General features: G+C 49.9%; 1 long non-coding RNA gene across 1 annotated transcript; it reads left to right on the forward strand.

Moving 5' to 3' along the window:
- Window positions 1-24,562: 24,562 nt before the first annotated feature.
- On the forward strand, window positions 24,563-43,952 carry LOC141244087 (uncharacterized). Its single transcript, XR_012308066.1, has 3 exons — window positions 24,563-24,640; window positions 29,343-29,510; window positions 43,854-43,952. It is a non-coding gene; the product is annotated as an uncharacterized lncRNA (long non-coding RNA).
- Window positions 43,953-72,089: the final 28,137 nt, after the last annotated feature.

Raw genomic sequence — 72,089 nt, forward strand, 5'->3', positions numbered from 1 at the left:
CATTTTTCTTTTTTGTCACTGATCGAATCTGTGTGTGAGCAAAAAATAAAGAAAGAAAATGGCAGCATGTCCTCGTTTCATCCGTCAGACAAGATTCACCCATTCAAGTCTATGGGTACAGAAAAAAATCTGCTTTATACAGATACATTGCAATCCTGTAGCCCTGGAAACTGTAAATGGTTAAAAAGCCAGATTAGATCTGGACTGCACATGGACGACAAGTGAGAAAAGAATTCTCCCACTTTTCTGGATGAAACTCTGAATGATATTTTATCTGCTTGTGTGAACAGGCCCTTAGAGGTCTCGACAAGACGGAGGAGCTGATCCAGAGTGTCCAGGTAAAGCTAGCAGTCCAGGTAATGGCGGATACGGGGGCAACCATCCACATCGTGCTCCATGCCCTTCTAATCTGACGTCCGTGACAGTGATGCTCAGTGTAAAGCCTGAGCTCAGGAGATGTGGGCTCGGACCCTGTTCAGACACACTGGAACTGATCAATCTCCATTCAACATTATGAACGTAAAACTGGAGCACTGGCCCCACTCAAATATATTGTATTATGGTCAAATCATTCCCTTTAGGAGCTGAGTGCTGTGTAATAGAGGGGGATAAGGCCCCCCGTATACAGCAATCTATTCTCTGATAGGCGAGAGGGAAGAGACGTCATCTCCTCCTTTCTGATAATGTCCCCTGTATCCTGCTGACAGTGATTGTGCCATCCCAGCAGGTGGCACTAGAGCCGCTCCCCGCTCTTAGGCTATGTGCCCATGTAAAACCGTCTGCCATGCAAAGCAATGTGAATTGGGATGTGCTGTGCACATGATGCGCTAATTAGCGCGCCGAATCCGCATTGCGTTGCAAAACGCAGCATGACCATTTCTACCGCGATTACGCGTCCATTGAAAAGCAGCAAACCCGCAGGTATATGTGGATTTACTGCATTTCAATTAAATTCAATGGCCGAGAATTTGCAGCGTAATCGGGGTGCGTGTGGTACCCAGGATGAAGAAGAGACTACAACTCCTCTTCATCCCGGCTACCAAGCGGTGAAAAAAAGAAATAAATAAGTTAAAAATAAAAAACCCTGTATACTCCCCTCTCCGGTCTGCTCCCGGCGGCGTTCTCTCTCCTCCGCGTCCAGCGGTGTACTGGCAGGACCTGCGGTGACGTCATCTAGTCAGCTGATGGTCACGCGACCGCTGACGTCAGAGGTCAGGTGATGATCGCGTGACCATCAGCTGACTAAATGATGTCACCGCAGGTCCTGCAAGTACACCGCGGGACGCTGAAGAGAGAGAACGCCGCCGTGAGGAGACCGGAGAGGTGAGTATACAGGGTTTTTTTATTTTTAACTTTTTAATTCTTTTTTTTTTTTACTATAGATGCAGCATTTAAAGCATCTAAGTTGGTCACACAATATAAATCCATACCGGTTGCCAGTTGCATGGATTTATATTGTGTGACCAACTTGTCAAGCACTTTTCCAAGTGATGCTCAAAATCACTTGGAAAAGTGCTTAAAAAAATGCTGAAAAAACACTTCTCTCTGGCAGAAAAAATGCATGTAAATCTGCAGGTAAATCTGCTACGTGTGCACATAGCCTTAGCGTGTATGAGCTGTACTTATCATTCAGGACTGTGCAAAGACCTGCCTGTGACCAAAAGAACAACAAGGCTGTGTGCACACGCTGCAGATTTGGTGCGTTTTTCAATGGAACAGGCTGCCACGAGAGGTGGTGAATTCTCCTTCAATGGAAGTCTTCAAACAGAGGCTGGACAGACATTTGTCTGAGATGCTTTAGTGAATCCTGCATTGAGCAGGGGTTGGACACTAGGACCCTGGAGGTTCCTCCAATTCTAATGTTCTAGGATTCTATGTATAAACACCAGCTGCAATCTTCCATGGAGAAGTAACTGTGGTTTCAGGAGAACTTGCAGCAGAAGGTCTGTGCCTTCCGCTAGCTCCTCCCCCTTCCGCTAGCTCCTCCCCCTTCCTTCTTTAAAGAGTATTAATAGCACTAACTGTCATCTATCTCACTAATAGGAAAGTTTGTCTTCACTGAATACAGATTTTACAGATGTTACCGCGAATTGAGACTGAAAGATCAATCCAGCAGGAAAAAGAAGACTTCTCTGATAAGATTATAAAATTACTTATTATCATGTGTAATATTAATTTACAAAACAAAAATTAAAACAACGGTTATTCTTTAACTAATAAAGCACTTAGGACACGGATTCATTAAGACTGGCCATATTCAAGCTGCTCTTGATGAGGGAGCGTGCTGGAGTCAGACGGTCCAGATTCATTAAGTGGCGCATGAATTATGCACTTCTGACAAGTGGTGTGTGCACCTTGCCACAAATCTTACTCCAGTCACGGACTGGAGTAAGATTTCTGGTGTAAGGGAAGCCACAGTTCGCTATGAATTAGACAAGCTGTGGTGCCACACTTCCATCCTGCCCCAACTCTGCCCATTTTGGTGAAGCTGGGCAAAACTGACGTGAAAACACCAAACGTCACAGCATTTTTGATCAACTCAACAATGTGCGAGGTGTATGAAGCGGAGCCGCGCGAGGACAAGGTGTGCGGAGCGGAGCCGCGCGTGTACGAGGTGTGTGGAGTGGAGCTGCGCGTGTAGGAGGTGTACGGAGCAGAGCCGCGCGTGTACTAGGTGTGCGGAGCGGAGCCGCGCGTGTACGAGGTGTGTGGAGTGGAGCCGCGCGTGTACGAGGTGTGTGGAGTGGAGCCGCGCGTGTACGAGGTGTGTGGAGTGGAGCCGCGCGTGTACGAGGTGTGTGGAGTGGAGCCGCGCGTGTACGAGGTGTGCGGAGCAGAGCCCCGCGTGTACGAGGTGTGCAGAGCAGAGCCGCGAATGTACGAGGTGTACGGAGCGGAGCCGCACGTGTCCGAGGTGTGCGGAGCGGAGTGGAGCCGCACGTGTACAATGTGTACGGAGCGAGGCCGCGCAAGTACGAGGTGTACGGAGCGAAACTGCGCAAGTACAAGGTGTACGGAGCGGAGCCGCGTGTGTACGACGTGTACGGAGCAGAGCCGCGCGTGTACGAGGTGTGCGGAGAGGGGCCGCGCCTGTACGAGTTTTACGGAATGGAGACGCGCGTGTACGAGTTGTACGGAGTGGAGCCGAGCGTGTATGATGTGTGCGGAGCGGATCCGCGCGTGTACGAGGTGTATGGAGCAGAGCTGCGCATTTACGAGTGTGCGGAGCGGATCCGCGCGTGTTCAAAGTGTACAGAGAAAAGCCGCGCGTGTACGAGCTGTACGGAGCGGGCCGCACGTGTACGAGGTGTACGGAGCAGAGCAGCGCGTGTACGAGTGTGCGGAGCGGAGCCGCGCGTGTACGAGTGTGCAGAGCGGAGCCGCGCGTGTACGAGGTGTGTGAAGCGGAGACACGCGTGTACAAGGTGTGCGGAGTGGAGCTGCGCGTGTACGAGGTGTGTGGAGCGGAGCCGCGCGTTTACGAGGTGTATGGAGTGGAGACAGGCGTGTACAAGGTGTGCAGAGCAGAGCCGCGCGTGTACGAGGTGTGCGGAGAGGAGCCGCGCGTGTACAAGGTGTGCGGAGCGGAGCCAATCGTGTACAAAGTGTACGGAGCGGAGCCGCGCGTGTATGAGCTGTACAGAGCGGAGCCGTGCATGTACGAGGTGTGCAGAGCGGAGCTGCACGTGTAGAAAGTGTATGGAGCGGAACCATGCGTGTACAAGGTGTACGGAGCAGAGCCAATCGTGTATGAGTTGTATAGAGCGGAGCCGCATGTGTTCAAGGTGTACAGAGAAAAGCCGCGCGTGTACGAGCTGTACGGAACGGGCCGCACGTGTACGGGGTGTACGGAGCAGAGCAGCGCGTGTACGAGTGTGTGGAGCGGATCCACGCATGTACAGGGTGTACGGAGCGGAGCTTAGCGTGTACGAGGTGTGCAGAGCGGAGCCGTGCGTGTACGGGGTATGTGGAGCAGAGCCGCACAAGTACGAGGTGTGGAGAGGAGACACGCGTGTACGAGGTGTGTGGAGTACAGCCGCGCGTGTACGAAGTGTGCGGAGCGGAGTCGCACGTGTACGAGGTGTGCAGAGCAGAGCCGCACATGTACGAGTGTGTGGAGCGGAGCCAATCGTGTACGAGGTGTGCGGAGCGGATCCGCGCGTGTACAAAGTGTATGGAGCGGAGCCGCGTGTGTATGAGTTGTATAGAGCAGAGCTGCGCGTGTACAAAGTGTATGGAGCGGAGCCGCGCGTGTACGGAGCGGATCCGAGAGTGTACAAAGTTTACGGAGCGGAGCCGCGCGTGTGTGAGCTGTACGGAGCGGAGCCGCGCGTGTGTGAGCTGTACGGAGCGGAGCCGCGCGTGTGTGAGCTGTACGGAGCGGAGCCGCGCGTGTACGAGCTGTACGGAGCGGAGCCGCGCGTGTACGAGCTGTACGGAGCGGAGCCGCGCGTGTACGAGCTGTACGGAGCGGAGCCGCGCGTGTACGAGCTGTACGGAGCGGAGCCGCGCGTGTACGAGCTGTACGGAGCGGAGCCGCGCGTGTACGAGCTGTACGGAGCGGAGCCGCGCGTGTACGAGCTGTACGGAGCGGAGCCGCGCGTGTACGAGCTGTACGGAGCGGAGCCGCGCGTGTACGAGCTGTACGGAGCGGAGCCGCGCGTGTACGAGCTGTACGGAGCGGAGCCGCATGTGTACGAGCTGTACGGAGCGGAGCCGTGCATGTACGAGTGTGCGGAGCTTAGCCGCTCGTGTACAAGGTGTACGGAGCGGAGCCGTGCGTGTACGATGTGCAGAACGGAGCTGCGCGTGTACAAAGTGTATGGAGCGGAACCGTGCGTGTACGAGATGTGCGGAGCAGAGCTGCGCATGTACGAGTGTGCGGAGTCACGCGTGTACGAGGTGTGCAAAGCGGAGTTGCGCGTGTAAAAGGTGTGCGGAACGGAGCCGTGCATGTACAAGGTGTGCGGAGCGGAGCCGCGCATGTACGAGGTGTGTGGAGCGGAGCCGTGTGTGTATGAGGTGTACACAGCATGGCAGCGCGTGTACGAGTGTGTGGAGCGGATCCGCGCATGTACGAGTGTGCGCAGCAGAGCCGCGTGTGTACGAAATGTGCAGAGCGGAGCCGCGCATGTACGAGGTGTGTGGAGCGGAGACACGCGTGTACGAGGTGTGTGGAGCTGAGCCGCACGTGTACGAGTTGTGGAGCACAGCCGTGCGTGTACGAGGTGTGCAGAGCGGAGACACGCATGTATGAGGTGTGCGGAGCAGATCCGCACGTGTACAAGGTGTACGGAGCGGAGCCGCGCATGTACGAGCTGTACGGAGCGGAGCCACGCGTGTACGAGCTGTACGGAGCGGAACCTTGCATGTACGAGGTGTGCGGAGCGGAGCCGCGCGTGTACAAGTTGTGGAGCACAGCCGTGCGTGTACGAGGTGTGCAGAGCGGAGACACGCGTGTATGAGGTGTGCGGAGCAGATCCGCACGTGTACAAGGTGTGCGGAGCGGAGCCACGCGTGTACGAGGTGTACGGAGCAGAGCCACACGTGTACGCGGTGTACGGAGGGGTATTGCGCGTCTATGAGGTGTACGGAGCAGAGCCGCGCTTCTACGAGTTGTACGGAGTTGAGCCGCACATGTACAAGGCGTTCGGAGCAGCGTCGCGTGTGTACGATATGTGCGGAGCAGAGCCACCCATGTACGAGGTGAGCAGAGCAGCATGTGTACGAGTGTGCAGAGCTGGAGCGGAGCCGCGTGTGTACGAGATGTACGGAGCGAAGCAACGCGTGTACGAGGTGTACGGAGCGGAGCCACATGTGTACTAGGTGTATGGAGCAGAGCCGCGCATGTACAAGGTGTGCGGAGCGGAGCCGCATGTGTACGAGGTGTACAGAGCAGAGCAGTGAGTGTACGAGTGTGCAGAGCAGATCCGTGCTTGTACTAGGTATACGGGGCGGAGCCGCACGTGTACTAGCTGTACGGAGCATAGCTGTGCATGTACGAGGTGTACGGAGCAGAGCCGCACGTGTACGAGTGTGCAGAGCGGAGCCACGCGTGTACGAGGTGTACAGAGCAGAGCAGCGTGTGTACGAGTTTGCGGAGCGGATCCGCACGTGTACAAGGTGTACAGAGCGGAGCCGCGCACGTACAAGCTGTACGGAGCGGAGCCACGCGTGTACGAGCCGTACGTGTACGAGGTGTACGGATCAGAGCAGCGCGTGTACGAGTGTGCGGAGTGGAGCCGCACGTGTATGAGGTGTACGGAGTGGAGCCGCGAGTTTACGAGGTGTACGGAGCGGAGCCACGCATTTACGAGGTGTACGGAGCGGAGCCACGCATTTACGAGGTTTACAGAGCGGAGCCGCGTGTGTACGAGGTGTGCGGATCCGCACGTGTACGACATTTAAGGAGTGGAGCCGTGCGTGTACGAGCTGTAGGGAGAGGAGCCGTGCGTGTACGAGGTGTGCAGAGCGGAGCTCAGCGTGTATGAGGTTGTGGAGCAGAAACACACGTGGACGAGGTGTGCGGAGCGAAGCCGCGCGTGGACGAGGTGTGCGGAGCGGAGCCGAGCCATGCGTGTGCGAGGTGTACGGAGCGGAGCCACGTGTGTATGAGGTGTACGGAGCGGAGCAGCAAGTGTACGAGCTGTACGGAGCGGAACCGTGCGTGCACGAGGTGTGCGGAGCGGAGCCGCACGTGTACGAGGTGTGTGGAGCAGAGCCGCACGTGTACGAGGTGTGTGGAGCGGAGTCGAGCGTGTACGATGTGTGTGGAGCTGAGCCACGCGTGTATGAGGTGTGCCGAGCGGAGCCGCGCGTGTACGAGGTGTACGAAGCAGAGTCGGGCGTGTACGATATGTGCAGAGCGGAGCCACGCGTGTATGAAGTGTACGGAGAAGAGCCGCGCTAGTACCAGTGTGCGGAGCGGATCCGCGCGTGTACAAGGTGTACGGAGCAAAGCCACGCGTTTACGAGGTGTGCGGAGCGGAGCCGCGCGTGTTCGAGGTGTTCAAAGCGGAGCCACGCGTGTAGGAGGTGTATGGAGCAGAGTCTCCAGTGTACGAGTGTGCGGAGCGGAGCCGCGTGTGTACGAGGTGTACAAAGCGGAGCCACGCGTGTAGGAGGTGTATGGAGCAGAGTCTCCAGTGTACGAGTGTGCGGAGCGGAGCCGCGTGTGTACGAGATGTAAGGAGCAGAGCCGCGCATGTACGAGTGTGCGGAGCGGAGCCGCGAGTGTACGAGGTGTACAGAGCAGAGTCATGCGTTTATGAGGGGTACGGAGCAGAGCTGCGCATGTACGAGGTGTACGGAGCAGAGCCGCGCATGTACGAGTGTGCGGAGCGGAGCCACGCGTGTACGAGTGTGCGGAGCGGAGCTGCGAGTGTACGAGGTGTACGGAGCAGAGACGCGCGTGTACGAGGTGTACGGAGCAGAACCGCGCGTATACGAGTGTGTGGAGCCGCGGGTGTACAAAGTGTACAGAGCAGAGCCGCGCGTGTACGAGTGTGCAGAGCGGAGCCGCGTGTGTACGAGATGTAAGGTGCAGAGCTGCGCGTGTATGAGTATGCGGAGCGGAGCCGCGAGTGTACGAGGTGTTCGGAGCAGTCACGCATGTGTGAGGTGTACGGTGCAGAGCCGCGCGTGTACGAGGTGTACGGAGCAGAGCCGCGTGTGTACGAGTGTGCGAAGCGGAGCCGCCCATGTACGAGTGTGCGGATCGGAGCCGCGCGTGTACGAGGTGTACAGAGCAGAGCCGCACGTGTACGAGGTGTACAGAGCAGAGCAGCGAGTGTACGATGTGTAAGGAGCGGAGCCACACGTGTACGAGGTGTATGGAGCGGAGCCGCACGTGTATGAGGTGTGCAGAGCAGAGCCGCACGTGTACGTGGTGTACAGAGCAGAGCAGCGAGTGTACGACGTGTAAGGAGCGGAGCCACGCGTGTACGAGGTGTATGGAGCGGAGCCGCACGTGTATGAGGTGTGCAGAGCAGAGTCGCGCATTTACAAGGTGTGCAGAGCAGAGCAGCGCGTGTACGAGGTGTACGGAGCGGAACCGCACGTGTACGATGTGTATGGAGCGGAGTGGAGCCGCACGTGTACAAGGTGTACGGAGAGACGCCGCCAAGTACGAGGTGTACGGAGCAAAGCTGCGCAAGTACGAGGTGTACGGAGCGTAGACGCGCGTGTACAAGGTGTGCGGAGCAGAGCAGCGCGTGTACGAGTGTTCAGAGTGGAGCGGAGCCGCGCATGTACGAGGTGTACGGAGTGGAGCCACGCTTATATGAGGAGTACGGACCGGAGCCACGCGTTTACGAAGTGTACGGAGCAGAGCCGCGCGTTGTCGAGGTGTACAGAGCGGAGCCGCGCGTGTACGAGTTTGCGGAGCAGAGGCACGCGTGTACAAAGCAGAGCTGCACGTGTACGAGGTGTACGAAGCAGAGCCACGCGTGTACGAGTGTGTGGAGCGGAGCCGCCCGTGTACGAGGTGTACGGAGCGGAGCCGCACATGTACGAATTGTACGGAGCTGAGCCGCGCGTGTACAAGGCGTACGGAGCGGCGTCGCACGTGTACGATGTGTGCGGAGCAGAGCCGCCCATGTACGAGATGTGCAGAGCGGAGCCGCGCTTATTCGTGGTGTACAGAGCAGAGCAGCACGTGTACGAGTGTGCCGAGCTGGAGAGGAGCCGCACGTGTACAAGGTATACGGAGCGAGACCGCACAAGTACGAGGTGTGCGGAGCCGCCCGTGTTCGAGGTGTACAGAGCAGAGCGTGTACAAGTGTGCAGAGCTGGAGCGGAGCGTGGCGTGTACGAAATGTACAGAGTGAAGCCACATGTGTACGAGGTGTACGGAGCAGAGCCGCGGGTGTACGAGTGTGCGGAGCGGATCCGCTTGTGTACAAGGAGTACGAAGCGGATTCGCATGTGTACAAGGTGTACGGAGCGAAGCCACGTGTGTACGAGGTGTACGGAGTGGTGCCACATGTGTACGAGGTGTACGGAGCAGAGCCGCGAATGTACGAGTGTGCGGAGCGGATCATCATGTGTACAAGGTGTACGGAGTGGCGTCGCGCGTGTACGATGTGTGCGGAGCAGAGCAGCGCTTGTACGATGTGTGCGGAGCTGGAGCGGAGCCGAGCGTGTACAAGATGTATGGAGCGAAGCCACGCGTGTATGAGTTGTACAGAGCGGAGCCACAAGTGTACGAGGTGTTCGGAGCGGAGCCGCGCGTGTACGAGGTGTACAGAGCAGAGCAGCGCGTGTACGAGTGTGCGGAGCGGATCCGCACGTGTACAAGGTGTACGGAGAGGAGCCGCGCGTGGACGAGCTGTACGGAGAGGAGACGCGCGTGGACGAGCTGTACGGAGAGGAGCCGCACGTGGACGAGCTGTACGGAGCGGAGCCGAGCGTGTACGAGGTGTACGGAGCGGAGTCGCGCGTGTACGAGTGTGCAAAGCGGAGCCGCGTGTGTACGAGGTGTACAGAGTAGTTTGCACGAGTTGTACGGAGCGGAGTCGCGCTTGAATGATGTGTGCGGAGCGGAGTCGCGCGTGTACGAGGTGTATGGAGCAGAGCCGCGCAATTACGAGTCTGCGGAGCGAAGCTGCGCGTGTACGAGGTGTGCGGAGCCACGCGTGTACGAGGTGTACAGAGCAGAGCAGTGCATGTACGAGGTGTACGGAGCGGAGCCGCATGTGTACTAGGTGTACAGAGTGGAGCCGCACATGTACGAGTTGTATGGAGCTGAGTCGCGCGTGTACGATGTGTGCGGAGCAGAGCCGCGCGTGTACGAGTGTTCAGAGTGGAGCGGAGCTGCGCATGTACGAGGTGTATGGAGCGGAGCCACGCTTATATGAGGAGTACCGACCGGAGCCACGCGTTTACGAAGTGTACGGAGCAGAGCCGCGCGTGTTCGAGGTGTACAGAGCGGAGCCGCGCGTGTATGAGTGTGCGGAGCGGAGCCGCGTGTGTACGAGATGTAAGAGCAGAGCCGCGCGTGTACGAGTATACGGAACAGAGTCACGCGTGTACAAAGCAGAGCTGCACGTGTACGAGGTGTACGAAGCAGAGCCGCGCGTGTATGAGTGTGTGGAGCGGAGCCGCCCGTGTACGAGGTGTACGGAGCGGAGCCGCACATGTACGAATTGTACGGAGCTGAGCCGCGCGTGTACAAGGCGTACGGAGCAGCGTCGCAAGTGTACGATGTGTGCGGAGCAGAGCCGCCCGTGTACGAGATGTGCAGAGCGGAGCCGCGCATGTTCGAGGTGTACAGAGCAGAGCAGCACGTGTACGAGTGTGCCGAGCTGGAGAGGAGCCGCACGTGTACAAGGTGTACGGAGCGAGACCGCACAAGTACGAGGTGTGCGGAGCCGCCCGTGTTCGAGGTGTACAGAGCAGAGCGTGTACAAGTGTGCAGAGCTGGAGCGGAGCGTGGCGTGTACGAAATGTACAGAGTGAAGCCACATGTGTACGAGGTGTACGGAGCAGAGCCGCGGGTGTACGAGTGTGCGGAGCGGATCCGCTTGTGTACAAGGAGTACAAAGCGGATTCGCATGTGTACAAGGTGTACGGAGCGAAGCCACGTGTGTACGAGGTGTACGGAGTGGTGCCACATGTGTACGAGGTGTACGGAGCAGAGCCGCGAATGTACGAGTGTGCGGAGCGGATCATCATGTGTACAAGGTGTACGGAGTGGCGTCGCAAGTGTACGATGTGTGCGGAGCAGAGCAGCGCTTGTACGATGTGTGCGGAGCTGGAGCGGAGCCGAGCGTGTACAAGATGTATGGAGCGAAGCCACGCGTGTATGAGTTGTACAGAGCGGAGCCACAAGTGTACGAGGTGTACGGAGCAGAGCCGAGCGTGTACGAGGTGTTCGGAGCGGAGCCGCGCGTTTACGAGGTGTACAGAGCAGAGCAGCGCGTGTACGAGTGTGCGGAGCGGATCCGCACGTGTACAAGGTGTACGGAGCGGAGCCGCGCGTGGACGAGCTGTACGGAGAGGAGCCGCGCGTGTACGAGCTGTACGGAGCGGAGCCGAGCGTGTACGAGGTGTATGGAGCGGAGTCGCGCGTGTACGAGTGTGCGAAGCGGAGCCGCGTGTGTACGAGGTGTACAGAGTAGTTTACACGAGTTGTACGGAGCGGAGTTGCGCTTGAATGATGTGTGCGGAGCGGAGTCGCGCGTGTACGAGGTGTATGGAGCAGAGCCGCGCAATTACGAGTCTGCGGAGCGAAGCTGCGCGTGTACGAGGTGTGCGGAGCCACGCGTGTATGAGGTGTACAGAGCAGAGCAGTGCATGTACGAGGTGTACGGAGCGGAGCCGCATGTGTACCAGGTGTACAGAGTGGAGCCGCACATGTACGAGTTGTATGGAGCAGAGCCGCGCGTGTACGATGTGTGCGGAGCAGAGCCGCGCGTGTACGATGTGTGCAGAGCAGAGCCACGCGTGTACGATGTGTGCAGAGCAGAGCCACGCGTTTACAAGATGTGCAGAGCGGAGCCGCGGGTGTACGAAGTGTACTGAGCAGAGCAGCGCGTGTACGAGTGTGCGGAGCTGGAGCGGAGCCGCGCGTGTGCGAGATGTACGGAGCGGAGCCACGCGTGTACAAGGTGTGCGGAGGAGAGCCGCATGTGTACGAGGTGTACAGAGCAGAGCAGCGCGTGTACGAGTGTGCAGAGCGGAGTTGCACGTGTACGAGGTGTAAGGAGGGGAACCGCGCGTGTACAAGGTGTGCGGAGCCACGCACGTACGAAGTGTATGGAGCAGTGCCACGCGAGTACGAGTGTGCAGAGCCGCGTGTGTACGAGGTGTGAGGAGCGGAGCCGCGCGTGTACGACGTGTAAGGAGCGAAGCCGAACGTGTACGACGTGTATGGAACGGAGCCATGCGTGTACGAGGTGTGCGGAGCGGATCCACGCGTGTACAAGGTGTACGGAGCGGAGCCGCGCGTGTATGAGGTGTGCGGAGCGGAGCCACGCGTGGACGAGGTGTACGGAGCAGAGCCGCGTGTGTACGATGTGTGCGGAGCGGAGCCACGCGTGTACGAGGTGTACGGAGCAGAGTGGATCCACGCGTGTACAAGGTGTACGGAGCGGAGCCGCACGTGTACGAGGTGTGCAGAGCAGAGCCGCGCGTATACGAGGTGTGCAGAGCGTAGCTGTGCGTTACGAGGCTTGTGGAGCGGAAACACGCATGTACGAGTTGTACAGAGCGGAGCTGCGCGTGTACGAGGTGTGCGGAGCGGAGCCGTGCGTGTACAAAGTGTACGGAGCGGAGCCGCGCGTGTACGAGCAGTACCAGAGCGGAGACGCGCGTGTACGAGCTGTATGGAGTGGAGCCTCGCGTGTACAAGCTGTATGGAGCGGAGCCTCGCGTGTACAAGCTGTACGGAGCAGAGCCGTGCATGTACGAGGTATGCAGAGCGGAGCTGCGCATGTACAAAGTGTATGGAGCGGAACCATACGTGTACGAGGTGTGCGGAGCAGAGCTGCGCGTGTACGAGCTGTGCGGAGCAGAGCCGCACGTGTACGAGTGTGCGGAGTGGAGCCGCTCATGTACGGAGCATAGCCGCGCGTGTACGAGGTGTATGGAGCAGAGACACGCGTGTATGAGGTGTGCGGAGCGGAGCGGATCCATGCGTGTACAAGGTGTGCGGAGCGGAGCCGTGCGTGTACAAAGTGTACGGAGCGGAGCCGCACGTGTACGAGCAGTACCAGAGCGGAGCCGCGCGTGTACGAGCAGTACCAGAGCGGAGCCGCGCGTGTACGAGCTGTATGGAGTGGAGCCGCGCGTGTACAAGCTGTACGGAGCAGAGCCGTGCATGTACGAGGTATGCAGAGCGGAGCTGCACGTGTACAAAGTGTATGGAGCGGAACCATACGTGTACGAGGTGTGCGGAGCAGAGCTGCGCGTGTACGAGCTGTGCGGAGCAGAGCCGCACGTGTACGAGTGTGCGGAGTGGAGCCGCTCATGTACGGAGCATAGCCGCGCGTGTACGAGGTGTATGGAGCAGAGACACGCGTGTATGAGGTGTGCGGAGCGGATCCATGCGTGTACAAGGTGTACGGAGCGGAGCCGCGCGTGTACGAGCTGTACGGAACGGAGCCGCGCGTGTACGAGTTGTACGGAACGGAGCCTGTGTGTACGAGCTGTACGGAGCGGAGCTGTGCGTGTACGAGGTGTGCAGAGCGGAGCTGCGCGTGTACAAAGTATATGGAGCGGAGCCGTGCGCGTACGAGCTGTACGGAGTGGAGGAGTGCGTGTACGAGGTGTGCAGAGCGGAGCTGCGCGTGTACAAAGTGTATGGAGCGGAGCGGAGCAGTGCGTGTACGAGGTGTGCAGAGCGGAGCCGCGTGTGTACGAGGTGTGTGGAGCAGAGCCGCACGTGTACGAGGTGTCTCTGCATACAGCTGAATTTTACCACCACAAAAGGACTAGGTGGACTCTGGCTAGCAACAGAAAAAAAATTATATTTTTTTTACTGTGCATACAAATCAATTTCACCCCCAAAAACTGATAAGGTGGGCTACTATACCTTGCGCTATCACACTGGCAAATTATAAAAATATATTTTTGTGTTCTGCACTCAGCTCTGTATAACAGCTGAATTTCAATCCCACAAAATGAAAAGGTGTGCTAGTCTTTATTAAAGCCATAAAAATTAAATAAAAAGTTGAATAAAATGTAACACTAAAGCCAAGTTCACACAACATGAAGACTGCATTTTTTTATGCAGGTGTCCGCACCATACAACAAAATAACAATCTTATTATTGTGTGTTTGCTGAGTTTCTTTTGAGTTTTCCCCCTTAAAATGTGTTTTGGTGAAGCTGTGAATCTACATTTTTAATACTACAGAAAAACTTAGATTTTTGAGCTTAAAAATGTTTTTTTTTTTACAGGCTCCACAGAGGCTTATATATATATATATATATATAATAAAATGCATGAAATCCGCACAGTTCAGCAGCGTCTTTAGACTCACTGCAGGCGTAGATTTCATTAAATCACATCCACTGCACTTGCACATTTAGGCCGTGTTCAGATGTAGCATAAGTGCTGTGTTTTTTCAGCTGCTTTTTTGGAACAGTCATTTTGCAGCATTTAAATGGCCAAGAAAAGTGAATGTGATTTCATGAAAGCGGCTCTGTGGTCTAAAGACGCTGCTGATCTGTACGGTTATGGTTTATTTTACGTCTAGAGGCTTCTATGTGGAAAAAGAGAGAAAACGCAGGTAAAAAGACTGCAGGTACCTTAAGTGCAGAATCAAAGCTATTCTGTATTATAACAAAAAATGAACAATGCGGCTTCACATCTGCACCAAAAAACATCAAATAAGGGGGAAAAGGCATAAAAAAATGCAGCAAGTATGCAATAATCAGAGAAGATTGTTATTGTGTAGTTTGGTGCGGACATCTGCAGAAAACCAAAAAAAATACAGTATTTATTCAACATGTGAACACGGCCTTGCAGACACAAAAAAGCCAATGTCAAATAGTGAAGCTACATAAAGATGAGAAAGTGGAATGGACAGAAAATAAATCCATAGATCCCAAGTGAAAGAAGCACGACGCACAGATGACATCATGCCAGCCTCCTCAAAAGTCACGCCGGATGAGGTAAGGTTAGTAGTGACGCATGAGCGTGTTCTCTTAACCCTCTCACAGAGCACGCTCAGGTGCTGCCTGAGTATTTTCGGCATCTATGCTCGAGCCGCCGCGGCTGCATGTGTCGCGGCTGTTAGACAGCTGTGACACATGCAGGGATTGCATGTTTGTTAGGCAATCCCTGCATGTGTCACAGCTGTCTAACAGCCCCAGCGGCCCGAGCATAGATACCGAGCACGCCGAAAATACTCGGGCAGCAACCGAGCGTGCACGGTGAAAGGGTAAACTGAGCACGCTCGTGCAACACTATAGGTAAGAGATTCGTGGCCTCCTGTCCAGCGTCCCAAGAATTGATCCTCTCAGCTCTAGTTCCAACTGTCCCGGATACGGTGAACAGCCCCATATAAATAAACTAGCTACTGTGAGCGAAATACGCTCTCTTCTACGCCTTCCGAACTCCAAATTAATAAGATTTGTTTTACGAGCGCTCGGGAAATCAATACAGCACAGCCTTGTATGGTGTACTAGAAAAGACTTCTGCTTTATTAGCACATGTGGCACTTTAAATAGGGTCAGAGACAAAGGAATAGTTCCCTCTGACCTATGAACCAATAGTAACCTTAAGGGAGTGAATAGTAATGTGAAACCTCACTGCCCATCAGTGTTACCTGATGACCATTACATAAGAGTGAAAACAAAATGGATACCACAGACAAACAAGATGGATTCTTTTCTCTCACACTACTGAATCCGTTCTACACCCGGGTGGCGAGCATCTTTATTGGTATATGGTCTCCCATGCTGGTATGTGCTGCCCCCCTCCTGGTATTTGTGCTGCCCCCATCATCCTATACTGGGATGCATGGCACCTCTCACCCCCCAATCCTGGTATGCGTGGCCCCCCTCATCCCCCAATGCTGGTATGTGTGGCCCCCTCATCCCCCAATCCTGGTATGCATGGTACCCCTCATCCCCCAATCCTGGTATGCGTGGCCCCCCTCATTGCCCAATGTTGGTATGCGTGGCACCCCTCATCCCCAATCCTGGTATGCATGGCACCCCTCATCCCCCAATCCTGGTATGCATGGCACCCCTCATCCCCCAATCCTGGTATGTATGGCATCCCTCATCCTATAATCCTGGTATGCATAGGGCCCCTCATCCCCCAATCCTGGTATGGATGGGGCCCCTCACCCCCCAATCCTGGTATGTATGGGCCCCTTACCCCCCAATCCTGGTATGTATGGCATCCCTCATCCCCCAATCTTGGTATGCATGGCGTCCCTCATCCCCCAATCCTGGTATGCATGGCGTCCCTCATCCCCCAATCCTGGTATGCATGGCGTCCCTCATCCCCCAATCCTGGTATGCATGGCGTCCCTCACCCCCCCAATCCTGGTATGCATGGCATCCCTCACCCCCCAATCCTGGTATGTGTGGCCCCCTCATCTCTTTCACGCTGCACACACATACAAAAAAATAAACACTTATACTCACCTTTCTTCCCTGTGCTCCAGCGCTGCTGTGTCCTGCTCTGCCGGGGGAGGAGTGCGGCGCCGGAGTACGTGCGTGCCCATACCGCGCTGTCCGGCGCCACTTTGCTGAAGAGACACTGCAAATGTGTCTTCAGTAAAATGGCGCTGGATAGCGCTATGCGCATGCGCCGATCCGACGCCTCACTCCTGCCCCGGTCTCCGGCGAAGAGAGAGGCGCCGCGACAACGCTCCTCCCGGTCAGGTAAGTATATAAGTATGCATTTAGTGTCTAGGCATACCGCGATCTCCGGCGCCATACACTGCTCTTACCTGTAACGGCTCCATGCGTTCTTCTGTCTAGAGCCAGACTGCGCGTCGCACATGCGCAGTCTATCGAGGCTTCAGACAGAGGGACGCTTAGCTGATTATATTATAGATATAATTATAACACTGTTTATCAATGTACTATATTTTGTTGCTGTGGTGCTCTTTCAGTCATATTTTGATTTATTTTTTTATCTGCAGCATGTGGTCTGAAGAGCGGCAGGCACAATCTAGTACCGTCCTCCCGTGTGGTCTGAGGCACGGCAGGCACTATCTAGTACCGTCCTCCCGTGTGGTCTGAGGCACGGCAGGCACTATCTAGTACCGTCCTCCCGTGCGGTCTGAAGAGCGGCAGGCACTATCTAGTACCGTCCTACCGTGTGGTCTGAAGAGCGGCAGGCACAATCTAGTACCGTCCTCCCGTGTGGTCTGAGGCACGGCAGGCACAATCTAGTACCGTCCTCCCGTGTGGTCTGAGGCACGGCAGGCACAATCTAGTACCATCCTCCCGTGTGGTCTGAGGCACGGCAGGCACAATCTAGTACCGTCCTCTCTTGTGGTCTGAGGCACGGCAGGCACTATCTAGTACCGTCCTCCCGTGTGGTCTGAGGCACGGCAGGCACTATCTAGTACCGTCCTCCCGTGCGGTCTGAAGAGCGGCAGGCACTATCTAGTACCGTCCTCCCATGTGCTCTGAGGCACGGCAGGCACAATCTAGTACCGTCCTCTCGTGTGGTCTGAGGCACGGCAGGCACTATCTAGTACAGTGCTCCCGTGTGGTCTGAAGCACGGCAGGCACTATCTAGTACAGTCCTCCCGTGTGGTCTGAGGCACGGCAGGCACTATCTAGTACCGTCCTCTCGTGTGGTCTGAGGCACGGCAGGCACTATCTAGTACAGTCCTCCCGTGTGGTCTGAAGCACGGCAGGCACAATCTAGTACCGTCCTCTCGTGTGGTCTGAGGCACGGCAGGCACTATCTAATACAGTCCTCCCGTGTGGTCTGAGGCACGGCAGGCACAATCTAGTACCGTCCTCTCGTGTGGTCTGAGGCACTATCTAGTACCGTCCTCCCGTGCGGTCTGAGGCACGGCAGGCACAATCTAGTACCGTCCGACTTCTTTACAGCACTCTAGGGCATACAGGTGGTGGTCGTACTTTATATGGGGAAAAACAGGTGACAGGTTCCCTTAAGGCTGTGTGCCCACGATGCATTTTTTAAGCAAAAACGCTGCAGAAACGCTTAAAAAACGCATGGTAGAAGGCCTGCCATGTTCCCCAATGATAATCCGCATGTGCTGTGCACATGCTGCGGAAATTTCCTCTGCGGATCATCATTGCGGAAAAAAACACAGCACTACCAATTATTTTGCGGAAGTGCTGCATTTTCGCCGCCATTGACTTGCATTAGATCGCATGGATTACGCATCACTGTATATGTAGATGCGCATTCCATGCGTTCTAGTGTGCGGATGGTACCCAGGTATAGAGGAGAGGAGACCGTCCTCCGGACCTGGGTACCATAGAAAACTGTAAAGAAAAAAAAAAGAATAAAATAAAAAATAAATATATACTTACCTTCTGGCGGCCCCCCGCTGCACTCCTCCTCTCATGCCGGAAGTTCGCGATGTACTGAAGGACCTGCGCTGACATTATAGTCATGTGACAGGTCACGCGACGCTGACGTCAGCAGGTCCTTCAGTGTATCGCTGCTGGCAAGGGAGAACGGAGGGAAAGCAGGACACCGGGGGCCATCAGAGGGTAAGTATATATTTATTTTTTTAACATTCTTTCGGTCACACTATATAAATCCATGCCGGTTGCATGGATTTATTTAGTGTGACCAAGTTGTCAAACACTTTCCAAGTGATGCTAAAATCGCTTGGAAAGCGCTTGACAACCCGCATGCGGAAATGCAAGTGAAGAACGCTTCACTTCCGCTTGTCCCTGGCAGCAAAACGCATGTACAATCCGCATGCATAATCCGCATGTACAATCCGCATGCACAATCCGCATTGTGATGCAGCAGGCATCCCTTTAATGGTTCAGTGTGTGTTTTGACGGACCACGTACCTCCCTCAGCTGACTGGTCACATGACTGTGACATCACACAGGTCCTTTTGCACAACAGAAGGTCTGGACATGTGACTGTGAGATAAGCACAGGTCCTGTGGCTGTTTCTATAGGATATAAAAACCCTGGTAATTTGAGACAGAAGTATGCAGGGGTGCAAGGGGTGTGATAGGCGTGAGGCCTGAGGCCTGTTACCCGTGTGTGTGGCACCGTGTGAGGCCTGATGAAGCTTGGTGGACTCCTGGAGGGAGAAGCCTGGATCCTTGTGTGTGTAAGTGATGCCAGTAAGCCTTGGAGAGCCAGAGGTTTTGGAGGATAAGCGTCCTGGAGGGCAGAGCCTGGATCTGTGTGTGTGAGAGATGCCAGTGGCCTTGGACGGGATAAGGGCTGGAGACCACGTGTGGTAAGCTCTAGAGCCACAGAGGTGGCGGAACCAAATGGACTGAAGCAGCTAAAACCTGACAAAGGTAATACACTTTGTTATATGGACATTGCTATAGTATTACCTTGCTGAAGGCTGTATCTGAAGCCAAGTGGGCCTGTCTGCCACTTGAGCTTGTGGACATTATATGTGTGAACTGTGGTTTATGAAGTATAATAAACTGCTGAAGTGTGAAAACCAGAAAGACATTGCTGGTGTGCATTAATTGACGCGCTGCAGCGAGTATTCCCCAGGATGATGACTAGCGCTGCCTTACAGCATGCACGATCCGCATGGACGATCCGCATGCACGATCCGCATGCACAATCCGCATGCGTTTTTTTCTGCCAGGGAGTTGCAGAAACTCACAGGATAAAATCCTGAGCATTTCTGCATCGTGGGCACACAGCCTAAAGCAGGTTTTCATCTATGCAGCTTGTACAAGTGAACTTCATTGTTTCAAAGGTGGGTTACCTGTCTAAGCCATGTTATTATAGTACCTTTTATATGGTTTACACAGGTGCATCATGGGCTTTCCCTGCCCTATGAGTAAAATGAAAGGCTAAAATACAATGTGGAAGCTTAATCAGAGAAATGTTTTATTTACATTCAGAACAGGTTTAAAAGAAACAAAATAACCATTACCACAGAAATCTCAAACGTTTAATTGTAGAAATAACATTTTACCATTATGTATAGAAATAATTCTAATTTAATAAAAGTGCATTTATGGGAGGATTGTGGGTAAGGTCTTTGGCTTTGCCCCGACCCCTCGGCCTGCCTCCGGTGTCTGATGTCTCAGCGTCCTGGAACTGAGATCATGATGCTGCTTTGGATAGCAAATCAATAGCCTTGAAAAACCCAGGAATAAGGGAAGGGGGTCTTTAGGGAAATTGGTCTCGAAAACAAGGCAGCGTGGAAAAATCTATTTTGTGGCTGTAGTCGACAACATCTCAGACCCAAGCGTTGTTGACTACCGAGAGCCTCTCATCCCGGAACCAAAGGAGACGGCCGCCCACCCTGAGAAACATCCCAGGTGGGAATCTTCTAGATCCGGGTCTGGCAGACCAGCGCTGGTGGGTTCGTTGATGCCAGGAGGGGGCTAGCCTAAAGGAAGGTCTCTTCTTTTCCTGGTGGGCCGGAGTGTTGTCCTTTTGGTTGCTTTTCTACACTGAAAATTTCCGAAAGGACCATAACTGGACTGTGCGTCTCTTGGGAGGAGGGCATTTGGCCCTCTGTTGCAGAAACAAAATACTCTTACCCCCCATGGCATTAGAGATCATCTTATCTAGCTCTTCGAAAAGGCAGCAGCCCTGGAAGGTGAGGCTGGTGGACTTTTTGGAAGCTGAATACAAGTTCCATGATTTCAGCTATGAGGCCATGGGGATGGTGATGTTGCCGGCTGCCAGGGCTGAATAGGGGGCTGCAGGGGGCGGGCACACGCTCCTTATGGGGTCTCTGGGGGGATATAATGTTTGCAGGGGGCCATCTGCTGGGACGCCCCCCCCCCACAAGCGCGCCCCCCCCACACACACACAAGCGTGCATCATCCGCCCCCCCCCCCCCACAAGCGTGCATCATCCGCCCCCCCCCCCCACAAGCGTGCATCATCCGCCCCCCCCACAAGCGTGCATCATCCGCCCCCCCCACAAGCGTGCATCATCAGCCCCCCCCCCAAGCGTGCATCATCCGCCCCCCCCCCAAGCGTGCATCATCCGCCCCCCCCCCCCACAAGCGTGCATCATCCGCCCCCCCCCCCACAAGCGTGCATCATCCGCCCCCCCCCCCACAAGCGTGCATCATCCGCCCCCCCCCCCACAAGCGTGCATCATCCGCCACCCCCCCACAAGCGTGCATCATCCGCCACCCCCCCACAAGCGTGCATCATCTGCCCCCCCACAAGCGTGCATCATCTGCCCCCCCACAAGCGTGCATCATCTGCCCCCCCACAAGCGTGCATCATCTGCCCCCCCCACAAGCGTGCATCATCTGCCCCCCCACAAGCGTGCATCATCTGCCCCCCCCACAAGCGTGCATCATCTGCCCCCCCCACAAGCGTGCATCATCTGCCCCCCCCACAAGCGTGCATCATCTGCCCCCCCCACAAGCGTGCATCATCTGCCCCCCCCACAAGCGTGCATCATCTGCCCCCCCCACAAGCGTGCATCATCTGCCCCCCCCACAAGCGTGCATCATCTGCCCCCCCCACAAGCGTGCATCATCTGCCCCCCCCACAAGCGTGCATCATCTGCCCCCCCCACAAGCGTGCATCATCTGCCCCCCCCACAAGCGTGCATCATCTGCCCCCCCCACAAGCGTGCATCATCTGCCCCCCCCACAAGCGTGCATCATCTGCCCCCCCACAAGCGTGCATCATCAAGCCCGCAGCATCCCCCCCAGAATACCTCCAGAGCCCGCAGCATGCACCCAGAGCCCCCACAAGCCTGCAGCATCCCTCCAGAGCAACCACCAGCCCGCAGCATGCCACCACCAGAGCCATAGACATGCCACCACAGCCCGCAGCATGCACCCAGAGCCCCCACAAGCCTGCAGCATCCCTCCAGAGCAACCACCAGCCCGCAGCATGCCCCCACCAGAGCCATAGACATGCCACCATAGCCCGAAGCATCCCCACAGAGCCCCCACATGCGTGCATCATCAGCCCCCCCCCCCAGCGTCCCCACAAACCCGCAGCATTCCTCCAGAGCCACCACCAGCCCGCAGCATGCCCACACAGCCCCCACCAGAGCAATAGACATGCCACCACAGCCCGCAGCATGCCCCCAGCATCCCCACCAGCCCGCAGCATCCCTCCAGAGCCCCCACCATGCCCTCAGCATCCCCACCAGCCCGCAGCATCCCCCCAGAGCCACCACCAGCCCGCAGCATCCCCCCAGAGCCACCACGAGCCCGCAGCATCCCTCCAGAGCCCCCACCAGCCCGCAGCATGCCTAGACAGCCCCCACTAGAGTAATAGACATGCCACCACAGCCCGCAGCATCCCCCCAGCATCCCCACCAGCCCGCAGCATCCCCCCAGAGCCACCACCAGCCCGCAGCATCCCCCCAGAGCCACCACGAGCCAGCAGCATCCCTCCAGAGCCCCCACCAGCCCGCAGCATGCCCCCACAAGCCCGCAGCATTCCTCCAGAGCCACCACCAGCCCGTAGCATGCCCACGGAGCTCCCAGAGCCCCCACACGTGTGCATCATCCGCCCCCCCAAAGTGTGCATCATCCGCCCCCCCCAAGTGTGCATCATCCGCCCCCCCCAAGTGTGCATCATCCGCCCCCCCCAAGTGTGCATCATCCGCCCCCCCCAAGTGTGCATCATCCGCCCCCCCCAAGTGTGCATCATCCGCCCCCCCCAAGTGTGCATCATCCGCCCCCCCCAAGTGTGCATCATCCGCCCCCCCCAAGTGTGCATCATCCGCCCCCCCCAAGTGTGCATCATCCGCCCCCCCCCCAAGTGTGCATCATCCGCCCCCCCAAGCGTGCATCATCCGCCCCCCCCCAAGCGTGCATCATCCGCCCCCCCCAATCGTGCATCATCCGCCCACCCCCCCCAAGCGTGCATCATCCGCCCACCCCCCCCAAGCGTGCATCATCCGCCCACCCCCCCCAAGCGTGCATCATCCGCCCACCCCCCCCAAGCGTGCATCATCCGCCCACCCCCCCCAAGCGTGCATCATCCGCCGCCCCCCCCCCAAGCGTGCATCATCCGCCGCCCCCCCCACAAGCGTGCATCATCCGCCGCCCCCCCCACAAGCGTGCATCATCCGCCGCCCCCCCCCCACAAGCGTGCATCATCCGCCCCCCCCCACAAGCGTTCATCACCAAGCCCGCAGCATCCCCCCCCAGAATACCTCCAGAGCCCGCAGCATGCCCTCAGCATCCCCACAGAGCCCGCAGCATGCACCCAGGGCCCCCACAAGCCTGCAGCTTCCCTCCAGAGCAACCACCAGCCCGCAGCATGCCCCCACCAGAGCCATAGACATGCCACCACAGCCCGCAGCATCCCCCCCAGAGCCCCCACACGCGTGCATCATCCGACCCCCCCCCCCCCCCCGAGCCCCCACACGGGTGCATCACCCCCCCCCCGCAGATTACCTCCAGAGCCCGCAACATGCTCCCACAGAACCCGCACCAGCCCCATAGAGCACCCACGAGCCCGCAGCATGCCCCCAGAGCCACAAGCCCACAGCATGCCCCCACCATCCCCCACAGACCCGCAGCATCCCCCCAGAGCCACCACGAGCCCGCAGCATCCCTCCAGAGCCCCCACCAGCCAGCAGCATGCCCGCAGCATCCCTCCAGAGCCCCCACAAGCCCGCAGCATCCCTCCAGAGCCACCACCAGCCCGCAGCATGCCCACAGAGCCCCCACCAGAGCCATAGACATGCCACCACAGCCCGTAGCATCCCCACAGAGCTCCCAGAGCCCCCACACGCGTGCATCATCAGCCCCCACCAGCCCACAGCATGCCCCCACCATCCCCCACAGACCCGCAGCATCCCCCCCAGAGGCACCACCAGCCCGCAGCATCCCTCCAGAGCCCCCACCAGCCAGCATGCCCCCAGCATCCCTCCAGAGCCCCCACAAGCCCGCAGCATCCCTCCAGAGCCACCACCAGCCCGCAGCATGCCCACACAGCCCCCACCAGAGCAATAGACATGCCACCACAGCCCGCAGCATCCCCACCAGCCCGCTGCATCCCTCCAGAGCCACCATGAGCCCGCAGCATCCCTCCAGAGCCACCATGAGCCCGCAGCATCCCTCCAGAGCCACCATGAGCCCGCAGCATCCCTCCAGAGCCCCCACCAGCCAGCAGCATGCCCGCAGCATCCCTCCAGAGCCACCACCAGCCCGCAGCATGCCCACAGAGCCCCCACCAGAGCCATAGACATGCCACCACAGCCCGTAGCATCCCCACAGAGCTCCCAGAGCCCCCACACGCGTGCATCATCAGCCCCCACCAGCCCACAGCATGCCCCCACCATCCCCCACAGACCCGCAGCATCCCCCCCAGAGGCACCACCAGCCCGCAGCATCCCTCCAGAGCCCCCACCAGCCAGCATGCCCCCAGCATCCCTCCAGAGCCCCCACAAGCCCGCAGCATCCCTCCAGAGCCACCACCAGCCCGCAGCATGCCCACACAGCCCCCACCAGAGCAATAGACATGCCACCACAGCCCGCAGCATCCCCACCAGCCCGCTGCATCCCTCCAGAGCCACCATGAGCCCGCAGCATCCCTCCAGAGCCACCATGAGCCCGCAGCATCCCTCCAGAGCCACCATGAGCCCGCAGCATCCCTCCAGAGCCCCCACCAGCCAGCAGCATGCCCCCAGCATCCCCACAGAGCCCCCACAAGCCCGCAGCATCCCTCCAGAGCCACCACCAGCTCGTAGCATGCCCACAGAGCCCCCACCAGAGCCATAGACATGCCACCACAGCCGGCAGCATCCCCACAGAGCTCCCAGAGCCCCCACACGCGTGCATCTGCATAATCATCAATCATCATCATCCCAGACCACCCAAAGCCCGCAGCACCCCCCCAGAGCCCAGCACTGACCTCCTCCTGAAGCTTCACCGTATCACTTTCTGCATGAATCTATGGCGTCTGGTGCTAAACTAGAACACGCCCATAATGCAGTCAGGACACGCCCACGGAAACGACGTCATACCTGGAAGGAGCCCATACATTCTAGCGTTTACCAGGGAGGAGGCTGCAGAGCGAGTGGTTGGTGGTGAGGCTGCTGAGTATTGGGGAGACATGGCGGATGACTGCGCACCCCACACTGAGCTCCCGGGGGGGCAGCCTCAGTCCTGGGGGGACACCCTGGCTTCCTGTGGATGTGGTTAGTCCCCTGCACTATAGAGAGCGGCTCATAGACTGCTGTAGAGCAGCAATGGTCGGTGACGGGTCAGAGCCGGTGATTACAGGGAGCCGCAGCCTCTCACCTGTCAGCAGTTGGACTATAAACCAGGTTTCCAGTCACTGACAGTATGGCTGGAGCTGCGCCCATTATGCACTGTTAGAACTTGGCGATGTCTGCCATGTTTGGAGGTTCCTGGATTCTGTATTTTTCTGCACAGGGTTTGTCCATGAGAAAAAGGAACACAGAGCGCCAGTCCTGGCCACAGGTTGTGTCTGGTACTACAGCTCCGGTCTAGTGACGTGACAGGTGCTGAGCTGTAATGCCACACACAGCCTGTGCCCAGGGGTGGCGCTGTAATACAACAGCTCTGACTTTCTACTCTGGGACAACTTCTGTAAGGCTGAATTCACACATCTGTGCTCCACGGAGCGAGCTCAGATCTGACAACCGCTGGGTCACCAGTGCTGATCTGTGATTACCTCCTAGGAATAGATGAGGCACTGATCAGGTCCGGAGAGCCGGGCCGGGTCCTCGGATCCCACCACGGATGTGTGAATTCCTCCTTAAGTTAATATCTTAGTGTTAGAGTTCTCCTTTAGAATTTCTGTTCACATGAGAGTAATTTATTATAGTTTGTGTAACTTTTGAAAAACGTATCGATTACTAATCCTGAGTTACAGCCAGTGATAGTCTAGAGCTGCATTCAGAGATCTGCAGGCTTCTGAGCTGAAATCTCCCAGCAGTCCTTGCTGCGATCACTATTGTTAGCGTTGCAATGTTAAGGCAGGTGCAGATAGCAGTGTTTTCGGTCGGAGTGCGATCTGACAAAACATTGAATCGCACTGTGACTAGTGTTTGTCCAAGAAGAAAAATCGGACATGTGCACGGCCCCATAGACTGTCTGTCCGAGGACAAAAATCACTATGCTTGAGTTTCATCTAATATTCGGATCATGCTCGGCCATACAAGTTAATGAGTTCTTGGAAAAGATCACACTGCACTCAGATGACATCTGAGTGCAGTCCCATTTTTCACGGATTGACGTAACGAAGAAGATGGAGAATTTTTTTTGACCTATGTCTTGTATCTTGTTTTGTGTCACTTTATGTACAGTTCTGGCCAAAAGTCTTGTGACTGATAGAAATTTTGGTGTTCACTTCAGTGATTTTAGATCTTTTAGTCAGATGTTTCTGTGGTTACTGCAGTACAATTATCAGCATTTTATAAGTTTTATACTTTTATTGACAAATACATCAAGTTTATGGAAAGATTCAATATTCACAGTGTTGACCCTTATTTTTCAAGACTCGTTCCCTTCGCCTTGGCAGCTGGATATCGGCTGCTGGGCCAAATCCTGACTGACGACGGACAATTTTTGTCTAATCAGTGCTAGGAGCTCACTACATACATTTCTGTTTGTCCACCCGCTTTTTGAGGAGTGACCACAATCGAATTGAGATCTGGAGAGTTTACTGGCCATGAACCCAAAATGTCAATGTTACCCAGACACTTGGTTGTCACTTTTGCCTTGTGACATATTCTCCGTCATGCTGGTATATGCATTGCTGTGTTCTTAGGTATAATTGTGAGTGAGCCCACTCCCTTTTGATGATGGATAACTCCACACATGACTCGTCTCGGGGTGCTTTACTGTTGGCATAACACAGGACTCAAAGTAGCGCTCAGCTTTTCTTCTCCGGACATTCATTCTTCCATATGTCCCTAACAGTTTGAAGGGGGCCTTCATCAGGGAAATAACTTTACCCCAGTCCTCCGTAATCCAATCACTGTAGTTTACTGCATTTTATAATCCTGTTCTTAATCTTTTTCATGGAGAAAAGTGGTTTCTTTGCTGCCCTACTTGACACCAGCACAGCCTCCAAAATCCTTCTCCTCACGGTGTGTACAGATGCACTGACGCCTGCCTGCTGCCATTCTTGAGCAAGCTCTGCACTGATGTTCAACCAATTCCATAGCTGAATCCTATGTAGGAGATGATACAGGGACTTGCTGGACTTTCTTCGGAGTCCTGAAGTCTTCACAGCAAATTAACCTCCCCCCTATTAAGTTATTATTTATTATAGTGCCATTTATTACATGGAGCTTTACATGTGAAAAGGGATATACACAGCAAAAAACAAGTACAATAATCTTGAACAAAACGAATCACCGACTGGTACAGGAGGAGCGAGGACCCTGCCCGCGAGGGCTTACAGTCTACAATGAATGGGTGAGGTTACAGTAGGTGAGGGTAGAGCTGGTCGTGCAGTGGTATGATGGAGCGGTGGTTACTGCAGATTGTAGGCTTGTTAGAAGAGGTGAATCTTCAGCTTCCTTTTGAAGGTTTCCACGGTTGGCAACAGTCTGATATATTGGGGTAGAGAGTTCTAGAGTAGGGGGATGCATGGGAGAAATCTTGCGTGTGATTGTGGGAAGAGGAGATAAGAGGGGAGTAGAGAAGGAGATCTTGTGAGGATTGGAGGTTGCGTGCAGGTAAGTACCGGGACACTAAGTCACAGTTATATGGAGGAGACAGGTTGTGGATGGCTTGGTATGTCATGGTTAGGGTTTTCAACTGCAGTCTCTGGATAATGGGGAGCCAGCGAAGGGATTGACAGAGGGGAGAGGCCAGGGAATAGAGGGGGGGGCAGCTGGATTAGTCGGCCAGCAGAGTACAGTTATCTGACAGGAGAAAACAAACTCCTTTGTCATGCTTGCCGATGGGGCGAGGGGTGTGGGAAAGGTGGAATCCAACGTATGAAAGTGCAGCTGGAGACGCCATGTCAGAGGGGGTGAGTCAGGTACCATTGATGCCAAGGAAGGAAAGTTTGTTAGTAATGAAAAGGTCATGGATGTAGGAAAGTTTGTTGCAGACGGAGAGAGCGTTCCATAGAGCTCCTGTTAGTGGGATTGGGGAAGCGGGGGATGGGCAATGGGTATAGGGTTAGAAAGGTTGTGGAAATTTGATAGATTGTGGATGAGAGGTAGAAGTGACTGTGGGGATGTGATGAGGAGGGCCATGATTTGGAGAGATATCGCCAGCAGTGAGGAGCAGCAGGAGAGAGCGTGAGGTGGCTGTCTGTGTTTGGAGACAGAGGATTGTATGTTGAGGAACAGATCTGAGGAGGAGGTGAGATGGAGGGAGAGATGACCAGTTCATTACTAGGTGTAGGGATGAGAAGGGTTAGTAGAACGTGTAGGACTATAGGGGTGAGAGTGAAAACAAAGAGAAACATTTTTTACTCTGGCTGTGCAGTTACCTTCAGTTATCTTCTGGTTCAATTCTGGTCTAACTCAGTGCAGCACACTGTAAGGTGGCTGCCAGACAGGTCGTGGACGGGAGGTATGTGTCCCCGAAGTACCAAACTTCGGTGATGTAGGACATGGAGAAGCAGGCTCCAGAACACATAGTGCTGGGAGGGAGTTAATGGGCCTTATTAAAGGGCCGGGTTTCAAGAGCAGCTGAAAGAGTTGGGGGGGAAACAGCTGCTCACTTACCTCCAGTCCAGGTCTTGGAAGGCCTGATTTAAGACAGCTGCGCCTGTCTCAGTGGTGCTGTGTGTTGTGCATCGTGAGCAAACCTTGCATGTGCTGCTCAGTCTGCTGGAGGCAGAGAAAAGCACTACATTTAAACGGCTGATGCCGTGCTGTATGGACTGGTTATTTTTAGTTTTGTTCTGTTATAGCAGTGTTTCCCAAACCCCATCCTCACGGACCCCCATAGGTCATGTTTTCAGAATCTCCTTAGTATTTGGGAAATACTGCGTTATACCTTTTGTGTATCTGTTGTATGGTGGCAGAAGGTGCCATGCACCCCCTGCTTTGGGCAGAGGGGGGGGTATGTAAGGTTGCTGCCGGACAGGTCGTGGACAGGAGGTATGTGTCCCCGAAGTGCCAAGCTTTGGTGATGTAGGACCCGGAGAAGCAGGCTCCAGCACACATAGTGTAGGGAGTTAGTGGGCCCGGATTAAAGGGCCGAGTTTTACGAGCAGCTGAAAGAGCTGTTATGTTTTGGTTTCCTGGTTGGTTTATGGACATTTAATAAACCACCAGTTTGTTTTGGAACCTGCGGACTGCATTCCTGTGTGAACCTGCGCCTACCCAAGAGCTGATCCGTCACCGCACGTATATGATGCACCGCAGACTAAATTCTTAATGATCCCATAAATGGTTGATCTAGGGGCAATCTTACAAGCAGCAATGGCCTTGCCTGCAAAGCAATGATGACTGCACATGTTTTCTTGAAGGTAATCAGAAGACAATGATTTGAAGCACCAGCCTGCTCTTGTAATTCAGTAAGCATGACTGTGGAAATGGGGGTTTTGTGGTTAAGTAATTTCCTTGGGAAAAAATTAATATGCATTTTTTTTTTTTTTTTTTAACAATTCATCTGATCATTCTTCATAACAATCTACAGTTAATGCAAATTGACACTATAAAAACTGAAGCAGCAAACTTTATGAAAGCCAGAATGTGTTTCAGTCTCCAAACTTGCCGACTGTGTATTATTGTGTTACCTCTTTTGTATATTATTGTCACCTCTTATCTTGTGTATCGCTTCTCTTTTCAGTTTGTTAGCCACATGCTGCCAGGCGAAAGCTTGTGGGCACAATCATGCGGCTGGTGATTCTTGATGACTATGCCCTGGCCAGCGAATGGGCAGCAAAATACATAAGTAATCGCATCGCCCAGTTCAATCCTGGACCCGACCATTACTTCACACTTGGGCTACCCACAGGTAATGTGCCTTTTATCTCTCTTTATCCAGTTTTCCACGAGTTGGTTCAAGCATTTTAGTTGTGGATTGAACTATTTTTGCACATGTGAATTACGAGACGTCCTCACGAGTAAGTCAGATGTGTACGGCAAAGCTTCATAGAGGAGGGAGACTCCAAGTTCACTGCTGAACATCTGCTCTCTCCATGTTTCGTTGCGATCTACCAGTGTCTCCGTAAGATTTGGCCATTCTCTACTGTTATATGCAAGAGTGTGCCAATTTTCCAAAGGAACAAGGAGATTGAGTAGCTCAACAGCCTCTTGCCACTGATCGGCAAACAAATTTGGAGAAAATAATTGGACAAAGCCTGAAGGACGCTGTAATGCAGGGCTGTGTTCTGGGGGATCGATGAAGACATAAGAAATAGGAGTGTGAGTTGGGGGTCTCCCAGTGGTAATACAGTTGGAATCACTGCCTTATTAATACAACGGGGAACTGTTTTGATTTCAATTAACATTAAAGGGGTTGTCCGTACCCTACACTGATTTAATCCTAAATCTCTATTTAATTTAATAATCTACCGTATTTTTCGGACTATAAGACGCACTTTTTTTCCTCCAAAATTTTGGAGGAAAATGGAGGGTGCGTCTTATAGTCCGAATGGGGGGGGGTGTGTATATATGTGTGTGTGTGTGTGTGTGTATATATATTCCTGGTATTTGTGCTGCCCCCGCCATCCTATCCTGGAATGCGTGGCTCCCCTCATCCCCAATCCCGGTATGCGTGGCTCCCCTCATCCCCAATCCCGGTATGCGTGGCACCGCTCATCCCTATTCTGGTATGCGTGGCTCCCCTCATCCCCAATCCCGGTATGCGTGGCTCCCCTCATCCCCAATGCCATTATGCGTGTCACCCCTCATCCCCAATCCTGGTATGCGTGTCACCCCTCATCCCCAAAAAAATAAACAGTTATAATCGCCTTTCTTCTCTGTACTCCAGCGCTGCAGCGTCCTGTTCTGCCGGAGGCCGGGGGAGGAGTGCGGCGACAGAGCACAGCGCCGACCGGCGCCAATTTGCTGAAGACACACTGTAAATGTGTCTTCATAAAAATGGCGCCGGATAGCGCTATGCGCACGCGCCGATCCGACGTCTCACTCCGCCCCCGGTCTCCGCTGAAGAGAGGCGCCGCGGCAACGCTCCTCCTGGTCAGGTAAGTATGGCGCCGGAGATCGCAGTGTGTGTTCAGTGCCTACACACACCGCGATGTCCGACGCCATACACCTCTTACCTGTAACGGCTGGATGCGGTCTTCTGTCTGGAGCCAGACTGCGCGTCACGCATGCGCAGTCTATCGAGACTTTGGACAGAGACCCGCATTCCCGGTTATATTATAGATGTGGGGTGTGAGGGGAGTGGTAGCTGTGGAGGAGCGGGGCACAGGAGGCAGCGGTGCAGCCTACACTGTCCCTGCTGCTAAAGAAAATGAATATTCACTGCTCCTTAATAGCAGCACACAGTGTAGCCGCGCTGCGGCTCCTGCTGCTGCCGGAATCGCCTGTGCCCTCTGTTAAAGGGCATGAATATTCAACCTCTCTCCACGCCCATGGGCGTGGGGAGGGGGTGAATATTCATGCCTTTTAATAAACGGGCACACGCTATAGCCCGGCAGCAGCAGGAACCGCAGCGCGGCCAAGCTGTGTGCCGGCTATGAAGGAGAGTGAAGTCACTGCTCCCCGCGCACACAGACCCAGCGTGGGGAGCAGTGACTTCCGGCAGCTGATCTCTCCATGTGAGCCGCGCATGGCAGTGACGTGCGACTCACATGGAGAGATCAGTGCGGGCAGACAGGAGGAGAGAGAAGAAAGGTGAGTATAAGTGTTTATTTTTTTTATGTGCAGCCTGATGGGGATTAGGGGGACCATGCATATTAGGGTATGGATGAGGGGGCCATACAAAACAGGATAAAGATGAGGGGGCCATACATACCTGGACGGGGATGATGGCCGCCGTGCGTACCTGGACGGGGATGATGGCCACGTATAAAAGGAAGGGGGTTGGGCATATATACCAGGATAGGGGATATTGTCAAAATTGGGTATTACCCCTATACCAGTGTCAGCAGAAGACCCCCTCCCCCTTAAAAGTGCATCATGAACAATTTTTTGCTTAATTTTTTTTTTTTTTTTCCTCTAAAATCTAGGTGCGTCTTATGGTCCGGTGCGTCTTATAGTCCGAAAAATATGGTAATTGCTTTTCTAATATACTTTAATTAAAAGTTAATCTAAATTTATCTAACTGGGGTGTGTTTGTATGTGTGTATACATTTTTTTTTTTTTTTACCAACTTCCTGTTTGATAACATTTAGTTTGAAAATCCCCAGTGCATCCTGGGATATGAAGACGGACGTGATCAGGGAGCAGAGGCTGCGGTCCCTGCTGCTGCCTCTTTCCCCACCCTGAATGAAGCGTCATCAGTGATGCCTGTTTCAGGGGCTGGGCTAGTCCCTGCTACTCTGCGCATGTGTCAATTCTAACACTCAGTTGCTCAGCAGGATCTTGTCACTGTGCAATATTCTTTTTAATGCACAGCGTCAGGGATTCCTCAGAGACGACACCGGGGAGATCACGCAATATCTCACCCTGCCATCACTGTGTCATGGATTTCGTCTGGAATCGTGAGCACACGATCCAGATTACTCAACAGTTCAGCAGTTTTTGGGGATTGCGAATCTCAAGAATGCTACCTCCCGGAAGCTAAAATACGATAAATGAGGGGCCCGGTGAAGAAAGCCATAGCAAATTCGGTCATGTCCCTTGGAGGTGCAATGTACCTGTTGGGTACCCTGATATCGTGGGTTCTGTGAGCACAATACCATTCCAGAGTTTTACAGTGGGATCTGCTACATAATGAAGTTTCTCTTAAGGGCACTTGGAAAGGAAGATGTCCTTATCACCCCGGTCAGTAAAATCTTTATAGAGGTTAGGCTCATCCTGCCACCAATCTCGAGGGGTTCCCTGGGTACTTGGGGTCACTAGCACAATTACCACAGATGCGAGTCCCAGAGGGTGGGGAGCCCAGGGGACCTGGTCAGATATCGAAAAGGGTCTCTCCTCCAATGCAAAAGAACTTGTCGGTCCGAGCTCTGCTGTGCCTGTTAGGGGTGAAGATCGGGTCCTAGGAGGCATCGTCTATGCAGCCTGCACAGCAGATCACAGCCCGGGCACCACGTCTCCGGGTAAATCTCCACCTTTTGAGTTACTTCTTGTGCAGCAGCCCCATGCAAGTTGCTCCGCTCTCCTCGGCCAGCTCCTGCTGAAGACTGAGCTCCTCTGTCCAATCTAGGAGCTCAATAGCCCTGATCAGGTCAGTGGTAGCCCAGCGCTGCTGGATCAGATTTACAAATGGCAAACTAATCAGCCCTAGGCATTTCTAATATGTGCAGAGCAGGCGACATAAGTCTGACCGGTGTCCTCATAGACCTTTCCTCAGCCGGGGTCTAATAGGAGCAGTAAGATGGCCGTCATGGGGTCCATTGTTAGATCTCGGCTGCCATAGAAACTCATCAGCACCATGATCGCACCTCCCTCTCCTGTCTAAAGTGCCTAAATGCTGTGGAAGCCCCCTACTGTGTCATACAGTGCATTAAGCTGCCAGGATCCGGGTTGGCTCCACTGTCGGTGGCTGAGGCAGGAGCAGGACTGTGTTATACAGCCACACTTCTGCCGCCGATCTTGTAAGATCCCTGACAGGACCTGCCTGATGATAATGTGTCCTATAGAGCGGGTCCTGGTACCGGACTGCCCTGTACATATTCACCACTAGCTGGGAACCAGTTACTTACAAGGTCTAGTTTCGGATGTGTTTCCAGGATCTGTAGTTATCAGCATTTTATCCTTTAGGCCGAGTTATAATATCACTGTAACACTCTCGCCCTGTACCTGTATCCCTGCCCTGTGTGCTGCACAAAATTATATAACAAAGTGTGTGTGTGTACACAGATATCTATCTCCTGAATGGAATTACTGCTAGATCTCCTGTACATAGAAATATGAGGTTCTTAGCGCACATTTTGAGCAAATTGTGCGAGCCCATCTGCCAACGTCAAGGCGACCTCTTCAGATGGGTCCCTACACTAACACTACACTAATTTAGTAACTGGGACTAGTTTTTTGTATTATTATTACCACCATTTTTACTATTTATTATTATTGCAATAATGCAATTAATTGTAACTGTTATAACACTAATTAAAAAAATTTAATTCAATTTTTTTTTATTATACTTGTGATTCTAATAATGGTATTACTAAAATCCCTTTGCCTAAAGCTGTTGATCCAGAAGTAGGCAAAAACCCCACCTAACGCCAATATGTTTCCTAGGGGAAAAAATTCCTTCTTGACCTATGGAAAAGGCGATCAGTCCTAGGACCCTGGATCAAACCTAATAATATTATTACAAGTTATATAATATTACGCTAATTATTGTACTACTGGAGTTATTTTAATTTGTTTTTATAAATCTAACTATTTGAGATGGTTATACTTAACATTGTGCTATCTTATTACAGTATTATTCTTCTTTCCTATCACTACTAATACTGCCCTATACCTACAGTGTTGATCCAGAAGAAGGCAAAAAACCCAGGACACCTTCAGCCAATTTGTGTTACAGGGGAAAAAGTCCTTCTTGACCCCGAGAAAAGACGATCAGTCCTAGAACCCTGGATCAAACCTAATTATGTTACTAGTTATGTAATTACTATTACTGTACTAAATGTACTTCTACAGTTTTTAATATAATTTTTTTTATATATTTTGTCTTATGTCCTGCTTTCTTATTAAAGTACTACTCTAATTTTTCTATAACTATTTAATATTACAGTATTGATTGAACTACGTCTATAATTATTTTTATTTACTCTTTGTTCTTTCTATAGATATAACTAGTTTATATTTATTATTAATAATAATAACCTGCTATCTTATTACGAGGTATTATTCTTCTTTCCTATTACTACTAATACTACCCTATACCTACAGTGTTGATCCAAAAGAAGGCAAAAACCTCAGGACACCTTCAGTCAATTTGTGTCACAGCGGAAAAATTCTTTCTTGACCCCGAGAAAAGGCGATCAGTTCTAGAACCCTGGATCACACTGTTATTCTACCTACTACTATTACTACTGTTATTTTATTACTTTCTTACTATTATCACTAGTAGTATTACTCAAATTACACTAATACTGATATACTACCTCTAGATTACTACTATCCTGCTATTATTACTTTGGTGGATTTCTACTTACCAGCCGGTATTGCCGTATGATGATATCGGCAGAGAGGTCCCAGCAGGATGGTCCACATGGTGTTCCTCTTTCCTCTCAAATACCTTTTGATGTAATGGCAGATGTTGTTCTGCTTCTTCCTTTATGTTGTAGGATCGATTGTTCTGTCCTCTTCTGTCCTCTTCTGTCCTCTTCTGTCCTCTTCTGTCCTCTTCTGTCCTCTTCTGTCCTCTTCTGTCCTCTTCTGTCCTCTTCTGTCCTCTTCTGTCCTCTTCTGTCCTCTTCTGTCCTCTTCTGTCCTCTTCTGTCCTCTTCTGTCCTCTTCTGTCCTCTTCTGTCCTCTTCTGTCCTCTTCTGTCCTCTTCTGTCCTCTTCTGTCCTCTTCTGTCCTCTTCTGTCCTCTTCTGTCCTCTTCTGTCCTCTTCTGTCCTCTTCTGTCCTCTTCTGTCCTCTTCTGTCCTCTTCTGTCCTCTTCTGTCCTCTTCTGTCCTCTTCTGTCCTCTTCTGTCCTCTTCTGTCCTCTTCTGTCCTCTTCTGTCCTCTTCTGTCCTCTTCTGTCCTCTTCTGTCCTCTTCTGTCCTCTTCTGTCCTCTTCTGTCCTCTTCTGTCCTCTTCTGTCCTCTTCTGTCCTCTTCTGTCCTCTTCTGTCCTCTTCTGTCCTCTTCTGTCCTCTTCTGTCCTCTTCTGTCCTCTTCTGTCCTCTTCTGTCCTCTTCTGTCCTCTTCTGTCCTCTTCTGTCCTCTTCTGTCCTCTTCTGTCCTCTTCTGTCCTCTTCTGTCCTCTTCTGTCCTCTTCTGTCCTCTTCTGTCCTCTTCTGTCCTCTTCTGTCCTCTTCTGTCCTCTTCTGTCCTCTTCTGTCCTCTTCTGTCCTCTTCTGTCCTCTTCTGTCCTCTTCTGTCCTCTTCTGTCCTCTTCTGTCCTCTTCTGTCCTCTTCTGTCCTCTTCTGTCCTCTTCTGTCCTCTTCTGTCCTCTTCTGTCCTCTTCTGTCCTCTTCTGTCCTCTTCTGTCCTCTTCTGTCCTCTTCTGTCCTCTTCTGTCCTCTTCTGTCCTCTTCTGTCCTCTTCTGTCCTCTTCTGTCCTCTTCTGTCCTCTTCTGTCCTCTTCTGTCCTCTTCTGTCCTCTTCTGTCCTCTTCTGTCCTCTTCTGTCCTCTTCTGTCCTCTTCTGTCCTCTTCTGTCCTCTTCTGTCCTCTTCTGTCCTCTTCTGTCCTCTTCTGTCCTCTTCTGTCCTCTTCTGTCCTCTTCTGTCCTCTTCTGTCCTCTTCTGTCCTCTTCTGTCCTCTTCTGTCCTCTTCTGTCCTCTTCTGTCCTCTTCTGTCCTCTTCTGTCCTCTTCTGTCCTCTTCTGTCCTCTTCTGTCCTCTTCTGTCCTCTTCTGTCCTCTTCTGTCCTCTTCTGTCCTCTTCTGTCCTCTTCTGTCCTCTTCTGTCCTCTTCTGTCCTCTTCTGTCCTCTTCTGTCCTCTTCTGTCCTCTTCTGTCCTCTTCTGTCCTCTTCTGTCCTCTTCTGTCCTCTTCTGTCCTCTTCTGTCCTCTTCTGTCCTCTTCTGTCCTCTTCTGTCCTCTTCTGTCCTCTTCTGTCCTCTTCTGTCCTCTTCTGTCCTCTTCTGTCCTCTTCTGTCCTCTTCTGTCCTCTTCTGTCCTCTTCTGTCCTCTTCTGTCCTCTTCTGTCCTCTTCTGTCCTCTTCTGTCCTCTTCTGTCCTCTTCTGTCCTCTTCTGTCCTCTTCTGTCCTCTTCTGTCCTCTTCTGTCCTCTTCTGTCCTCTTCTGTCCTCTTCTGTCCTCTTCTGTCCTCTTCTGTCCTCTTCTGTCCTCTTCTGTCCTCTTCTGTCCTCTTCTGTCCTCTTCTGTCCTCTTCTGTCCTCTTCTGTCCTCTTCTGTCCTCTTCTGTCCTCTTCTGTCCTCTTCTGTCCTCTTCTGTCCTCTTCTGTCCTCTTCTGTCCTCTTCTGTCCTCTTCTGTCCTCTTCTGTCCTCTTCTGTCCTCTTCTGTCCTCTTCTGTCCTCTTCTGTCCTCTTCTGTCCTCTTCTGTCCTCTTCTGTCCTCTTCTGTCCTCTTCTGTCCTCTTCTGTCCTCTTCTGTCCTCTTCTGTCCTCTTCTGTCCTCTTCTGTCCTCTTCTGTCCTCTTCTGTCCTCTTCTGTCCTCTTCTGTCCTCTTCTGTCCTCTTCTGTCCTCTTCTGTCCTCTTCTGTCCTCTTCTGTCCTCTTCTGTCCTCTTCTGTCCTCTTCTGTCCTCTTCTGTCCTCTTCTGTCCTCTTCTGTCCTCTTCTGTCCTCTTCTGTCCTCTTCTGTCCTCTTCTGTCCTCTTCTGTCCTCTTCTGTCCTCTTCTGTCCTCTTCTGTCCTCTTCTGTCCTCTTCTGTCCTCTTCTGTCCTCTTCTGTCCTCTTCTGTCCTCTTCTGTCCTCTTCTGTCCTCTTCTGTCCTCTTCTGTCCTCTTCTGTCCTCTTCTGTCCTCTTCTGTCCTCTTCTGTCCTCTTCTGTCCTCTTCTGTCCTCTTCTGTCCTCTTCTGTCCTCTTCTGTCCTCTTCTGTCCTCTTCTGTCCTCTTCTGTCCTCTTCTGTCCTCTTCTGTCCTCTTCTGTCCTCTTCTGTCCTCTTCTGTCCTCTTCTGTCCTCTTCTGTCCTCTTCTGTCCTCTTCTGTCCTCTTCTGTCCTCTTCTGTCCTCTTCTGTCCTCTTCTGTCCTCTTCTGTCCTCTTCTGTCCTCTTCTGTCCTCTTCTGTCCTCTTCTGTCCTCTTCTGTCCTCTTCTGTCCTCTTCTGTCCTCTTCTGTCCTCTTCTGTCCTCTTCTGTCCTCTTCTGTCCTCTTCTGTCCTCTTCTGTCCTCTTCTGTCCTCTTCTGTCCTCTTCTGTCCTCTTCTGTCCTCTTCTGTCCTCTTCTGTCCTCTTCTGTCCTCTTCTGTCCTCTTCTGTCCTCTTCTGTCCTCTTCTGTCCTCTTCTGTCCTCTTCTGTCCTCTTCTGTCCTCTTCTGTCCTCTTCTGTCCTCTTCTGTCCTCTTCTGTCCTCTTCTGTCCTCTTCTGTCCTCTTCTGTCCTCTTCTGTCCTCTTCTGTCCTCTTCTGTCCTCTTCTGTCCTCTTCTGTCCTCTTCTGTCCTCTTCTGTCCTCTTCTGTCCTCTTCTGTCCTCTTCTGTCCTCTTCTGTCCTCTTCTGTCCTCTTCTGTCCTCTTCTGTCCTCTTCTGTCCTCTTCTGTCCTCTTCTGTCCTCTTCTGTCCTCTTCTGTCCTCTTCTGTCCTCTTCTGTCCTCTTCTGTCCTCTTCTGTCCTCTTCTGTCCTCTTCTGTCCTCTTCTGTCCTCTTCTGTCCTCTTCTGTCCTCTTCTGTCCTCTTCTGTCCTCTTCTGTCCTCTTCTGTCCTCTTCTGTCCTCTTCTGTCCTCTTCTGTCCTCTTCTGTCCTCTTCTGTCCTCTTCTGTCCTCTTCTGTCCTCTTCTGTCCTCTTCTGTCCTCTTCTGTCCTCTTCTGTCCTCTTCTGTCCTCTTCTGTCCTCTTCTGTCCTCTTCTGTCCTCTTCTGTCCTCTTCTGTCCTCTTCTGTCCTCTTCTGTCCTCTTCTGTCCTCTTCTGTCCTCTTCTGTCCTCTTCTGTCCTCTTCTGTCCTCTTCTGTCCTCTTCTGTCCTCTTCTGTCCTCTTCTGTCCTCTTCTGTCCTCTTCTGTCCTCTTCTGTCCTCTTCTGTCCTCTTCTGTCCTCTTCTGTCCTCTTCTGTCCTCTTCTGTCCTCTTCTGTCCTCTTCTGTCCTCTTCTGTCCTCTTCTGTCCTCTTCTGTCCTCTTCTGTCCTCTTCTGTCCTCTTCTGTCCTCTTCTGTCCTCTTCTGTCCTCTTCTGTCCTCTTCTGTCCTCTTCTGTCCTCTTCTGTCCTCTTCTGTCCTCTTCTGTCCTCTTCTGTCCTCTTCTGTCCTCTTCTGTCCTCTTCTGTCCTCTTCTGTCCTCTTCTGTCCTCTTCTGTCCTCTTCTGTCCTCTTCTGTCCTCTTCTGTCCTCTTCTGTCCTCTTCTGTCCTCTTCTGTCCTCTTCTGTCCTCTTCTGTCCTCTTCTGTCCTCTTCTGTCCTCTTCTGTCCTCTTCTGTCCTCTTCTGTCCTCTTCTGTCCTCTTCTGTCCTCTTCTGTCCTCTTCTGTCCTCTTCTGTCCTCTTCTGTCCTCTTCTGTCCTCTTCTGTCCTCTTCTGTCCTCTTCTGTCCTCTTCTGTCCTCTTCTGTCCTCTTCTGTCCTCTTCTGTCCTCTTCTGTCCTCTTCTGTCCTCTTCTGTCCTCTTCTGTCCTCTTCTGTCCTCTTCTGTCCTCTTCTGTCCTCTTCTGTCCTCTTCTGTCCTCTTCTGTCCTCTTCTGTCCTCTTCTGTCCTCTTCTGTCCTCTTCTGTCCTCTTCTGTCCTCTTCTGTCCTCTTCTGTCCTCTTCTGTCCTCTTCTGTCCTCTTCTGTCCTCTTCTGTCCTCTTCTGTCCTCTTCTGTCCTCTTCTGTCCTCTTCTGTCCTCTTCTGTCCTCTTCTGTCCTCTTCTGTCCTCTTCTGTCCTCTTCTGTCCTCTTCTGTCCTCTTCTGTCCTCTTCTGTCCTCTTCTGTCCTCTTCTGTCCTCTTCTGTCCTCTTCTGTCCTCTTCTGTCCTCTTCTGTCCTCTTCTGTCCTCTTCTGTCCTCTTCTGTCCTCTTCTGTCCTCTTCTGTCCTCTTCTGTCCTCTTCTGTCCTCTTCTGTCCTCTTCTGTCCTCTTCTGTCCTCTTCTGTCCTCTTCTGTCCTCTTCTGTCCTCTTCTGTCCTCTTCTGTCCTCTTCTGTCCTCTTCTGTCCTCTTCTGTCCTCTTCTGTCCTCTTCTGTCCTCTTCTGTCCTCTTCTGTCCTCTTCTGTCCTCTTCTGTCCTCTTCTGTCCTCTTCTGTCCTCTTCTGTCCTCTTCTGTCCTCTTCTGTCCTCTTCTGTCCTCTTCTGTCCTCTTCTGTCCTCTTCTGTCCTCTTCTGTCCTCTTCTGTCCTCTTCTGTCCTCTTCTGTCCTCTTCTGTCCTCTTCTGTCCTCTTCTGTCCTCTTCTGTCCTCTTCTGTCCTCTTCTGTCCTCTTCTGTCCTCTTCTGTCCTCTTCTGTCCTCTTCTGTCCTCTTCTGTCCTCTTCTGTCCTCTTCTGTCCTCTTCTGTCCTCTTCTGTCCTCTTCTGTCCTCTTCTGTCCTCTTCTGTCCTCTTCTGTCCTCTTCTGTCCTCTTCTGTCCTCTTCTGTCCTCTTCTGTCCTCTTCTGTCCTCTTCTGTCCTCTTCTGTCCTCTTCTGTCCTCTTCTGTCCTCTTCTGTCCTCTTCTGTCCTCTTCTGTCCTCTTCTGTCCTCTTCTGTCCTCTTCTGTCCTCTTCTGTCCTCTTCTGTCCTCTTCTGTCCTCTTCTGTCCTCTTCTGTCCTCTTCTGTCCTCTTCTCAGGAAACGCAACCAGATATTAGGAGCAATCCTCAATTGACAGAGCGCCACTACTGACCTCATCCCGCTAAGTAAAAGTGTTTTTCCTGCTTTACACAGAATGCGGACTACCATGCAGCAACCTATACTCCTGAGGGGCCGCAGGAAACTGGAGTGAATAATGTCCTCCTCTTCCTTTAGATTAAGCTTATGCCGTGTTCTCACTGGTGCTATTGGCTTCCATTGGAGATTTAAGCTTTTTGGTATTTTTGATGCTGTATAGTTAGTCACAAAGTTACCTGAGACGTAATAAATAGCATTAAAGCTGCAGTAATTTTTTTATGTACACTGCTCAAAAAATAAAGGGAACACTTAAACAACAGAATATAACTCCAAGTAAATCAAACTTCTGTGAAATCAAACTGTCCACTTAGGAAACAACACTGATTGACAATCAATTTCACATGCTGTTGTCCAAATGGAATAGACAATAGATGGAAATTATTGGCAATTATCAAGACACCCTCAGTAAAGGAGTGGTTCTGCAGGTGGGGATCACAGACCACATCTCAGTACCAGTGCTTTCTGGCTGATGTTTTGGTCACTTTTGAATGTTGGTTGTGCTTTCACACTCGTGGTAGCATGGGACGGACTCTACAACCCACAGAAGATGCTCAGGTAGTGCAGCTCATCCAGGATGGCTCATCAGTGAGAGCTGTGGCAACGAGGTTTGCTGTGTCTCAGCGTAGTGTTCAGAGGCTGGAGACGCTACCAGGAGACATGGAGGGGGGCCGTAGGAGGGCAACAACCCAGCAGCAGGACCGCTACCTCCGCCTTTGTGCAAGGAGGAACAGGAGGAGCACTGCCAGAGCCCTGCAAAATGACCTCCAGCAGGCCACAAATGATCCTCCTTAAGACTGTCAGAAGGAGCTCACTGATAGATTCTCAGTTAGCTAATTTTGCAGCCAGGAATAGACAGTGCAGCACAGATGCTACAGAAGGCAACATTTTTAATGAAACTCAATTACAGAAATCAATTTTAGCCCCAAATACTTGCATTAAAGTAAAAAAAACAAATGACCCCAAATCTGGACAACCGCTTTAACTCCTTACCAACATCTGCCGTTCGTGTATGGTATAAGTCAGTAGCGGGTGTATGGAGCAGAGTCAGCTCGCCCCGTACATGGCAGATAATGGCTGTGACAAACAACCAGGACCTGCCTCTAAGAGCTGCGAGTGGAGCGAAGATCTGCTCACCACTGTTAACCTGTTCAGTGCTGCTGTCAATCTCTAACAGCAGCATTAACAGCGCGCCGGCATTGGGACGCATCGTTCCATGCGCCCACCGGCGCTCCTGTGACGCGATCACAGGGCGCAGATGGACTGCTATGTCATCCGGGGGTCTGCTGAAGCCTCCGTGCCTGTCATCATAAAGCTTCATTTGGGCTGTAAAGAAGACCGTGATTTTGCTATATGGAGCATTACTGTGGTATCGCTGTATATAGCACAAGCAATCAGATAATGTATACAAATGCAGTGAAAATTTAAAAAAAAAAAAAAAAAAAGTTTAAAATATTAAAACCCCACACGTTCAGCTCACCTCCCACTAAAAATAAAGATAATAAAAATATACACATTTGTGGTATGGTCTCTTTCAGAGAAATACAATCTATCCAAATATAAAAAACAAACGATCAGTGAACACAGAAAAAAATTCAAAAAGCCAAAATTACATTTTTTTCGTTCGCCACAATACAGCAGAAAACCCTGTAAGAAGCGATGACCATGTCATATGTGTCCCAAAATGTTATCAATAAAGTCCTCTTGCCCTTCAAAAAATAAGCCCCCACACAGCTCCATCAACCCGAAAAACGAAAATGTTACGGGTCTCAGAAAAAATGGTGACACCATAAAAAAAAAGTTTTTTTCTTTTGCCAAAACTATTGGAGAAGTTTGGTCTTGCTGTAATCACACTGAGGAGTAGGATCCTATTACCAGGTCATTTTCACCACACTATGTGCGCCGATAAAACCGTTCCCAGAAAAACAGTGTCAGGCTTTTTTTTTCCTCGCACTTTTACTGCACTTGGAATTTTTTCCCCGTTTTCTAGTACTATGTGGTAAATGAATGGTGTGATTTATAAGTACCGCTCGTCCTGCAAAATAACAAGACCTCACACTATGTGGACAGACATGAAAAAGTTATAGCCCTTGGAAAAAGCCAAGGAAAAAACAGAAAAAAAACATCAATTGGTTCTGTTGGGAAGGTGTAAAGCTGAAGAAACGCATGTAACAGCAGAATATGGAGGAAGGTGAGATATCACCGGCTGGTGGATACTACCTGCTCCATCGCTGGCAGAGTAACCCATCCCCATGGTGGCCGCTGAGATCTTCTCTTGTAGAAACGTCTCCAAAATCTATAAAACATCGGGAACAGTCAGCAGAGGGTTTGGTGATTGGCTCATATTGGCGATATACCCAGGGGCATTACTGGGCACAGGGAAGATTGGGAATGAATAGGATTGGCTGTTAGATATGTGATCTCTTCCATTAAAGGGGATGTCTAGTTGGAACAAGTTATCCCTGATCTCTGGATAGGTGATGACTCTTAGATCGGTGGGTTTGGCCGCTATGACCCAATCAGCAGAACAGCACTTATAGATAGAAGTGAGCGAAGTGCAAATGTTCAACCGCCGGTCCGTTCATTCTCTATGGGGGGCGCTGTACTCAGCTTTCTCCTGCATAGAGAATGAATGGAGCGGTGGTCCGGGGAAGTACTAGCAGGGATTAGTTGGGTTCCCAGCAGATCTAGAAGTTGTCACTTATCATGTGTTGGGGAATAATGACTTCTCCTCTGATAAATGTGCTGATTCCTGTCAGTTGTGGTCGCTGAGTGCGTGTGATGGGATGTGGCTCCGTCCGTTATATTATATCACGTCTTATACCTATAATCTCGCTGATCGCAGGTGTCTGTCTTCACACTCAGATGAGATGGAACAAACTGACCATATAGAACTTTTTTTTTTTTTCAAATTCAAACCGAGCAATCCTATTGGCTGAGTATGAATGCAGTTACCATGGTGACAGAAGTAGCTGCAGATTTAAAGGGACAAGATACTAATATTGTACTAAAGTGTATTTTATTATATACTTCACATAACTGACTGGATACACCTTGGTGCTGGTGGGATGGCTTTTTTTTTTTTGTCAAAAACCATGTTTACTAAGTACCCTATATTATATATATTTCCTATTGCTTTTACTTACTTATAGCAGGGTATATGTTCATATTGTTTCTATCCTAAGTTTGTCTATTTTCTAATAGAGACATGACCAGTCCTCTTTATAATTTTATAGTGACCCCATTGAGGTCATGGACTGATATTGGGGATTGCAGAGTTGGGGCAAGGTGTTGGTGCTAAGTAAGTGACATCAAATGAAGGCTATGGTGCATACATAGTAAATCAGTCTTGTTATTCCACAGAAATCCTGTTCTATAATACAAAATATCTTCACATGGTGAGGAGTTGTGTTGTGTTTTTCTCCATTTACATTCTAGCGTGGTGATCACATAAAATGTAAAATTCCTATTCAATAATTACTGAATGACAGTAGCCTGTATCCCTGGAGGACAAGTCATTTACCGCTTCACCAGGTTTGATGTTCTAATGCATTTAGATGTTTCAGTATTTGTATATATGTATATATATTTTTTCCCCTCTTAAGGGTATTCAAGCGCAGACGGTGGCAAACTTCTTCCTCGCCTTTGAAGCACAGCTTTCAATTATTCCTGTCGTAAACCAGGTAAAAAGCTTCGAGCCGAGCGCGATCAGACTCCTTCAGTCCCGCAGCAGGTAAATCTGTGACCATCGCCGGCACTCCTGCTGTTCCTAGTACCGATCCCTCTGAGCGGCTGTGCAGTAATGAAGGCAGGATTCACCCCAAACTTGCTCTTCTTTTTTTTCGATTTTCAGTTCTGGTAATTAGTGATACACATGTGTATATCCAGTGGTCAACTCAAAACCTATGTATGGAAAATCAATTGTTTGCTGTATGCATCTCATTTGTAGGATGCACACTATTCATTTCAATATGGAGCGGAGTAGGAGGAGACTTTCATTACTGTCGCCCTTTACTTCCTCCCTGCTGATAGGAAATGCCATGCTGTTTGCTTGTGTCCTGTGATTACAGCAGCCTGCAACAGTTTTCAGCGTGCACTCCCCGGCTCAGGCATCAAGCAGTAAATGATAACATTAAAACGCTGCTACCCCTTTGTTAGTCACTTTTTTATCTTCTTCCCCTTCTACGAATGCTATAGTCCGTTATTCTAGAACTGCTCTGAAAATGGTTCTCTGGAGTGTTGGGATTTGGGTTTAGGGTGGGTTATGGGAATTGAAGTTCAGATACTTTGTTCATATTTTTACTATGGAATTACTATGTCATGTATGTTATTTGAAAGATGGAATATTTGTAGTTGGAGTTTTTCAATAAAAATGATTTGATTAAAAAAAATATATGAAATTAAAATTCCTCTGTTCTTGAGAAAGCATAGGATTTTTACTAAGAGGTAAATTGCACGTTCCTTGTTTTCCGGGCACTTTACATTTTTGCTAGTTTTGTACGATTACACAATCCGTTTTAAGGGCCAGAGCCAGTTGTACATCTCTCTCTAAACTCTTGTTCACACTATATTTTATGCCAGTTTTCTTATATGGTTTCTAGATGTTGTCCAGCTTTGATAAATAATTAGTATTTATACTTTTGCTTTTAGATAGACTTGAAGAATGCAGATCTGGAAAGGGTGGAGAAACAAATTGAGAAGATGTTTGACGTTCCCGCTAGTGACTGTATCCGGGTACGATGCGCTCCAGATCAAAATCATTCCTGTAGGCAAATTTAACTCCGCTGTCTGCACCTTGTCTTTTATTTTTTTTCTACAAAATGTGGCTGGAAAAGGGGCAATGTAGCGAGGAATTTACATCAATTTTTGGTGTTAAAAAAAAAAAAAAAAAAAACCCTTTTGTGATGCATCATTTTTGCGTAAAAATGTGCAGCTTCCTATTTTACACCGCTCTTGCAACTTTTAGAAATTGGGCTTGGTAAGCCACACAGGTGTAAGAACGACGGGTGACGTTAAAAGTGGATAAAGATACACGGTGGCTCAGTGGTTAGCATTGTTGTTTTGCAGCACTGGGATCCTGGGTTCTAATCCCACCAAGGACGACATCTGCAAGAAGTTTGTATGTTCTCCCTGTGTTTGCGTGGGTTTCCTCCGGGTTCTCCAGCTTTCTCCCACACTCCAAAGACATACTGATAGGGAATGTAGATTGTGAGCCCCAATGGGGGCAGTGATGATAATGTCTGTAAAGTGCTGTGAAATTAATGGCGCCATATAAGTGAGTAAAATAAATAAAGATAGATGGAAGTGCTACATAAACATGTATCAAACATCGTGCAACACTTTGATACATTTGGCACAAATAATGGTAACACAACCACAAGCAAAACTGACCTGAGAAAGTCCCTTTATGATACATTTTTCGGAAAGAATTTGAAAGATTTAATGCGTTAGAAATGAAGAAGATTATCCAAGATCACCGAAAAAGGAAAAGTCTCCAGATGTCTTTATGCCGGATGCCGGTCTGTGTCCATACCTAAAGAAGAGCTGCCAAAAGAATGGGAAAGGAATCCTTTAGTAAACATAAATATCCATTGGGGTTTTAGGTGTTAAAAAAATGATCATATGAAAGATTTTGTGATCTGCGGTTACATGATTGTAATAACAACATTAAAGCCCCATTCAGATGTACAGGTTTTATCCATGAGAAACTGAGCAGAACGATATATAGGTTTGTGGGAGAAGATTCAGTATAAATTGTAATTTATTCATTAGATTTGAGAGTCCTCAGTGGTTGATACCTTTAATGGCTAACTGAAAAGATGGTAACAAATTGCAAGCTTTCCAGACTACTCGGGCTTCTTCATCAGGCAGACCTGAGACCTGAGTAGTCTGGAAAGCCTGCAATTTGTTACCATCTTTTCAGTTAGCCATTAAAGGTATCAACCACTGAGGACTCTCAAATCTAAATACTCTTCTATCTACTGGCTAATACGGTACAAAGATAGATGTTTTTCCTGTATCAATTTATTCAGTGGAATCCTGCTGTTTGTACAGATGAGTCCAGTGGGCGGTCCTACTAGTGATTGACAGCTATCTTTGCCTGCATGGTCATACAGGGAACTGTCAATCACTTAGTAGGACCGCCCACTGGACTAGTGTACATACGGCAGGACTTTTCACTGCATAAAATGCCAGTTTTGCTGACTCTCTTCCCACAGATATGTCTATCAGTCTGATCAACTTCTCTGCTCTACAACATCCCCCTACAGATCTTATACCATTTCAGCATGACAGGTTCCTTTAATCACCTGCAGATGACATAAGTAGCCATGTTCTGTGTGGCTTACGGAGGGGCTTGATTGCTTGTCAGCTTCAAACAGGTTTCATTTCTTCTGATTCGTTGTAGCCGAGTTCTAAACTGTATTAAGAAATTCATTTCTCTGTTTATTTCTATTAGATGTCGGGGAAGCTTGGAACAAATGTGGAAAGTGTTCTTCAAGAAGTTGTCAGGAGGCTTCCACCGTGAGTACGGACTAATACGGCTCTATCCATCTTCTCTTTATTAAAGGGAACCTGTCACCTTGGAAAATGCTATGTACCTGCAGGTATAGGGTTAATCTGCAGATAAATATTGTTACAATGCTGCCCGGCCGCCTTATGGATAGTGTAGGTACCGGGAGAAAATTAACTTCTTTCCTCCCTGCAGCCGCCGGCCTTCACTCATCGTTGTGCATGGAGCGGCTACAGTCTTGGATCACAGCACCGCTCGCTATATCAGGGGCGACGGCTGTAAACCCGGCCCGGATTTTGATTGACAGCTTGCTCTGCACAGATGCGCTGCAGAACCACTTAGAATCTGAGTGAAGGAGTAGTATGTTCACAGATAGAGAATATGGCTCATCCACGTGCAGATCTGCTCCACGTCCGATTACATATTTGTGGGAGAAACCCTAGTGGCAGCCTCATATTTCTGACATGGATCCTCTAGCACTATTTGTGAACCTGCGGCTCCCAGCATAACTTGATGAGAGACCGTCAGTCTGCTGGGACCTGTAGTTTCACTACAGCAGGAGTGTCACAAGCTGCGGACCTCTGCTCACTCCAGCACTGAGGCGTCGTAGCAGCATCACCCTGTGTGGAGGTGACGTGTGTAAAGGCAATAAAATCGTGTCTGCTCACTCTGGCAAGTGCTATGAAGTCAATGAGGTTGGCATACTGACCCCAGAGGAAGTGCCAGCCGAAAAACTAAGTTTTTTTTTTTAATAATTTTATTAGCCTTTCCCTCTGTCTTCACCAATCAGCCCTCTGTATTGATGATCAGATCAAAGATCTAGACAGGGATTGTCTCACGCTGCATCTCCTTCCTGATTGTATCACTGAGAAGACAGAAGCTGCCCCATCCCATTCTCCAAGAAATGCAGAACCCAATGCATCTGCTGTCCGTGATCCGCTTATTGTCAGAGGACATCATTAGGGACTGCATTTTCTCATTGCTTAAGAAATTGTTGGGGGATCCTGCTAATTGCTGAATAATAAAACTGCAGCACCACTCCATTTAAGGCAGTGTTTCCCAAACTCCAGTCCTCATGGCCCCCAACAGGTCAGGTTTTCAGGATTTCCTCAGTATTACACATGTGATGAAAGTATCATCAAGGAATCAGGAATTCTCTCACCTGTGCAATACTATGGAAATCCTGAAGACATGTCCTGTGGGGGGCCGTGAGGACTGGAGTTTGGGAAACACTGATTTTAAAGGGACTGTCAGCACTAGTGTTGAGCGATACCTTCCGATATCAGGAAATATCGTATTGGATTGGATCGGACCGATACTCAAAAAGTATCGGATATCGCCGATTCCGATACCGGAAACCAATGCAAGTCAATAGGACACTAATATCGGAATGAAAATAAACCCTTTCTTTCCTTGTAGGTTAATTCTACATGAAGTAAAACAACTAAGAATAATGTAGAATGTATTATGCGAAAAGCCGGCAATTCATCAGCGCATACACCGGTACCCGACAATTTACAACAGAAAGAATAGAGCATCACACATAGATTAGATAGATAGAAACATGTCAGTCACATATATAATAAGTACAGTGACAGTGTTGGTTACTGTACTTGTCATTTAGTGTAAAGGATTTATTTAAAAAAATAATAGTGTTTTCGTGCACCGTCTCTTTAAGAAAGCCGGCCGGCAATTCAGCATCTGTACCCGACAATTTATAACAGACAGAATAGAGCTTCACACATAGATTAGATAGATAGAAACATGTCAGTCACATATATAAGAAGTACAGTGATAGTGTTGGTTACTGTACTTGTCATTTAGTGTTAAAATAAAGGATTTATTTAAAAAAAAATTGGCGTGGGGTTCCCCTTAATTTTAGTCTCTAGCGGAGGTTAAGCAGACGGCTGGGGCTGATGTTTGAAGCCTGGGAAGGGGGTAATACCCACGGAGCTTCCCAGGCTACTAATATCAGCCCCCAGCTGAATACATAGCCTTTACTAGCTATTAAAATGGGGGACCCCCCCAAAAAAATGACGTTGGGTCCCCCCTAATTTAATAGCTAGCAAGGGCTAGGCAGACAGCTGGGGGCTGATATTAATAGCCCAGGAAGGGAGCCATGAATATTGGCCCCCTCCCAGGCTAGAAACACCAGCCGTCAGCCGCCCCAGAAATGGCGCATCCATAGGATGCGCCAACTCTGGTACTTAGCCTCGCTCTTCCCACTGCCCTGTAGCGGTGGCAGTGGGGTAATAGGGTTGGGGTTGATGTCAGCTTATAATGCCAGCTGACATCAAGCCCAGGTTAGTAATGGAGAGGCGTCTATAAGACACCCCCATTACTAACCCCATAGTCAAAGTTAAAAAAAAAACACAAACACCCAGAATAAAGTCCTTTAATTGAAATAAACACACAATTCTTTATTGTTCTAAATTAAACCATACTTACCATCACGCCCATTCCAGCTGAAGCCAACGATCCCCTGCAATAAAAGAAAAATAATAAAGCAACCTCATCCTTACCTTTCCATGGTTCCCACGATGGCTCCAGCTCTGCTACATCGAGATGACAGGCTGGACCGGCAGAACGCTGCCATCCAGCCTGTCATCCCGCGGACACTGAGAAGCGCAGGCATGCTTGCGCTCCTCAGTGTCTCTCTGTGACGGCATCCAGATGAGCCGACAATGAACTCGGCTCACCTCATGCACGTCACTGACAGCGTGGGAAAATTCTCACGCTGAAGCGCTGAGTGCAGGAGAATTCTCCCACGCTGTCAGTGACGTGCATGAGGTGAGGTCATGTCCAATGAACTCAGCTCACCTCATGCACGTCACTGACAGCGTGGGAGAATTCTCACGCTGAAGCGCTGAGTGCAGGAGAATTTTCCCACGCTGTCAGTGACGTGCATGAGGTGAGCCGAGTTCATTGGACATGACCTCGGCTCATCTGGATGCCGTCACAGAGAGACACTGAGGAGCGCAAGCAAGCCTGCGCTTCTCAGTGTCTGCGGGATGCCAGGCTGGATGGCAGCGTTCTGCTGCGGACCAGCCTGTCATCTCGATGTAGCAGAGCTGAAGCTGTCGTGGGATCCATGGGAAGGTAAGGATGAGGTTGGTTTATTATTTTTCTTTTATTGCAGGAGATCGTTGGCTTCAGCTGGAATGGGCGTGATGGTAAGCATAGTTTAATTTAGAACAATAAAGAATTGTGTCTTTATTTCAATTAAAGGACTTTATTCTGGGTGTTGTGTTTTTTTTAAATACTTTACTAGAAATTCATGGTGGTCATGTCTAATATTGGCGTGACCCCATGAATTTCGGGCTTAGGGCCAGCTGATAATGCCAAGCTGGCCTTAACCCCTTTATTACCCAGTGAGCCACCGCACCAGGGCCCTGGATGAGTTGGGTACAGCGCCAGAAGATGGCGCTTCTATGAACGCGCCATTTTCCGGGGCGGCTGCGGACTGCAATTTGCAGCGGGTGGGGCCCAGAAAGCTTGGGTCTCCCTGCGCTGCAGATTCCAGCCCCCAGCTGCCTAGTTGTACCTGGCTGGACACAAAAATAGGGCGAAGCTCCACGTCAATTTTTTTTTAATTATTTCATTTAATAATTTTTTAAAAAAAGGGCTTCCCTATATTGTTGTGTCCGGCCAGGTACAAATAGGCAGCTGGTGGTTGGGGGCAGCCCTTTCCTGCCTGCTGTACCTGGCTGGACACAAATATAGGGCGAAGCCCCACATCAATTTTTTTTTAATTATTTCATGAATTTCCTGAAATAATTAAAAAAAAATTGACGTGGGGCTTCCCACTATATTTGTGTCCAGCCAGGTACTGCAGGCAGGAACGGGCTGCCCCCAACCACCAGCTGCCTATTTGTACCAGGCCGGACACAACAATATAGGGAAGCCCTTTTTTTCTTTATTATTTCATGAATTTCATGAAATAATTAAAAAAAAAAATACGTGGGGCTTCTCCCTATTTGTGTGTCCAGCCAGGTACAACTAGGCAGCTGGGGGATGGAATCTGCAGCGCAGGGAGACCCAAGCTTTCTGGGCCCCACCCGCTACAAATTGCAGTCCGCAGCCGCCCCGGAAAATGGCGCGTTCATAGAAGCTGGATGCTGTACCTGGCTGGCATACAAAAATATGGCAAAGCCCACGTCAAAATTTTTTGGAAAAATTAATTAAAAAATAAATAATAATTTAGGGACTGCATCTTTATTAACTCCTCAAATGTCATTTAGTGTTAAAATAAAGGATTTATTTAAAAAAAAAATTGGCGTGGGATCCCGCATAATTTTAGTCTCTAGCGGAGGTTAAGCAGACGGCTGGGGCAGATGTTTGAAGCCTGGGAAGGGGGTAATACCCACGGAGCTTCCCAGACTACTAATATCAGCCCCCAGCTGAATACTTAGCCTTTACTAGCTATTAAAATGGGGGACCCCCCCAAGAAAATGACGTGGGGTCCCCCCTATTTTAATAGCTAGCAAAGGCTAGGCAGACAGCTGGGGGCTGATATTAATAGCCCAGGAAGGGTGCCATGAATATTGGCCCCCTCCCAGGCTAGAAACACCAGCCGTCAGCCGCCCCAGAAATGGCGCATCCATAGGATGCGCCAACTCTGGCACTTAGCCTCGCTCTTCCACGCTGCCCTGGTGCGGTGGCAGGGGGTAATAGGGTTGGGGTTCATGTCAGCGCCAGCTGCCATGAAGCCCAGGTTAGTAATGATGGGCGTCTATAAGACCCCCCCATTACTAACCTACAAAGTGTTAAAAAGAAAAAACACACTACACCCAGAAAAAAATAATTTATTTGAAATAAAACACACCATTTTATTTAATTCTTAGTTTACTAAAAAAAAAAAATAGTTACCTGTCCACGTTCCTGCGCTGATCTCCCATGCACAGCTGTCACATCTGGAGATGGTGACAGCTGTGCATGGCTGCTGTAAGCTCACGCTGCCGGGAACACGTCCGCTCCCGGCAGCGGGAGCCACTGACTGAGGTCACCGGAGTGCATTCAGTCAGCGCAGCTCCGGAGACCTCCTTTACGGCAGTGCTGTTCCGTGGGAATTTCTCACGATACAGCAGGGCCGTAAAGGAGCTAACCGGAGCAGCGCTGCCTGAACTCCGGCGAAAGCGCTTATGCAATGACGGGGCTGCTTTACGGCCCCATCATTCTAGCGGCGGCAGCGGTTCAGAGCGGTCACATTCTATGTGGCTGCTCTAAACTGGAGATCATCATGGGACACTCGTGGACTACTACGGAGGGGTAAGGATAAGGTTGTGGTTTATTATTTTATATTTTATTACAGGAGATCGATGGCTTCGGGGAATTAGGTGTCTAGGTGAGTATAGGTGTAGTTTTTTATTTTTTACTTTATTTTAGGTGGCGATCGGCGGAGACAGGTAATGTATGAACTAATTTATTGTAGGTAACCACTGGCCACCAATGACATGTATTTAAAATTTATTGGGGACCATGGGGCAGTTTAAATAGCAGGATCAGGCTGATGGGAACTATTGCTCCCATCGAGCTGATCCTGCTGGGACGAGTGGACGGGGGACAGACATAGGCCGATGGGAGTAGTAGTGTCACATCGGCCTATGTCTGCCTGCACGCACACACCCGCAGACATCGCACAGACACCGCACACACCCGCAGACATCGCACAGACACCGCACACACCCGCAGACATCGCACAGACACCGCACACACCCGCAGACATCGCACAGACACCGCGCACACACTCGCAGACATCGCACAGACACCGCGCACACCCCTGCAGACATCGCACAGACACCCGCACACACCAATCATGACGGGTCTGATGGTCTGCGAGGTGTGGCTGACCTGAGCGGCCGTGGGAAAGTTCATGTGAGTTCATGCAGTCAAGCATGAACTCACATGAACCCTCTGAGGGCACCGCGGCGACTTCAAATGAACAGCTGATCGGCATCACCTGATACCTCAGCTGTTCATTTGAAATAACCGGCGGGAAAGCGCAGCACAGAACGGGAAAGCCGGCGGTGAAGTCTTTTCACTGCCGGCTTTCCCGCCCGGGTCCTTCGCTCCCCGCTCCTTGGTGCTTTGCTCCCCGCCCGGTCCTAACTTACGATCAGGATGGGAGGTGGCGAGGGGAGCGGAGGATCGGGGTGGGAGGCTGCGGGGAAGCAGTATGGGGCTGTGTGATTGTTTAAAAGCCAGCGGCTTTTTACCGCGCGCCGGCTTTTAAACAATCAGGAGAATTCTCTCACGCTGGGATGGCATTCTGATGACAGGCTGGATCGCAGCTGAGCGCTGCCATCCAGCTTGTCATCCTTCAGAGACACTGCAGAGAGCAGGCATTATGGGAACTTCCGATTCCGGTATTCGATATTGTAAAACTATCGGAATTAAGTATCGGAATTCCGATACCGCGAATATCGGCCGATACCCGATATTTCAGTATCGGAATGCTCAACACTAGTCAGCACAGAATGACTGTTGAAACTAAGTACAAGTGTAGCACCCCGAGGGTTCGGCTGCTACAGGGGTATTGCACCTCAAACCAGAGGTGTGATATTCCACTCCCGGGTAAGGATGGAGTGTGGACCAGGACTCAGTAAACTGCATGCACCACACACACCCCATTTCCGAGGAACAGACCAACGGTGCTCCCACTAGACAGAGTGCAGGCACGACAGCTTCTGTTCCTGGCTGGAGTGGGGAGGGGGAAGCACACCCAGTGATGTAGGAGCAGATAGGGGTGGGTCTCTGGGCATAGGTAGGAGCCCATTGGTTGCTAGTCACCTGTGCTCACACATAGAGGGAGGTATATAAGGTGGGCACCATCTTAGATCAGTGTTCAGTTCAGGCAGGAGGAGAAGAGGAGAGGAGCTCAGCCAGAGAGGGCTGACAGGGAGCTGTGGCTCAGTCTGGGCCCAGCTCCAGAGGCAAGCCTGGAATGGAGGCCAGAAGCAACAGAGAGAGAGAGGAGGAGGAACAGAAAGGAAAGTAAGAAAGGAACTGGAACAGAGGAGAAAGGAAGCAAAGAACAGAGAGAAAGGTCCAGAGACACGAAGGCAGAAGGAACCCCATATGCCCAGAGGAGATACTGGGTGAAGGGTTGGCAGAATAGGGTACCGGAACCCAAATTGGTGGAGGCGACTAATCCTCAGCCAAAACCGGAGGTTGTCACCACATCTTGGTGCGACCCCTCACTACATCCACCAGAAAGGCATACCGCATAGGGTCAGGGAAACCGGAGAGAGGTTTCGCCAACAGAAGGCCCGAGGAAGCTGGACAAAGGTGGGTCACTGGTGGGGACGGCCAGTAGAAAGGAAGAGAGGGGAGCTCTGAACCACGCTCTGGAATTGCCTGGGAGTTGACAGAGTCCCTCACCTGGTGGACGCAGCACGGCTTGGGCAGTCATCGCCTGCAGCATTGACCTGAATAACAACCGTGAGTAAAGCTTTGGAAACTGCAATTACAAGTCTCTGTGTTTCATCGCTGCACCAGCACCATTAGTACTGGGACGCTCACACCATTACTCCCATCATTATCCACACTAGCTGCCCTGAGGCAATACTCCTCCCGTGGGGAGTCATCCCATACTCAGCTGCACAAACAACATCAGCCTCAGCGGTCTGCAGCGCAGCGGCGGTCCCCACTGACTGCAATCCACGGGTGGCGTAGTCGGACATTTGTTACAACATTAAGACTGCCACTGGTTTGACCACCCTGGGCACGGACCGGGTCACCGCCACACGGAGACTACAACCCCCAGCGATCCGGCTCCGGGTATTCCCCCTGCACAGCAGCAGCGCACAGGCCCAGGGGGCGCGTCACAAGCACTCCGTGGATCACGGCGTGGGCCGATCCTTTATATACACCTTCCCACCTGCTTGTTTTACCTCTGTCTCCTTCCTTCTCTGGTTCTATGAAGCCAGAGCTGTCAATCAAAGAAGAGGAGGGTGTGGATAGAGGGCAAACAAGCAGGTGGGAAGGTGTATATAAATGATTGGCCCCGTCATGAAGCACCGAGAGTTGCGACTTAGTTTGAACAGTCATTCTGTGCTGACAGTCCCTTTAGGTGGACGAGATCCAGATGCAGCTCATTTCACCGCGTAAGGCTGTGTGCCCACTATGCGCCCACTATGCGTTTTTTAAGCGTTTCCGCAGCGGCAATTGCGCCGCAGGAACGCTTAAACGCTTGGTAGAAGGCCTGCAATGTTCCCCAATGATAATCCGCATGTGCTGTGTACATGCTGCGGAAATTTCCACTGCGGATTATCATTGCGGAAAAATCCGCAGCACTACCAATTATTTTGCGTAAGCGCAGCGTTTTTGCCGCCATTGACTTGCATTGAATCGCTTAATATCCGCATGACTACATGTACACATGCGGATATTAAGCGATTCAATGTGCGGATGGTACCCGGGTCTGGAGAAGAGGAGACTCTCCTCCAGCCCCGGGTACCATAGTTCCTGTTAAAAAACAAAGAATTTAAAATAAAAAATAAACCTTATACTCACCTTCTGATGGCCCCCGGTCTCCTTAGTGATGCGTCCTGGCTCCCTGGCGGCTCGCGATGGTCTAAAAGGACCTTTCATGACGTCATTTAGTCATGTGACGGGTCGCATCGGATAAGGAGACCGGGGGGCATTGGAAGGTGAGTATAATGTTTTTTATTTTTTACCTTTTTTATTCTTTTTTTTAACTAACTTGGTCACACTATATAAAATCCATGCCGGTTGCATGGATTTATATAGTGTGACCAAGTTGTCAAGCACTTTTCCAAGTGATGCTAAAATCGTTTGGAAAGCGCTTGACAACCCGCATGCGAAATCGCATGTGCAAAACGCGTGACAAACGCTTGTCCCTGGCTGAAAAAAACGCATGTAAAATCCGCATGCCAGGGAGATACAGAAACATTCAGGAAAAAACCGGAGCATTTCTGCATCGTGGGCACATAGCCTTAGAGTGCCGCTGTGCAGGCAAAGACTGCATCCCCCTCTTTCTGAGAATCAGTGGGGCTTGAAGGGGTACGGCCCCCCATCAGTTATAAAGCCATGTCATATCATCAGTCATATGAGTGTTATGTGGCAATGGCATTGTCTTGACAGCCAAGGATCCTACTGAAGGCCTCCATGTCTTCCATGATTGTACAACTATGAAGCCCGTCCCATAACTGGGATTAATATGAGATTGGTCATATTACTCTACACTGTAGCGGTAAAGCGATTGGATGTTTTCGGTGACCTGAGCCTGCAAAGTTAAATTCTCCCGTTACATCATTTTTGGCTCCACCACATCTGTTCGTGTTAAAACTAAAAAAAATATCTTCTAGAAATCCTATCGAGTGGATGATGGAATGAAAAAGAAGAAAAAAGATGAAGCGGCAGAATCTCTGGAGTTTATTTTGTTCACTTTGCCTCACCAAGAAAAGTAATAAAAAGATCAGAAAATATTTATAAAAACTACAGCTCTAACTGCAAAAAAAGCCCAGATACAACGAATCTACTGAAAAAAAGCCCAGATACAACGAATCTACTGGGAAAAAAGCCCAGATACAACGAATCTACTGGAAAAAAAGCCCAGATACAACGAATCTACTGGAAAAAAGCCCAGATACAACGAATCTACTGGAAAAAAAGCCCAGATACAACGAATCTACTGGAAAAAAAGCCCAGATACAACGAATCTACTGGAAAAAAGCCCAGATACAACGAATCTACTGGGAAAAAAGCCCAGATACAACGAATCTACTGGAAAAAAGCCCAGATACAACGAATCTACTGGGAAAAAAGCCCAGATACAACGAATCTACTGGAAAAAAAGCCCAGATACAACGAATCTACTGGGAAAAAAGCCCAGATACAACGAATCTACTGGAAAAAAGCCCAGATACAACGAATCTACTGGAAAAAAGCCCAGATACAACGAATCTACTGGAAAAAAGCCCAGATACAACGAATCTACTGGGAAAAAGCCCAGATACAACGAATCTACTGGAAAAAAAGCCCAGATACAACGAATCTACTGGGAAAAAAGCCCAGATACAACGAATCTACTGGAAAAAAGCCCAGATACAACGAATCTACTGGGAAAAAAGCCCAGATACAACGAATCTACTGGGAAAAAAGCCCAGATACAACGAATCTACTGGGAAAAAAGCCCAGATACAACGAATCTACTGGAAAAAAAGCCCAGATACAACGAATCTACTGGAAAAAAAGCCCAGATACAACGAATGTACTGGGAAAAAAAGCCCAGATACAACGAATCTACTGGAAAAAAGCCCAGATACAACGAATCTACTGGAAAAAAAGCCCAGATACAACGAATCTACTGGAAAAAAAGCCCAGATACAACGAATCTACTGGAAAAAAAGCCCAGATACAACGAATCTACTGGGAAAAAAGCCCAGATACAACGAATCTACTGGAAAAAAGCCCAGATACAACGAATCTACTGGAAAAAAAGCCCAGATACAACGAATCTACTGGAAAAAAAGCCCAGATACAACGAATCTACTGGAAAAAAAGCCCAGATACAACGAATCTACTGGGAAAAAAGCCCAGATACAACGAATCTACTGGGAAAAAAGCCCAGATACAACGAATCTACTGGGAAAAAAGCCCAGATACAACGAATCTACTGGGAAAAAAGCCCAGATACAACGAATCTACTGGGAAAAAAGCCCAGATACAACGAATCTACTGGGAAAAAAGCCCAGATACAACGAATCTACTGAAAAAAAGCCCAGATACAACGAATCTACTGAAAAAAAGCCCAGATACAACGAATCTACTGGAAAAAAGCCCAGATACAACGAATCTACTGGGAAAAAAAGCCCAGATACAACGAATCTACTGGAAAAAAAGCCCAGATACAACGAATCTACTGGGAAAAAAGCCCAGATACAACGAATCTACTGGGAAAAAAAGCCCAGATACAACGAATCTACTGGAAAAAAAGCCCAGATACAACGAATCTACTGGGAAAAAGCCCAGATACAACGAATCTACTGGGAAAAAAAGCCCAGATACAACGAATCTACTGGGAAAAAAAGCCCAGATACATCGAATCTACTGGAAAAAAAGCCCAGATACAACGAATCTACTGGGAAAAAAAGCCCAGATACAACGAATCTACTGGAAAAAAAGCCCAGATACAACGAATCTACTGGGAAAAAAAAGCCCAGATACAACGAATCTACTGGGAAAAAAGCCCAGATACAACGAATCTACTGGGAAAAAAGCCCAGATACAACGAATCTACTGGGAAAAAAAGCCCAGATACAACGAATCTACTGAGAAAAAAGCCCAGATACAACGAATCTACTGGAAAAAAGCCCAGATACAACGAATCTACTGGAAAAAAAAGCCCAGATACAACGAATCTACTGGAAAAAAAAGCCCAGATACAACGAATCTACTGGAAAAAAAAGCCCAGATACAACGAATCTACTGGAAAAAAAGCCCAGATACAACGAATCTACTGGGAAAAAAGCCCAGATACAACGAATCTACTGAAAAAAAAGCCCAGATACAACGAATCTACTGGAAAAAAGCCCAGATACAACGAATCTACTGAAAAAAAGTTTTATAGCTTTTAGAAGGCAAGGATAAAAAACAAATTGTAAAAGTGAAGATTATCCCACATGCACTTTGTCACCCAAGGATCTGCATAAACTGCAGCCGGCCCATCTCAGCACCACTTCTTTTGTTTGTGCTTTTTCCTTATTGCTTTCTGTGTCTTTTTAAAAGGGTTTTTCCATCATTTTTTTTAAAGTAATTTTTTCCGATATCCAAAGCATTTAAAATTGTGTACGACCCCGTGCAGGATATAATAGAGCGACATTTTATCACACTAGGAATATTCTTATAGTGCCACTAGATGGCGCTCTAATCCTGCATGCAGTAGTGATGCTCCTGTTGGTGCTGCTTTCTATGAATATACATGGATGTTTGGTGCCCAGGAGAGAGCAGAGCTGAAAGGGGATTCTGTTATTAAAGCAAATAAAATGCCAATACTGTGTTATGGAAAGTTCTGCAAATTAAAATACAATTTTGTGTTTTTATTGCCATTCAATACTAATCTGCTGTGGCCGTATGATGGTTCTCAGCTTGTTACAGTGCGATTAGCAGAGCTCTCTGATGTGGTATTTAGGCTCTGGGAAGTTATAACATATATGTTGATAGATCCAAAATAGTTTTACATCCAAAATTCAGTGCTGACTAATGTCACAGCATTTCTAACTTAAATGAATGTAACTAGATGAAATACTATTTTTGCTGCATGCAGCCACCACCAGGGGGAGCTGTTGACTTGTGATTATGTACAGCTAGTATTGGACCCAACCGCAGCAGTAGAAGTCTGTCTCCAGTGAGCGCCCTCTAGTGCCAGCTGTATATAGCTGTAGTGAACTCATGCAGTGCTGGGTCTCAGAGCCGTTGCTACCTTCTTTTATGGTAGATTTGTACCTGATATTCAATGTAGAATTTGATGAATCTGCACTAATTGTGAATATATATTATTCTCATTGCTTCTAAGATATGCTGGGCAAGTAGGTTATCTAATCGCTGGGATGAAGGACGCACAGGAAGCACAAATAGGAGACACTCTGCATTTACTGAAGCAGCCAGTGGCTCTGCCCGGCTTTAAGCCTGCGAAACCCATGGTGTTTGCAGGTGAGTTGAACCCTAATACAAATTAAATGGTCGCTGTACTTGATCTCATTCGATAGATAATGTGCAAAATCCCTTTATAAAGTTCAATTAAGTTGGAGTTACTTTTCAGGGGTTAGATAATCTAAAAGTGTCGGCCAGTAGGGTCTCCCTTCTGTCTAAGTGTAATTTGTCTCTAGCAGCAGAAACCCCCCTATATGGATTACCGGAAGTGGGGCTTGGCCTTCGTCTCTCTGCTCCTGCCTGTCAAACTGTATATGCAGGCTTAACAGAGATTCAGTCTTTCAGTTAATTGCAGACATTTCATTAAGCAATGGCGGAAGCAATACGTGCTGAGTAATGAGAGAAGGGATGTCCCAGGACCTATAGTGCTGACAGAATGCTGATAAAGAGCAATCGTCCACTCCAAAAGAGTGGATGGCAAGTTACAGAGCATGTGTATTGGTACTGTTCCAGGACATACTGTTTTATCTACAGTCCATTTAGAATCAAAACTCTGTTCTACATAATATTGCACATGGAACAGGGTATTATACCAATGTAACTGCAACACGCATAGAAGTCAAAATCTCAGCAGAATTACACCTATAGCCCCCTCAGACTATGCAAAACACCAATTGAGCTTTAACAACTTCAGCTCAAGTGCTCAAAAACTGTGTAACGGGGTCAGAAAGCTATTGTACAGTATACAGTATATATTTTATTAGCGTAATATTAAAACCTGTATTACAAGAGCACTTAGTTCAAGATTCAGCCTCCAGATGGCGTGACATCAGAGATTAGACACATCTGCAAGAGCGTCCTCAACAATGAATATATAGTCAATCACAGGGACTAGACGTGTAATGTATCAGTACAACAGTATAACGAGTGTTGTGTAGAGATGAGCGAACCCGAACTGTAAAGTTTGGGGTTCATACCGGACACCTAGTGTCCAATGCTGAACTCCGAACACTGACAAGTCCGTTTTAAGAGTGAGAGACCTCCTAGCCCTTACTACAACCATTTTACAGCATCAAAGTTTGTGTCTGCATTGACTTCTATGGGGTTTGGGTTCAAGTTCTGGTACCCGAACCAAACTTTGGACTAAAGTTTGGTCGAAACCGAACATCCACGGGGTTCGCTCATCCCTAGTGTAGTGTAAATTCTACATATTTTGCGCCTGAGTACCAGTAATGAGGAGATCCTTACCCATTATGTGCCTGCCACTCTCCTAAACACGCGTTTCACTTTTTTAGCTTCTTCAGAGGGACACAGTATACCAAACACTGCCCCCCGGGCACCAGATGTACCCCACTGTATCAATTCCTTTAAGGCTAAAGTTACAGCTATAGAATAGATTGACCTTGACAATTCAAGTGCTTTCTTGTGGGAAGTATGTGCACCCCCCGATCATTTCAGTGGAGAGCGACCATTCCCAGCCACCTCTATTGAGAATCCATGACAGACACAGGCGCTGTACCCTCGCCTGTCACACTTTAGTAATCCTACTAATTCCTTGTAACAGCCAGGAACGCCTCCATGATTGGATTAGGAGCGGTGATCACAGAGTAGATAAATGCCAGAGAACCTTTACTCTGCAGCCGCATCTTTCATCCCATTAGACTCGGCCTATTTTACCGAAGCCGAGATAATTGAGGAGAGATGTAAGGAAGGAACCTCACGATCCTCCAGGACTAGTCAGCTCAGAGCCGTGACGTGTGGACAAGGTTTTTCTACATTGTCAGGAATTTAGGGAGCGCTGCAGCAAGGGGGTTGGTAATGACACGCCACCGTGATACATAATGCATGGACTGTCTCCTCTCATTTGTTCTTTGAAGCTTGTTTTCCTCGTAAGTGATGCTCGGCGCATGAGAAAAGCCCAAACAATTAACATCAAAAGGGTTTTCTGCGATTTGTAAAATCCTGCGCCCCGCTGATCCCCCGCTGCGGCTCCCCATAGGTGGATTATAATGAGGGCAATCCGGGCTACCGCCCGGGGCCTCCGGTCTCTATGGCCGGATTGCCCTCATTATATGTGCAGCCCCGCGGCACATACCGGCAGACAGTGGCGGGGGGGGGGGCCCCGGACCACTCCCCCAGCAGCGGTGCAGAACCGCTGCTTCTTCTTCGGCCGGGCCAGCACTGCAGCAGTTAACTTCCCTGTGCTGGCCCGGCCGCGTCACTGCTAGGAGACACGGCCCTGTGCGCGGCCGTGTCTCCTAGCTGTGACGTCACGCAGTGCGCGCCCGGCCTGCACTGCTACTTACCACCGGAGAGGAGCAGGAGCCAGGAGGACTGGAGCCGAGCCGGGGGATGGTGAGTGTGTCTGTCTGTGTGTGTGTGAGTGTGAGTCTGTCTGTGTGTATGTATGTGTGTGCAGGCAGATATCATTGTGTGATGTCGGTTTATATGTATTTTTGTGTTTCAAATGTGTTTATGCGTGTATGTATATGTGGGTATATGTTTGTGTGTGTGCGTGACTGCGTGCGGCCTCCTGCTGAGTATAGATGGCGTCGTGTGGCCTCCTGCTGTCTCTGGGGGGGGCGCCGTGCTGCCTCATGCTGTGTATGGATGGCTCCGTGCGGCCTCCCGCTGTGTATAGATGGCACCGTGCGGCCTCCTGCTGTCTCTGGGAGGGGGCGCCGTGTGGCCTCCCGCTGTGTATAGATGTCTCCGTGCGGCCTCCTGCTGTGTATAGGTGGCGCCGTGCGGCCTCCCGCTGTGTATAGATGGCACCATGCGGCCTCCTGCTGTGTATAGATGGCTCCATGCTGCCTCACGCTGTGTATAGATGGCTCCGTGCTGTGTATAGATGGCTCCGTGCGGCCTCCCGCTGTGTATAGATGGCACCGTGTGGCCTCCCGCTGTGTATAGATGGCACCGTGCGGCCTCCCGCTGTGTATAGATGGCACCGTGCGGCCTCCTGCTGTGTATAGATAGCTACGTGCGGCCTCCCGCTGTGTATAGATGGCTACGTGCGGCCTCCCGCTGTGTATAGATGGCTACGTGCGGCCTCCCGCTGTGTATAGATGGCTACATGCGGCCTCCCGCTGTGTATAGATGGCACTGTGCAGCTCCCTGCTGTGTATAGATGGCTACGTGTGGCCTCCCGCTGTGTATAGATGGCTACATGCAGCCTCCCGTTGTGTATAGATGGCTACGTGTGGCCTCCCGCTGTGTATAGATGGCTACGTGCGGCCTCCTGCCGTGTATAGATGGCTACGTGTGGCCTCCCGCCGTGTATAGATAGCTACGTGCGGCCTCCCGCTGTGTATAGATGGCTACGTGCGGCCTCCCGCTGTGTATAGATGGCGCAGTGCGGCCTCCCGCTGTGTATAGATGGCGCAGTGCGGCCTCCTGCTGTGTATAGATGGTTACGTGTCCTCAGTATTGAGTCATAAAATTACCTGCCAGGGACATGCGGATGTGAAGCGTTCTTCACATGCATTTCCGCATGCGGGTTGACAAGCGCTTTCCAAGCGATTTTAGCATCACTTGGAAAGTACTTGACAGCTTGGTCACACTATATAAATCCATGCAACCGGCATGGATTTATATAGTGTGACCGTAAAAGAATGGTAAAAAATAAATCTATAATTACCTTCTGATGGCCTGCCGACGTCAGCGGTCGCGTGACCTGTCACATGACTAAATGACGTCACGGCAGGTCCTTTTCAGACCATCGTGAGCTGCCGGCAAGCCAGGACGCATCGGATAAAGACACCGGGGGCCATCAGAAGGTAAGTATAATATTTTATATTTTATTTTATTCTTTTTTTACAGGTTCTATGGTACCCTGGTCCGGATGAGAGTCTCCTTTTCTCCAAACCCGGGTACCATCCGCACATTGAAACGCATGGAATCTGCATGTACAGATGCAGTGATGCGGATTCCATGTGTTCCAATGCAAGTCAATGGCGGCGAAAGCGCCACGCTTCCGCAAAATAATTGTTATTGCTGCGGATTTTTCCTCAATGATAATCCGCAGCGGAAATTTCCGCAGCATGTGCACAGCACATGCGGATTATCATTGGGGAACATGGCAGACCTTCTATCAAGCGTTTTTTAAGCGTTTCTGCAGCGGAATTGCCGCTGCGGAAAAGCTTAAAAAATGCGTAGTGGGCACACAGCATAAAAAAAATTATTATAATTAATATTGTGCCAAATTAATTTCACGTGAACCATCACATGATCTATCACAGGGGATCATGTGACATGTCATACATACAGGTATATGTGCATGTGTGTGTGGGGGGGGGGGGGGCCGCGCCTTCTAAACTGCCCGGGGCACTTGCTACTCTTAATCCACCCCTGCGGCTCCCCCACACCCACCACCATGCGGCCATACAATAATATAGTATTCGGACTATAAGACGCACCCCCCACTTTCCTCCAAAATTTTGGAGGAAAAAAGTGCATCTTATAGTCCGAAAAATACTGTAATTATTAAGAATAGGAGATTTTTTATTTTTTTTTTAAATGTAGGTACAATTCAATTATTCCCAAGATCTCACCCCATGGATGGATCCTTTGTATTTGCAATTGGTAACAATAGGAATTCCAGAGAATGGAGGACTTAACTACAACTCCCAGTATGTCCTTAGCAATGGTAAGGAGATACTGGGAGTTGTTACCAGTCATCATCAGACTGTGGACCATAAAGGAACCAAAGTACTGATTAGATGCAAGCAGTGGAACTATTAAACGTTTAAAAAGTAACTTACATTTTGGGATATATATTACATGATTTAGGTCCAATAATTTTGAGCAGATTAGTGCGAATCTGAGACCCTGATCACTCAGAAGATCTCTTAGAAGTGAAGAGGTGAGGAGACATGACTATGACTTTCTGCTGCATTTGCTCCGCTCAGTGTACTCTCCTATCTACTGAGCTGCGCTCTTCTAGGAGGTCTTTTAAGCAAAGGAGCAAAGGATTGGGGTCCCCACAAATCTGCTCAGAATTAATGACCCTAAACCACATTAAAAACGTCCCAAAAGTTGATTTACTCTTTAAGGTTAATTTACTTACACACACACACACTGTATACTCCGTACGCACCACACACACTGTATACTCCGTACGCACCACACACACTGTATACTCCGTACGCACCACACACACTGTATACTCCGTACGCACCACACACACTGTATACGGCGTACGCACCACACATACACACTGTATACTCCGTACGCACCACACACACACACTGTATACTCCGTACGCACCACACATACACTGTATATGGCGTACGCACCACACACACTGTATACGGCGTACGCACCACACACACACACTGTATACTCCATACGCAACACACACACACTGAATACGGCGTACGCACCACATACACTGTATACGCCGTACGCACCCCCCACACACACGCTGTATACGCCGTACGCACCACACACACACACTGAATACGGCGTACGCACCACCACACACACACACACACACACTCTGTATGCGCCGTTAGCACCACACACACGGTATACGCCGTACGCAGCCTCTTGCGTGGTAACACCAGCGGAACACTGTCGCAAACACGCCGCCGCCGGGATCAGCCGAATGATTCACTGACTGCCGCCATCTTTGTACAGGAGGAGCGCATGCGCAGTTTTAATGTGACCGCCGCTATCTGCCTGCACAAAGATGGCGGCAGTCTGATTTACTGCGCGGGGAGATAGCTCAAACGAGAGAACACATGAGGGAAGAAGACAGCACAGGGGTGGGGAGAGCAAATGGGGTACACAGGTCAAAGAAGAGATCACATAAGAGGAGAAGACAGCAGATGGGGGAGAGAGAAAGTGCACAGGGGGAGAGAGACAGAGCACAGGGGGGAGACAGCTCAAACGGGACAGCACATGAAGGGAGAACACAGCACAGGAAGGAGAGAGACCGCAGACAAGGGGGATAGCACATGGGGTACACAGGTCAAAGAAGAGAGCACATGAGAGGAGAAGACAGCAGATGGGGGAGAGAGAAAGCGCACAGGGGGAGAGAGACAGAGCACAGGGGGGAGACAGCTCAAACGGGACAGCACATGAGGGGAGAACACAGCACATGAAGGAGAGAGACAGCAGACAAGGGGGAGAGCACATGGGGTACACAGGTCAAAGAAGAGATCACATAAGAGGAGAAGACAGCAGATGGGGGAGAGAGAAAGTGCACAGAGGGAGAGAGACAGAGCACAGGGGGGAGACAGCTCAAACGGGACAGCACATGAGGGGAGAACACAGCACAGGAAGGAGAGAGACCGCAGACAAGGGGGAGAGCACATGGGGTAGACAGGTCAAAGAAGAGATCACATGAGAGGAGAAGACAGCAGATGGGGAGAGAGAAAGCGCACAGAGGGGAAAGAGACAGAGCACAGGGGGGAGACAGCTCAAACGGGACAGCACATGAGGGGAGAACACAGCACAGGAAGGAGAGAGACAGCAGACAAGGGGGAGAGCACATGGGGTAGACAGGTCAAAGAAGAGATCACATGAGAGGAGAAGACAGCAGATGGGGGAGAGAGAAAGCGCACAGAGGGGAAAGAGACAGAGCACAGGGGGGAGACAGCTCAAACGGGACAGCACATTAGGGGAGAACACAGCACAGGAAGGAGAGAGACAGCAGACAAGGGGAAGAGCACATGGGGTAGACAGGTCAAAGAAGAGATCACAGACGGGAGAAGTCAGCACATGGGGGAAAGAGAGAGTGGATAGGTGGGTGAGCACATGGGGGGGAGAGATTCTCAGCGCTGCAAAGCCTGCCCCCATCGTGACATTACTGCCCTCCCGATGCGATAGCATCGGGCCTCCATCTAGTATATACAGTACAGACCAAAAGTTTGGACACACCTTCTCATTTAAAGATTTTTCTGTATTTTCATGACTATGAAAATTGTACATTCACACTGAAGGCATCAAAACTATGAATTAACACATGTGGAATTATATACTTAACAAAAAAGTGTGAAACAACTGAAAATATGTCTTATATTCTAGGTTCTTCAAAGTAGCCACCTTTTGCTTTGATGACTGCTTTGCACACTCCTGGCATTCTCTTGATGAGCTTCAAGAGGTAGTCACCGGAAATGGTCTTCCAACAATCTTGAAGCAGTTCCCAGGGATGCTTAGCACTTGTTGGCCCTTTTGCCTTCACTCTGCGGTCCAGCTCACCCCAAACCATCTCGATTGGGTTCAGGTCTGGTGACTGTGGAGGCCAGGTCATCTGGCGTAGCACCCCATCACTCTCCTTCTTAGTCAAATAGCCCTTACACAGCCTGGAGGTGTGTTTGAGGTCATTGTCCTGTTGGAAAATAAATGATGGTCCAACTAAACGCAAACCGGATGGAATAGCATGCCGCTGCAAGATGCCATGGTAGCCATGCTGGTTCAGTATACCTTCAATTTTGCATAAATCCCCAACAGTGTCACCAGCAAAGCACCTCCACACCATCACACCTCCTCCTCCATGCTTCACGGTGGGAACCAGGCATGTAGAGTCCATCCGTTCACCTTTTCTGCGTCGCAGAAAGACACGGTGGTTGGAACCAAAGATCTCAAATTTGGACTCATCAGACCAAAGCACAGATTTCCACTGGTCTAATGTCCATTCCTTGTGTTCTTTAGCCCAAACAAGTCTCTTCTGCTTGTTGCCTGTCCTTAGCAGTGGTTTTCTAGCAGCTATTTTACCATGAAGGCCTGCTGCACAAAGTTTCCTCTTAACAGTTGTTGAAGAGATGTGTCTGCTGCTAGAACTCTGTGTGGCATTGACCTGGTCTCTAATCTGATCTGCTGTTAACCTGCGATTTCTGAGGCTGGTGACTCAGATAAACTTATCCTCAGAAGCAGAGATGACTCTTGGTCTTCCTTTCCTGGGGCGGTCCTCATGTGAGACAGTTTCTTTGTAGCGCTTGATGGTTTTTGCAACTGCACTTGGGGATACATTCAAAGTTTTCCCAATTTTTCAGACTGACTGACCTTCATTTCTTAATGTAATGATGGCCACTCGTTTTTCTTTACTTAGCTACTTTTTTCTTGCCATAATACAAATTCTAACAGTCTATTCAGTAGGACTATCAGCTGTGTATCCACCAGGCTTCTGCACAACACAACTGATGGTCCCAACTCCATTTATAAGGCAAGAAATCCCACTTATTAAACCTGACAGGGCACACCTGTGTAGTGAAAACCATTTCCGGTGACTACCTCTTGAAGCTCATCAAGAGAAGGCCAAGAGTGTGCAAAGCAGTCATCAAAGCAAAAGGTGGCTACTTTGAAGAACCTAGAATATAAGACATATTTTCAGTTGTTTCACACTTTTTTGTTAAGTATATAATTCCACATGTGTTAATTCATAGTTTTGATGCCTTCAGTATGAATGTACAATTTTCATAGTCATGAAAATACAGAAAAATCTTTAAATGAGAAGGTGTGTCCAAACTTTTGGTCTGTACTGTATATATATTACATATTCTACAAGCAGGGCTTGTGGATTGTCCATTATTCTAATATACAACATATAAAGTGCAGTGCAGGAGGGGAAGGCGAAGGACCTGACTAATCCCCCCAAATATTAATGATAGTGTGTAAAATAATCACAGGCTGCAATTACCCACAATGTTTTTTAGTTTTGTTTTTTTAAACAATTAAAATCAACTTTTTCTTGTGGTTGTAAATGTGAAATAACAGTGAGAGCCATGATGACATCACAATGCACATGACATCATAGACATGACAGCTGGAGTAGAATGTATGAAGCTCTGCACCAGAGCCATCTTGTGTCACTAGGATCTGACAGCTGGAAGGGGACGAGTCCAGGTAGGGAGCACATTACTTTTAAGCTTTGGTATACTTATAGCGTATCCCCCGGATTTATCATGGATCTCCAGAAACACTCTGTAATAAGACATTTTCAGGACCACCCCTTACCTAAATGAGGAGTCACTGATGATCTGTTGATATGAACAAGTATGGCAGCTAAACCCCCAGCAATGAGCTGCTATATTGCTGGGGAAGCAGCGTTTTCCATGCCCCCTATAGCAGGAGGATGACAATGTGATGATACATATTTGTTGGGGGTCTTCCAGCGCTTTGCACTGGCTCCCCACTATGGCAGACTACAATGGAGCTCGCCCCCTATGTCACCCCTATGCTCTAGTAAGGCATGGAGATAGGGGGGGCTCAAGTTGGGACATCTTTATGGGGCTCCATTTTTGGATCGTTTTGCCATTGACGTGGTAGAATTACAGCACTTTGTAACAGAAATTTAGTAGCGTATGCCATCATTCTCTGTTGTCAGCTCTTTTGTTCCTGTTGAATTCGGGGGGACATTGGAGTTGTAGGTTACTGGGGTCAGGAATGGCAGTATGGGGTCCTGGGTGGTATTTTAGTACATAGAGCAGTAGGTAATATAGATAAAATAAAAGGCTCCTTTTAAATGTGCCTCATAGAATTATAAAATGAGGTCGGGGTTTTGTCTTTTTATTGAATTAATTTTTTGTTGATGTTGTAAACTGGATCCATAAAAAGCAGTGACAGTGTTAATGACAACACCGGGCGCGTGACGTCATCGACATCCCATGACATCACAGATGAAATAGAATGTGCACATTTCTAAACCGGAATCATTTTATGTCTTTAACCCCGGACAGCTTGAAGGAGACTGGTCCAGGTAAGCGTCTCTTCACACAATCTTGGGGTCCTGTTTACACATCATGTAGCTGGGGGTGTTTGTGGTGAAGTTCAGCACTGCACCATTTTGCCCCCCAAAAAATCAGAGCCAACACATCTGTGTCATGTGCTTATTGCTGTGATTGTCAAGGTGATGCCTTTAGGGATCGCTGACACTGCTGAGTAGCCGGCATATAACTCGGATGAGTATAGCACTCACTCCAATGTTATACTATGGGGCAGTGCCAACTAGTGTTTATTTTCTCATGCCAAGTCGGCATGAGAAAAAAATTGCTGCATGCTGCAATTGGCAGAGTATATCAGACGACGCGCCCATACAAGTCTATGGATACGTGAAAAACATCGGACTGCACTCAGATGTCATCCGAGTACAGTCCAATATACACCGGCTGACTCACACAATTGAGAAGATGGAGAAATTAAATGCTCCATCTTCTCCACACCTGTGATCCGAATCTCGCATGCGAGAGAATTGGATCACAAACACAATATTATTGATATTTTCCATTGAAGTAAGGCCCCCATAAGGCGAAGGTCTGGACAGTAAGAAACCCTTCCAGTGTCAATGACCACCTAATGGTTCAAAAATATCTACCCCACTTTTTGCTATAAAGTGTAGATTGAGCATCCCAGAATGCCAAAGGGGATCCAGAAACCAGAATATTTAATACCTTATTTCAATCAGACTTCACCAATCTTTTTTTTTTGGTTTGTCCCATAGGGCGGAACGTTAAATCGTCTGAAGAAACGCAGTGAGAAGGCATTCGTCTTGACTAGCGGGGAGGTTACTCCTTTGCTACAGGAGTCTGACAGGTAAGTGGACATTTTATCTCATCCATCAATTCCTCCCCTTGTAGATTTATTGCAGAATTGCCATTTTAATCACCCAAAAAGCACATTGACCGGATATTTAACCAACTCACCACTTAGTTCAATCTAGCAATTTTAGGACTTCAATCCTGAAATACTTATTGGGTATAATGGCTCCACCGACTTAATTTCTAATATGTCCATTTTCCAACTTCAACCAAGAGGATATGCTGGTCTTGGAATATTTTCACTAGAACCGGTATAACTACGTCCATCATGCTCCTCCAGTTAGGAGGATAGACTGGGACATTGATGGTTTATCAGACCCACACTGGCGAATCCAGATCCAACTTCCATTAGGAGGGCAGACTGCTATACGGTGGGGAAAATAAATATTTAATACACTGCCGATTTTGCAAGTTTTCCCACCTACAATGAATGTAGAGGTCTGTAATTTTTATCGTAGGTCACTTCACCTGTGAGAGACCGAGTTTAAAAATAAAATCCAGAAAAATCACATTGTATGATTAACATTACATAATTCATTTGCATTTTATTGCATGAAATAAGTATTTGATACAATAGAAAAATAGAACTTAATATTTGGTACAGAAACCTTTGTTTGCAATTACAGAGGTCAGATATTTCCTGTAGTTCTTGACCAGGTTTGCACATAATAAAGCAGAGATTTTGGCCCTCTCCTCCATACGGATCTTCTCCAGATCTTTCAGGTTTCGGGGCTGTCTCTGGGCAATATTGAGTTTCAGCTCCCTCCAAAGATTTTCTACTGGGTTCAGGTCTGGAGACTGGCTAGACCACTACAGGACCTTGAAATGCTTCTTATGGAGCCACGCCTTAGGTTGCCCTGGCTGTGTGTTTCGGATCATTGTCATGCTGGAAGACCCAACCACAACCCATCTTCAATGTGCTTACTGAGGGAAGGAAGATACATGACCCCATCCATCCTCCCTTCAATACATTGCAGTCCTGTCCCATTTGCAAAAAAAAGCACCTCCGAAGTATGAGGTTTCCCCCGCAATGCTTCATGGTTGGGAGAGTGTTCTTGGGGTTGTACTCATCCTTCTTCTTTCTCCAAACAAGGTGAGTGGAGTGGACACCAAAAAGTTCTATTTTGATCTCATCTGACCACATGACCTTCTCCCATGCCTCCTCTGGATCATCCAGATGGTTATTGGCAACTTCAAACAGGCCTGGATATGTGCTGGGGTGAGCACTGGACCTTGTGTGCCCTGCAGGATTTTAATCCATGATAGCGTAGTGTGTAACTAATGGTAATGTTTGAGACTGTGGTGCCAGCTCTATTTAGGTCATTGACCAGGTCCTCCCATGTAGTTCTGGGCTGATTCCTGACGTTTCTCAGAATCATCCTTACCCCACGAGGCGAGATCTTGCATGGAGCCCCAGACCGAGGAAGACTTAATCATCTTGTGTTTCTTCCATTTTCTAATAATTGCGCCAACAGTTGTTGCCGTCTCGTGAAGCTGCTTGCTTATTGTCCTGTAGCCCATCCCAGCCTTGTGTCTTTTATACAGGTAATAAGTTCAAACAAGTGCAATTAATACAGGTAATGAGTGCAGAGTAGGAGGGCTTCTTAAAGAAAAGCTAACAAGTATGTGAGAGCCAGAATTCTTGCTGGTTGGTAGGTGATCAAATACTTATTTCATGCAATAAAATGCAATTTAATTATTTAAAAATCATATAATGTGATTTTCTGATTTTTAGATTTTGTCTCTCACAGATGAAGTGACCTACGATAAAAATGACAGACCTCTACGCTCTTTGTAGGTAGGAAAACTTGCAAAATCGGCAGTGTATCAAATACTTATTTTCTCCACTGTAGTGCTGTCCAACATGACACCATCAAGCTCATCTTACCACTCCATACCAGGAGGGTAGATTGGGGCATTAACAGTTTAATCACTTTGTGTCCACAAGGCCATCTCTTCCAACTAGGAGCCTTAACTGGACTTACAGTGGTTTTATTCAGCTTATTGCAGCCATGTCCAGCTTGCACCTCCAACAAGGAGAGTAAACTGAAATGTAGATGTTTATCAGCTTAAATGCTGAGCAGTCCATCCTATGACACCGGACCAGGAGGAGCAGCTGGACTTACGCTGGTTTTGCTCAGCTCAGCCATACCCAACTTACAAATCCAACTTAA

Source organism: Phyllobates terribilis, unplaced genomic scaffold (assembly GCF_046119375.1).
Source record: "Phyllobates terribilis strain yellow unplaced genomic scaffold, ASM4611937v1 Scaffold_1406__1_contigs__length_296618, whole genome shotgun sequence".
NCBI lineage: Eukaryota > Metazoa > Chordata > Amphibia > Anura > Dendrobatidae > Phyllobates > Phyllobates terribilis.